We start from the raw sequence: 69337 nt of genomic DNA, 5'->3' as shown, positions 1-69337 counted from the left end.
GCGTTGGGTGTGAAGGATGAACTAGTGGGGGAGGCGGCAGCCCAGGTGCTGGACAGGCAGGTCTTGAACCAGACAGCAGACTCAGAGAGAACAGGATGGATTCTGAAGCTATTTCAGAGATAGACTAGACATGACTTGGCAACTAATTAGGTTAGAGAAGCGATGGAGGGGGCAGTGAAGAAAGGGAAGTGTTTAGAATGACTCAGGTTTCTAGCTTGCACCAGAGGACGAAGAAAGTAAAACCACAAGAATCCAGGCTGGGGAAGAGGGTTCCCAGGGACACTGAGCTGTTAGTAAATGTCTGAACCAGAAATGAAAACCAGAGTCCCTGATTCCATGTTCTTTTATACTACTCCATGCCATTTGCCAACCCTCTGAAGAGTTTTTCCAAGAGCATTTCATGCTGATAAACACAAGATTGTCAAAAAAAAAAAAAAAAAAAAAAGACAGGAAGAGTTCAGCAATCATGGTTTCCAAAACATTACAGAAAACTAACCCTAGGTCTTTACTGATTGCAAATAAACTACATTTGATAAATTTGGGTGGGGGGAAGGGGCAATTAACATTTTATTAAGGCTCTCACTGATCCTCAGTCCTATGAGGCAAGTGCTATGGTCCCCATTTTACAGATGAGAAAATTAAGGTGCAGAGTTTAATCATGTGCCTGTGATGACGCAGCTAGAACTGGTAAAGCTTCAAAACAGGGTCTGCATGACTCCACCACTCTACCCTCTTCTGGGTGTTCACCAATAGATGAGTGAGTGTCTACCACGTGCTAGTGCCAGAGACTGTCCTAAATATATGTGTCAGATATGACGGGTTTCTACAGTGGAAGGGGTTGAAGGGGAAAGGGTTGGATTAGGTAATCTTTCAGAGGCTTCAAGCCCAGAAATTAGGGAGACTCAGAAGAATCTTATTCTGTTTTCACCCCCGCACCTAGACCCAATTCGAGAGCCACAGTATTGTAAGAGACCCCAAAGACCTCCCAGTCCAACCTCTCAGTCGATGATGGAATCTCTGCAGCACCATCTGGAATCTCTGTTTACATTCCCGCAAGTGGTGGGGAGTTCACCCCCTCCCAAATAACCCACTCAGAAAGTCTTACATTTTCTTTTGGCTCTGAGGGCTCATTCTTCTACCCCAAGACCCTTGTGAAGCCCAGTGGTGTCAAAATTTGGTCCATGCTGAGTACTGAGGGGAAACACAAGCCTGTGCTCTGGAGCTAGCCCCCAGCCCGCTGGAGGAGGTTAGAGCCCATTCTAAGGGGTTAAACAATCACAAGACTACAGAAGGAGTGGTTTGGGCATTCACCAGCAGAACTTCTTAAAATATTTAAAGGCCAGAAATCTGCAGCCAATAAACAGCGAGCCAAGAACTGTCCCAAGACTTCAATTACCACCTCTGTGCTGACACTCCAAAATCTTTCTCTCCAGCTTCATCTCTCATGAGCTGCAGACCTCATATCCAACAACCTCCTGGACTTTCCGTCCAAATCTATTCCTCCTTCTGTGTTCCCACTGCAGTGAAGGGAAACCCTGAGGCCCTCCTGGACACCTCCTCTTTCCTTTCCTCCGTCACCTCAATTAGGCACCAAGTTTTCTCACTTCCACCTCCCAGCTCCATGTTCACCAGGTCACTGTTCTCTCACCTAGATTACTTCAACAGCTTTGAAACTGGTCTCCCTGCCTTGTCTCTCCTGCTTCAACACCCCCTGACAGTGCCCCACGGTCACAGCTCAAAGCACGAATGGGAGAAAACTCTTCAGGAGCTCCCCAACAACTCTCAGGATGAAGTCCACACTCCTCAAAAAGGCACATAATGCCCTTTAGGATCTGGTCCTTGCTTGCCTTTCTGGTCTTGTTACCCTTTCCCCCCCTCCTCTTCACTACAACTAGACTCATCTCCTTAAATTCTTCCAAAACACTGGGCTCTCTTACTTGCTTCCTGGCCTTTGTGAATACTATTCCCTCCACTGGAATACCATGCCTTTCTTCACCCAGCTAACTCCTACTGGAGATTCGGTTTTTGGCTTAAACGTCACCTCCTTTAACAAGACTTCCTTCCCTCAAGACTAAGTTAGGGGTCCCTCCTGTGCTAGCCTGACACTTACTCCCATTTAATACTCATCGCACAGATTCTACAATTTACGTGTCTGTATCACTCTTCCCCTTGGAGTATTTACTATACGCCAAAACACCATATCAAGCACTTTATGTGGATTATCTCATTTAATCTTTGCAGTAACCCTTGAGGTAGGTACTCTTATCACCCCATTTTTAAAAAGGGGGAAACCGAGCCTCAGACTTCTGCAAGAAATTTCTGCAAGGAAATGGCAGAGCAAGGATTTGAAGCCAAATCTCGCTGGCCTCAGAGACCAAGCTCTTAAGCACTGAAATCCATCAGGCTGGCTCCCCCACAGGACCAAAGGGTACTTGAGTTTTACTCCTCCAACACCCAGTCCATGCTTGAGGACCCTGGGGCAGGATGCAGCAGAAAATTACAGGAGTTTTGACTCCTAACAAGAGGCTGGAATCCTCCAGGGCTATGTACTGGGTGGAGGGGAGGCAGCACTGACTAAGCCTTTGGATGCTTTCAGACAACCCACTTCCTTTCTTGGAACACTGTGGACCAGGAGCTGGATAGGAGGAACGAAGAAGGTATGATGGGAGACAAGCATTTCTTCCTCTACTAGAGACACATTCCTCTCTGTGCTCCTTTTCAATATTTCACTGAGCATAAGCCCAGGCAGCACGGCATGATAACAGTGACCCCAGCAGCAAGAGCTATGCCACCACGCTCTGGCACACACTAGATATCAGCAATGCGCCAAGCTCCCTACAGGCTTTATCATATTTCATCCTCTTTTCAGCCCTATGAAGTACTATTCCTCCCTCTTTACAAGTGAAGAAACCGAGGCTCAGAGCCCTTAGATGATTTGTCCAAGGGTGTATAACTATTAAATAGAATTAGGATTCTAGCCCAGTTCTGTCTAACCTGGAAGTTGAGGCTCTTAATTTCCAAGTCACTGCTTCTAGGATGCATACAAATTGTCTCCAAAAGCTTATTAAAATGTAGATGCTTGGGCCTTTCCTGGGTACAGAACAGGTCTGAGGTGGAACCCCAAAATGTGCTTTTTTAACAAGCTCCTAGGTGATTCTGATGTAGACCATCCACTGAGAAACAATGTACTATGGCAATGTTCTCCCAAACTGTGTTCCTCAAGAATACCAGTGTCACCAACATATGACCAGACTTATGTCATATAAGTGGGGTGGGGGGTTCCATAGTTAAGTTTAAGAAACACTTCATATTCTATCCCTCTCTGGCAAATTTTGCCTCTCTGGCAAATTTACAATGTCTATTAACAAATTAAGAATTCTGAGATGGCCTGTGGTTAACAGGTTAACAAAACTCATTAAGCTGTATTTAACAGTGTATTTCCCAAACTTATTTAACCACAGAATACTCCTTTATTAGCAATACTTATTAACATTCACAAGCCTCAGCAAATGCAACTGAGCTTGGGAAACACTGCTAGGTTATACTTCCTCCTAACCCCAGCCCAGGCTGGCCTCTCTCCTTCCTACCTCTGCTAAGTATGCAATGATAGAAACTCTAAGTTCTAGCATGGGCACTCCCTCACTTGCTATGTGTGACCTTGGGTAAGCCACTTAACCTCTTTGGGCTTATTCCTCAGCTATAAATTGGGGGAATAATCCCTGCTAGCCTGCTCACAGAACCTTCATGACTGAGATAACGGATGTCCAAATACTGTGTGCAAAAACTGTACAGGGCTGCACTCCCTACGAGGGCTCTTGCCACATCTTCTGATATGTGATTACACTCAGCCCAGCACTTAGCAATATCCCATGTGACCTTGTTTTCCAATTTTTCCTGCATGGGTTTTATCTCCTAAATTAGTGTGATCTTAGGCAACTCAGGAGCCCTCTCTGAGCTAAAACGAAGGGACTCTTCTGAGGGCCCTTCCAGCACCGGCCTTCAAGGAATCTAGTAAAAATCAAAATACTAAAAGGTAACACCTGTCACACTCTTCATAGTACCAAATGCTTTACAAGCATCACTTCGTTACTCTTCATAACAGCTCTATGAAGTAGATCCTATTATTTGGCCCTATTTTACAGAGGAGGAAACTTCAGCTCAGAAAGGGCTCAATGGCTCAAAACTATTTAACTGATGGAGCCAAGGTGTGAACCTTCCTCTGACTCGCCTTGCTGTGGTGTTCTTGCCTGGATCAAGATGGGCTGGCAAGTGGGGAAAAGGCATTTGCTGACAGCTCCGGGCTCTGCTGCCTAACTGCCTGGTGACTTCAAATAAATTCCATGTCTCCTTGGGTTTCGCTTTCCTGTGTGTGAAATGGAAGTGTTGGACTCGTCAGTAGTCGAACAAGCTCGTTTGCGCAGCCTGCTAAACCCACAGGTTCTCCTGATTATTCAGATGCAGTACGTCAAGAGTGTATTTTTATCAACTCCCCAAAAGATACCGACAGAACCAGTGCTCTAAACGTTCTGTTGGCGTTGATGACCCCGCCTGCGGCCCCAGCGGGATCCTGGGAAAATATGGGGCCCAGGCCAAGCCCAGTCTGACTCTGTGGGGTCCAAGAACCCCAAATCTTCCCGTGCACGACGTCAAAGGGGGCGCGACACGACCTCCCAGAGGTGCAGTCCTGCGTGACGTGAGCCAGGCGCGACCGACCATCCCTTTTCCCTTCTCTCCTGCGCGAAACCTCGTTGAAGCCAACCTCAGCGTGGGAAAGGCGCGGAGAAGGCGGGGAGAAAGAGAAGCAGGGGATCCCGGGCCTGGACTTGGCGAGGCACCCACTTGGATTCGCCCGCCCCTCACACACTCACCTGCCCGTAGTGGTAGCTGGCCATGGCGACTCTGACGTCTCAAGTCGCCGTGGGGCGGGACTTTCCGTCTCAAACCCGCCTCCTCCTGGGCGTGGGGGCGGGACCTATTCTGATTGGATGTCCGCAACTATCAATCCTAGGCGCATGGGTCGACGGAAGTGACGCTATAGGGCGGTGATTTGGTGCCTCCCAGAGACGCCAGAGAAACTAAGGATCCGGAGACGTTCCCAGAAGTCTTCTTCGCTGTACTGGCGCACCTGTTCCTCTCTTTCCTGCCCTAGAGTAGGCTCCAGGGCTGGTCGGGCCCGGGTATTTAGGGCGAAGCTTGGGTGGTGTGTTGCAGGGGGTGGCCATGTTTTAACCTGGCAAATGGGACGCATGATAGTGGCGTAGTTGCTGTCGTCACTCAAAGTTTCCAGCTGAGGAAGGCCCAGGCGGTTACCGTGACGACGGGGAACAGATGGAGGCCTCCGGGGAAGGCTAGAGGCAAGGGCGAGAAGTCACTGCGTTCTAATGTCAGGCACCACGTGTCAGTTAGCAGCTTTGGAGTGGGATCTATGGTGTTTGGACAGGAAAATTCCAAACCGTCAGAATGGGAGGGAAATTAGATCATCTAGGGCCCCTATGGGCCTCATGGGGAAACTGAGGTCCAGAGAAGCAGTGACTTGCCCTAGTTCAGTATGGGTTAGGGGCAGAGTGTAACCTAGAACTGGGGTCAGTGAATGTCCCAGTTCTCATCAGGGAAGTCTTGAGGACTGGTGCCAAAGTAAGCAAAATCCTGGTTACTAAGCTACCTCATAGTCATGTACTTGCCTGTTCATGGTTCAGGCTCTCCACTTGTTTGCATGCTTATTTAATTTGTTAGTTCTTACATGCGGGCACAGATTGTGTCAGGTTTTGCTTGTCATTATATCTCCAGGACCTGTATTTTTTAAAAATTAATTAATAGTGTTATGAGGTGCTTTCCATTCTGGCCCATCTAACCATCTCACCAGTGTCACCTACAGATTGGCACTTGCCATCTACCTCTACAAGGATCAAATTAAGAGCTGCTGTAGCTGCTGACCTTCAACACCCCCTGAAAGGAGTTCAGAGTGGAGATCAGGAATGAGGCACTCTGTGCTCTGGGAAAAACTGGCAGAACGGGTTTTCAGATAGATATTTTCAGGAGACGATTTTATGAGCCCAATTCTTCATCTCCTCGTATCTAGAAAAGCAGTAAAAATCCTCCATGGTGACATCTTCCCCTCATGACTAGCAGTAGCCTTCTGCAAAAAATATGTGCTTGACTATGTGTACTCCCCCTTCACCAAAATCACATATATACTGATCTTCCCCCCAATCTCTTTGGAGCAGTTTTTCAGATCTATCTGAAATGCTGTCTCCTGGGCTGTGGTCCTCATTTTGCCCCGAATAAAACTTAACTCACAACTCTCAAGTTGTGCATTTTTTTCAGTCAACACCAGGCACTTTCCAAAATCACAGTGCTGATCATGCTGCTTGCCCACGGGAGAGCCTACAATGGCTCCTCTTCATCTACACCTGCAAAATAAGGCCCAGCCTCTGCATTGTCACCCCAGGCCCTTCACAATTTGGCCCAACCTTCACTTTTTCAATCCTGTCTTACAGTCCCTGTCTGTCTGCTGCTCTGTGCTCCTGTGTTCAGTTCCACCATTCAGCCCCCTTTCTTTGGAATGGGGATCTTGATTTTGCCACTTGCTAACTCTATGACCTTGGGCAAGTGATTTAACTTCTGAGTCTCAGTTTCCTCAGCTGTCAGAAACCAATATGTAAAGAGATCTGAAAAAATGAGCTTAAGGCACCTGTTCATGCCCAGACTTATGCTCAAACCACTCCTTTCCCGGAACCAGCAGCCCTCCCAAGTCCAGTCCTTCAAAGGTCAGTTGCAATCCCATCCTGCATCTAGCCGTCCCACATTCCCCGCAGCTCCAGAGTTAGCCACGCTCTCGCCTGCCTCCCAGTGCCCTTGGTACTGTCACTGTGCTATATTCTAGCCTGCCTGTACACGAGTTCTCTTTGATATGTTTCCCAAAACCTGTTCCTCTCCTTCATCTCCAAAAATCCACCCAGCCTCTCAGGCCAGAATCCTAGGATCATTCTTGTGTGGCCTCTGTTTCTCCACATACTCTCCCACTTCCCTGTGCTCTAGTTCAAAAACAGACCCATATCTGCTCTTTTCTCCGGATTTGCACCGTCACCCTAGTCCAAGACACCATCATCTGTGGCCTGGATCATGACCATAGCTTCCTGATCCACGTCCCTGCTTTCACTCTTTCCCCCACATTCTATTTTTCACAGGGCAGCCAGAACGATTGTCTTAAATATAAATCAGATAATGTCACTCCTGGACTTTAACTCCTTCAGAGGCTTCCAATAACTCATAAGAACATCTAAACTCATCCTTATGACCTTCATGGCCCTACATAACCAAGACCCTGCCTGCGTCTGCAGCCCCACTTCCTGCCACAGCAGTCCTCAGTTCACTCCAACCATGCTGGCCTGGTCTCCACCCCTGGAACGTACCAAGCTCATTCCCATCTCTAGATTTTGGATTAGCTCTTCCTTCTGTCTGGAATGCCCTTCCCTTGGCTCTTCACTGGCTAGCTTCTCCTTGCCATCCAGGTCTCAGTTCAAATATCCCCTCCTTGCGTGGGGGAGGGGGACATTCTTTGACACCACAAATACAGCAGCATTGCCCCTACACACATTCTAGTCATCTATGGTATCACTATGTCTCATTCTTTCATAACACTTGTCATTACTTGAATTGTTCTCTTTAAAGTTTACATGTATATCGTAGGATTGTCCTTTTCTTATTCACTCCTCTATCCTCCGTGCCTAGGATAGCGCCTGGCATGCGTTCAATGACTATTATAGTTAGTGGTAGTAGTAGTATCTTGTATTGAATGCTTACTAGGTGCCAGACACTGTGCTAAGTACAGTGTGTTGTTTCATTTTCACCACAGTCCTTTGACATAGATACTATTACCCATTTATAATGAGGAGCTGAGGTTGAGAGAGGCTAAGTGACTTCCAACTGCCAGAAGGAAATGGAGAAGGCAGGATTTGAAGCCAGGTCCACAACCTTTTAACTACTCAGTACTTAGTAGTTGGTAGGTCTTATCTTCTTTACCTTTGTAAACCAGCCTCCCCCCACCCCCGCCCACACAGACAGTTCAAAACACTGGTGGAATCGAACTGCAAAATCTCAGGAAGAAGCCCTGCGGTCTGGGTTGAAGGTCAAGGGAGAGAGAAGAGTGACACCTGGCTTGCAAACTGGAGCAGTGTGAGGCACGCTCATTTTACTCCACAAACATATTAACCTGTTGAGTTCCCACCATTTGCCAGGCTCTGTTCTAGGGGCTGAGGATTAAGCTATGAGAATTTCACGCCCCAGCCCGGGGCTCTGCCCATCACAGGGCCCATACGAGGACATTCTATTGGATGTCTGTGCTATTTGGGGGCAAGGGTATCCAAGTCGTCTCTCAGGCAGTCAGAGACCAGCCAAAGCCAAGTCCAGCGCTGTGCCTCGGAAGACCTGCAGCAGGACCAGGTGTGTTTATTTTGGAGAGGGCTGGGTAAAATGGAGATCAGGATCTTCCAAAGACTGAAAAACAATTAACTCATTTCCAAAACCTCAGCTACCTGAGGCAGACAGAGGTGGGTGGAGAAGTTCCTGTTTTTGTTTCAGCTTTAGCCAAAGGGGGAAACTTGGATTCCAGCCCTTCTTAGAGCACAGAGTACTTTCCTGAGTTCATGGAAGCCCCGTGGTTGACCCATTAGAGGTGAGGCATAGCTTGGTAATGGAAGGACCATCCACTGGAAACTATGGCCACCCCTGGAGACACATCATTCCCTCTAGGCCTCCTGTCTCAGCACCAAGCTCCAGTATTGCTTACTGAGAAGGAATACCAATACCCACTTAATTATTATGGAATTAATTCTCTTTGATTCTGACTAGCTCCAGTTCCAAAATTTAAATTCCAGTTGCATGCCTTGGATCGGAGGGTGATTTGTAGCTTTCCACAGAACCAACAGAAAAATGAGAACAGCAGACAATTGGCCACACTCCCCTAACATTATAGGATCATATGGAGGCTGCATTGATACGTTCTATTCCCATAAACTATTCAGGACAACGACAAAATGATCTAGTCTTACAGGGGGCTTAACGGACCACATGTGAAGAGTCTAAATAGATTCTGTTGAGTTCTGGTGACAGGGAAAAAATATTATGACAGAAAAGAAGACAAATTCCAGAAGGCATCAAATTCAGGGATTTTTCTCTGCAGAATAAACACGCAGCAGCCTTTTCTCCATCTTACAGAGCAGAGGGTTTCTCAAATTAAGAATTCCCTGTTAGGCAAACCTGGCTCGACACAGCCTCACGTGAAACCCTTGCTTCCCACTGTCTCTCCCGCTCGCACTCCACATTCCAACCACATGCACTGTCTCTCATCACTCAGCGTGCTGTCCTCAGTCATCTCTGGACCTTGACATGTGCTGTTCCCTCTGCCTACGTAGATCTCTGTCTAGACAAGATTAGGTCTCTCAGCTCTGTGCTCCCCTGGTGCCTGGTACTGCCCCATCATCCCACGTTATTGTAACTGCTTGTTTAACACTCTGCTCTCCGCCTAGACACTGTGGAGGCGGGGGTCCTGTCTGTCTAGTTTGCCTCTGAATCCCCAGAGCCTGGTACAGTTCGAGCACAAAGCAGAAAGAGGAAATGGACCCATCAAGTTAGATATTGCCAATCTGAATGATCTGTGTGTTGCCTTCAAAGCCTGGAATAACTACGCTAAGAAATGAAGACAGACGGGAAAGTGAGAGAGCTGCCTGAAAGGAGGGGAAGGGGTGCACCCCTCCTTCCTTTCTCTAAAAGCTTACCCAGCTCCTGAACTTACCAGCAAAATCCATGGATTTTTTTTTTTTTGCTGACCATGGTAACAGAGACTATAAAATTCAGCTTTCCATCTGGTTCTTCATGGTCCAAGAGAATACAGCAATTTCAAACTCCAGGGAGACAAACACTCAAATCACGAAAGCTTAAACCTAGCCTGTCGCAGAGCCCCCTAAGAGTAGTATGAATTTACTCAAGAAGAAAAGTGAAGAAAACATCATTTACTCTGTAAGGATCGGTTCCCTGGTGGTCCTCAGAGGGCTTGAGTTTGATGTTTCCTCATAGCGATTTTCCCCCTCTGGCCTTCAAAGCCAACCTGCTCAATTCAACAGCTGGTCCTTGCTTCCCTTTCTTTCTACTCACACCAACGTGCTTCTTATCACGAGGCCCATCATCGGTTAGTGCTTCACAGGCTGGGTGGAAAGGAAGCTGGCCTTCCAGTGGGAGCACTTTAACATCTGTCCTCATCCGCCGTCCAAAACTGGCTGCTACTTCAATGCAAAGAGGATGAGTTTGCTTTTTAATGTTTTATGTTAGACTCAGGGTTAACTGAGAATTGCTGGTGAGAGACAAAATAAGAATTGGCTCCTTTAGAAACATCATGTGAGGCACTCGGCATGCTCAGGAGTCTGCCTGATTTCATTTCCCTGGCCATTGGCACACCTCTGCCCCTGGCAGGAAAAAAAATAGGGCAAAGGTTCTGAAAAGCTCTCGGTATTGGGGGCTCAATGGGAGAAGGGAATTTTCAAAACTGTGCTGGAAATGCCAGCTCAGGAGAGATTTTACGGCCAGTTTGAAGGCTTCAGGCAGTTTGGATAAGCATCTGGACTCTGGGTACATTTCTCAGCCTGCTCTGTGATCCCTTTGAAGTTTATCCAACTTGAATAAACCTTCCAGAAAGCTGGGGCCAGTAAAAAACCTTTCTTTGGAAGTCCCTCTGGATGTGCCCTGTTGATTTCTCACAGAGCAACCAGCCCATCAGGACAAGAGATCTGAAAAGCAGAAAAGGAAGAAGCTTGAGATAGAATGCTTCTGTAATATTCAACTTGCTGTCTTTTTTTCTTTTTCTTCCTAGCCTTTTTACATATGGAGAAGGAGGCAGCAGATAGATCTGCAAAGTCCCAGTGGACTTTGAGGACAATGAATTCAGATCTGATCGTGGCTTGCCCATGACCCCTTTGCACTGATGCAATCTGTTTCTGAAGGCCTAGACTAAGAGGTACAGGAAAAGCACCACACGAGCTAGATTAACAAAGAATAACAAAAGATGTCATGCGTCGTCCAGGAGAGCTGGTGACAGGGCCATGCACTGGTACAGGCAGGAGTTTCCATGTCATTTCCTGGAGAAGCAGCAGTCCCTCGTTGCCTGGGCCAGGGGCTGCGACCTATCGTTCCTCCTGTTTGCACAGGCTTTCTAATCATGGAATTACTGGAGCAGCAAGAAGAGAACCGCGTGTGCTTGGAGGTGCCGCCAGGCAGAGGAGTGCGCCTCAGCGGCAAGTGGCAGTTCCCAAGGTGCACCTGGATTGGCTTTGGGTCACACCCAAGAAGAGGTGGGTGGGGTACCCAACACTGGTTTCTTAAGGGAAGCAAATAGGGAGGGGCCTTTATGAGCTGCAAGCAGGGTCTTCAAACCCACCTTTGGCTCCCCCATGGGAAGAGGCTGAGCGATGCCCCGTCTCTGACTTGGAGAAGTGTGCCATGAAGGATAGGACACAAGGTCCAGAGGCCCAAAGGTTGACTCAGAAGTATCTGGAGACGAGAGCTGAGCTGGGGGCCCCCTATACAGCAGCATCCCACAGCTTGACTGGTTGACCACAGACGATGAAGGAAATGCCCTCTTTTGACCCTGGGACCAAGTGACAAGAGGAGGATGACAGGGAGATGCAGCTGCAGCCCCAGAGAAACCCCACTGGAAGTGAGATTGCAGATAGATTTGTTCCTTTGTTTATTGATAAAAAAATATTAATAGCAATTAAAAACCCAAAACATTCACAACCCATCCAGAATCCTATAAGTTTTAGTCATTTGTTCCCAATGGAGTCCTTCATCTGATGGAAATGGTGATTTCAGCCAAAAGGCCCCTTCATGTTTTTCATGGGTGGGTACTCCTGCTCCATTGGCATGGCCCCAAAGCAGTCAGAGGGGTTACAGTGGCCGGCCTTGCCCGGCGGGCCCATTGAGCCTGGGGCGCCAGGGATGCCAGGAATGCCTTGCTGGCCCATCGGCCCAGTTGCACCCATCTTGCCATATCCTGGAGGACCTTGAGGACCTAGGGAGGAAGGAGTCAGAGAAGGAAAATCAGGAAACCCAGATCACAAGAAAAGAAAACATAATAGTCATGGTAAATAATACCTTACATTTGATAAATATTTCTCCGGTTGCACCATATTTTCATGAAGACCTGATCTGATCCTTACATTAGTTTAACCATAACAATAATACTACTGGCTAGTTTTATTCAGAGTTTCCACGTGCCAGGCACAAGACAAGTGCTTCTTCTGCATTATTCATTGAATCTTCACAACAATTCCATGAGAAAGAAACTATTATCTCATTCTGGAGACGAGGATACGGGCTCAAAGACGTCACCCACCTGGTAAGTGGTGAAGCTACATCTCAGAGCCAGGCTATCAAGATTTAGTCATTTCTCTCTTAGGCTCGTCAAGGTCACAGAGCCAGTAAGAGGATGAGCAGGACCTGGACTTGCGTTCCCTGGCCCCACCACATAGAGCTCTCTTCCACTGCATGGTGCTAGCCCAGGTTAGGACTTGCGGGCAGGCACTGGGTCTTCCACTGCATCCCCAACACCCGCTCCCCTCCCCACGCACACTCTCACACACGCCCTCGTAGAGTATCTTACACGCAGTGGCATTACTCTAAATGATGGTGTGGTTACTTCAGGTTCTACACAACTATGTTATAGAAGGAACATAAAGAAAGGCGATCTCAACTGCTCCAGATTCATGGTCTCAAAGGCTGGCTTTTCCTACCTGGGGGGCCGGGGAGACCAACTTCTCCTGCAATGCCAACACCAGTGTCTCCCTTTTCACCTTTGGTACCAGGCAATCCTGGAACAAAAGAAATAAAATAAGAGGCCCCATCCCTGAGTAGAACAATGACACACCCAGCAGGATTATTTGAAACACGTATACACGCAAATGCCATATTCACAACAGACCTCGTGCAATGCTCGTGTTTGCCCCCAAGAGCTAGGTATGCACCTCCGTAACCGGACGGCAGACCTACCTCTCAACCCGGGCAAGCCCTGCCGACCTTCTCTGCCAATCTGACCAGGGAGCCCAGGTGATCCCGGGGCACCTGGCCGGCCCGGGGGACCGTCCTTCCCTGGGGGCCCTGGTCGTCCCGGAGCTGCTGCCATCTCCATGGGAAACTGCATCCTGGAGGTGTAGTAAGCCATCCTCTCTGTAAGAAAGGTCAGGGACAGGTCACAGGGTGCCCCCCAGGGACTCAGAACGACTGCAGATGCTACAGACAGGCCCCCAGCATGGAATCCAAGACAGCCTTTCTTCAGAGGGATGTCAGAGCAAGGAACGTGTGGGTGGATCTCTTAAGCGGCCTCCTGTGCCCTAGCCCCACCTCGCTCCTCGCTCTCCACCGTGAGCTTCCTGAAGCACGGATCTGATTACAGCATCTCTCTTCTCCAGTGGCCTTCCTGAGTTCACCACTGGCTTCAGAATAAAGTCCAGACTCCTTGCTTGGCATTCAAGGTCTGCTTCCCAAGCAAGATGTCTAGCCCCTTCCGGAAAGGTCCATGTTTTCCCCAGTCCCTAGCCTGTCAGTGTTGGACAAACAAATGAACAGGAACAAAAGCTTAAAATGAAGCCACAGCAGCCTTCTTAGAGCCGCTGCTTTGCCCCTTTGTTTAGCGCTCACTCTATGCAGACCCATTTGATATCAAGTTCCTCGTCTGTCTCCTCTGCTCCAGCGGGGGCTTGGGGAGGGCAGGAGGGAATCATTCTGTCTCTGAACAGAGCAGGTGGCAGGAAAGGCTGAAGCCTAATTGAACATATGCCCGTAAGTGGGAGAGCAAGGTAAATAGGGGTGCGGGGGGAGGTGGATATTGAGCTCTAAGGAAAAGGAGTCCGGGGCGGGGTGGAGAAGCAGCTGGGAAGGGCGAGCAGCACCCACTGCCACCCAGCCAGCTGCCGATTACCGTCAAACATTTTAATGATCTCTTGTCTGATGAACCTCTTGATTTCATCATAATTCACCATGTCTCCCTGAGGAAAGAGAAGAAACCTGCCTCAATTATACTTCCAAGCCTGGGGCTCATCTCCCCTGGGGATGGACTTCATGGAAGTAAAGGATGGGGAGGGAGGCAAGGGTCCCAGGAGCCTCCCACAGATACTTAACCCACTGTCCTAACCCCCTAAAGTGGTACAAAACATTTCGAGAGTCAGTGCACTTTTCTGGGGAAAGGGTCCCCAGTCCCCTCAACTCGCCCACACCGTTAAGAACCACCCATAAGGGGGTCATGCTCTTTCCTGTAGAGTGTCAGCAAGAGCTTCTAAAATGGTCCACGCTCTACCCCGCATGCCTGCTCTGTGGGCCAGTGCCCATGTCTGCCAGCCTCCCCGCCTTACCATGGAGCCAGGCACCCCGGGCAGACCAGGGCTCCCCGCAGGTCCCGGAGATCCAGGGTGGCCTCTCTCTCCTGCAGGACCCGGCGGCCCAGAAGGTCCCATGGAGCCACTCTTGCCAGGCCCGCCAGGCATGCCAGCTCTTCCCTTCTCCCCTGCCTGGCCCTTCTGCCCTGAAGGTCCCGGGTCACCCTGCAAGGACAGGAAGTCACAGTCCAGCATTGCCGAATGCTGTCAAGTCTACCTCACGATGTCTCAGCAATCTGCTCCTGTCTTCAGCCCCCTACCTGGCCCCCAGCGTCTCCCTCTGGACTGTGCACAGGATCTTGACAGGTTGCCCCATGTCGCTGCCCCCAAAGCAGTCCTTCTAAAGGACAGTTTTCATGTTGTTACTCCCTACTTAGAAATTCTGATGGCTCCCGGCTGCCCTCAGGATAAAGGTCTAATTCCTTGGCCAGGCATTCAAGGCCATTCATGATGCGGTCCTGACCACATCTTCTCCAGCCTCGTTGCACCTCCAGCCACACCTCACTGGTTGTAATTCTGACTCGGCCATGTGCCTTAGTCCTCCGTGCCTGGACTGCCTTCCCCTCCTCTCTCCGCGGTGCACTCCTCCTACTCAGCTGAAATGTCGCTGTTCTCTGTGCAGCCTCCCTGACGCCCTAAGCTGAGCTGATTGCTCCCTCCCTCTGATCCCACGGTGCTACGTCTAATCTTCCTCAGTAAAACCTGCCACACTCCAGTGTAAGTGTGACTGAACTAAGTGGGCACCTCTTGTTCAGGGACCTCTGTTTGCCCAAGGCTAGGACAGAGGGCCTGGCGGGTAAGCAAGGCCAAGTGGATGCTCGCAGAATGGATGAATGAATGAATCAATCAATCAATCAGGAGTGAATGAACCTTGGAACAGCCCCTCGTGAGAGGTTGTCAGAGACGAGGTTGCTCCAGGTTCTGCCCACATACTTCCCTGCCCACTGGCCTTCCTGTGTCTCCTCTCCATGGCTAAAGTCAGAGCTTAGAGTTGAGCTTAATCAACTCATGAGCTTCTCCTCTCAAACCCGGCCGGTGCCCACTCACCTTTGGACCAGGGGGTCCGTAGATTCCCTGTTTTCCAGGGGGTCCCTAGAAGAAAGCAAAAGTCAGGGATCAAGTCTGGGCAGCGTCTCCAAGCTGTCCGGGAAAGACAGGTGCCGTGAAAGGACCTCCCACAGTGTTAGGTCCCCAGGCCGTGTCCCCTGGGCTCTGTGTGAGAAAGGATGTCAACCTCCCTGCCAACACGAGCGGGGACATCTGGAAGGGAGACTCATGTTCCTGGGGTGTGGCCGTGTATGATCGTGTTGGTTGGGTCTCTTGTCACGGACCAAAAGAGGTGAGAAGTCAGAATGAAAGGGAGGGCCTGGCTAGAGCTGGTGCCCAAGAAATGTTTATTTGGAGTATTATTATGATTATTGGCTGTTTTTGACCAAGTATACGGTAAAAAAAAAAAAAAAAAAGAGTGAAAAGCGAGGCTCACTCTCATCCTTTTCCCCTAGTCCCCAGTCCCTCTCCCCAGAAGAACAAGGGCACTGCTTTCCTGTATATCTGTCCAGAGATAGCCTGTGCATACAGGGAGCATTTACTGAATGAATGAAGAGGGGTCAGGGCGAAGCTAAGAGCAAGAAGCAGCATCCCCAAGAGAAAAGGAGGAGCCCAGCACAACGGTACCTCTTTGCCAGCTTCACCATCTGCACCAGGTTCACCCTGGGGAGTAGAGAGCAATGGAGCTGTGGTGAGTGCCAAGCCAGCTGGGCATTTCATGCCTCACCTCGCCCACCAGGCATGGCCAGCCCCAGTTCCACCGAGGAGTCACGATCCTCCCCACCTCCCCCCGACGCTCCAGGCACAGGCTGTGGAAACTTAGACCCCACCCCACCCTCCAGCCTGCTCCCGGCCGCCCCACTGACTGAGCTCTATGGGGGAAGAGCAGACTGCACCTGCCCTGCTCTTTGCTTGAGATCCTGGCATCTCGCACATTCCCTGGCTCTGAGTGTATGTTCAGTGTTTGCTGAATGAAGGTGTGAACTCTGAATCTCTGGCCTTGATGAGGTCGCAGAGATCGGCCAGGGCAGCCTAGTGTCCGCTCCCTCCCCGAAACAGGAGAGGCTGCTTCCAGGGCCCTGCCCATTTCTAGTGGGATGCTGGGGAAAAGGAATCTGTGATTGCAAGGCAACTGACAGATTCATCCGGGGACCCTGGAGGCTCCTGAGCCTGTAGGCAGGAGGGACGGAGGGTTGGTGGGACCTGCCTGCCCGGGGTCTGCAGCAGGAATCAGATGAGTTGGAGGCAAGACTCGGCCCGTCCGATTACTCCTGCATGGGCTAGAGTCATCCACCCCATTCCAGGGCACCAGCCCCAGGGGCATTGCTACTGCTCCCCAGAAGGAAGTCTGCTTGGGTGGAAAACACCCTGACCTGGGGACTAGGAGACATGGGTCCCTGCCTCAGCCCCCGAGGAGATTTTTCATCCCTGAGACTGGCAGTCAGTTCCACCTGATGTGGCCACCTGTCTGGAATCTTTGAAAGAGAAAGTATCGCAGAGTGGCTCCGGACGCAAGTTCTGGAGTCAGGCAGCCTCTTGCACTCACTAGCTGTGTGACTCTGGACAACCTACTTAACCTTGCTGAGCCCTGGTTTCCTCATCTGTAAAATGGGGACAATCCGACCTACTAAATAGGATTGTGGTACAGATTAAATGACAAGATGTCAAGCACATTTGTAGGTCACCATTTGTAGGTCACCATTCAGCACATTGTCAGTGACCAATATATCACAGCTCTTAGTATAAACTCTAGCTGAAACTAAGGAGTGGTTTCTGAGCTGTTGCAAGAGCTCCAGCAGTAGCGCAGCGTCTCTGGTGCCTGACATTTCCAGGTTTTCTGTGGTTACCAACAGACTCCTCTGGGGAGGGGGAGGGGGTGGAACAGGGGCCAGTCTCCCCTGTCCGACACCTAGTGGGGGGATCTGTACAGCGGTGCACGGCTGGACGCAGCGGTCTGCTGTGTGGTCGGCCCAGTGCTGGCTTGTACAGCTTGTCCTTCTTTCTAAATAGGACGTGATCCTCAGGCACAGTCTCCGAGCTGCCATCGTCTGTGCTGAATGCCTCCCCTTCCCTGGAGACCCCAGAAGTGCAGGGCTGCGTGCAACTGACAAAGCCCACTGGCCCTTTCCCCCGGGCTGTGCCGCAAGATGTAGGGTCTTACCGGGGGGCCAGGGTGTCCAGGGGGACCAGGCTGGCCCGGAAGACCTGAAAGGCCCCTTTCTCCAGTGGATCCTCGGTCTCCTTTCGGGCCCTAGGGAAAAAGACGGGGATGGTGAGAACCCCACGCAGCCAGAGGCAGACATTGTGCGCCAGGGACAATGACCCCCACCCTAAGGCCACACACGGGGAGGTGGCGCTGCCTGAACCTGGGGAAGGACCCTGGGATGGCCTCCAGGCTTCTCCAAAGGTCTTCACCACAGGCCAGTGAGGGAGATGTCTGGACGCAGGAGAGGCCGATGCCAGGGGAGGAGGGGGGCTGGGGACACGCTGCTCTCCAGCCCTCACCCCCCACCCCACCCGGCTCCCTCTGCGAGGAGCCTGCAGCAGAGCAGGGCCAAACTCCGGGGAGGGAGGGACAAGGGGAGCACGCCACTCACCACTGCAGAGATTCCAGCTGGGCCTGGCTGGCCTGGAGACCCCGGAGGCCCCTAAAGAGAGCCAGTCAGTGGGATGGAAAGAGGCTCCAGTAATAAGGCCCCGGAGGCAGCGAAGGACCAACAGCAAGAACACGCCCTAACCTTGTTATGACTGCTCCATTCTCTTCCCCGAACCCTCCTTCCTTCTGCTCTGGCACTTGACCTATGCCAGAGCTGAGGCCTGGGGGGCCCTGAACACACAAGACCCTCATGCCTGCCGCAGGCCGAGTGGTACCTCTGGGGCCCGCACGGAGGGGATGATCTGGGAGTCAGAGCCAAGTGCAGAGGGAGTAAGGTACATGCTACGTGGGCCTGGGTGTCTTCTGAGTACCCACACACACCCCCTGCGGCCTTCCTTCTGTTCTCTGGGAAGAGCAGAGACCAGAAGCTTTCCTCTGCGCAGCCGGGGGGTGAGGGGCAAGGGCTCAGCACCAACTCCAACGTCCTCACAGAGAAGCCCCAAGCTCCCTGGTCTCCTGCCGCTCACCTACTGCTGGAGGGCGATGAGCCTGAAACATGCAGGAGGGCTCCCGCCTGCCCTATCTCTCCACATCCTGCCCCTGAGGCTCAGCTCAAATGTCACCGCCCTGGTGGTCAGAGCTACACTTTCTCTGAACCCCAGGGCACACAGGTCTCTCTCAGAGCACTTCCCTCCATGCTCCCAGATGGAAAATTCCAAAGGCACAGGCTCTGTTCTACTCATCTCAAGCCTCCTAAGGCAGGAATGTCCAGCACTGAGACTGGCACACAGCAGGGGGCTGGGCTGGACGGACAGAGGCGGGAAGAGGAATCCTGCACACCCCCCAACCCCCCAGGGGGTCTCCGATGCGGACACAATTCAGAGTGTGTGACTCCTTCTTTCATCTGTAACGTGGAGGGGACCGGACTAGACCTGGGGTCCCCAATCCAAGGTCTCTGGACACCTGGAGATCCATAAAAATAGTGATGAGGACCCGAGAATTCCTTTTTTGGGGGTTCTGCACTATTCTTAACATTTCCAAAAGCCTTCTGGAAAGTGTACAGCCAGCCTCAACAGGGCTCTCTGGAACCCCACCAGCTCGGCATGGTCACACTGATCAAAGACGCCCACTGGCAGTCATCTGTGTTACAGATGAGTAAAGTAGACGGGAAAGCCGTTATTGCTTAATAAACATCCTCTCCAAGTCACCCTTTCTCAGTAAATACACCACCCACTCACCCAGCTGCCCGAGCCGAACCGAACAGGAGTCGCCCTTGATTCCTCTCCTTCTACCGCCTCCTGTCCCCTCCCCATCCAGGTCATGAGCAAGTCCTCTATCTACCTCCAGACACTTGCGGGATCTGTCCACTGCCACCAGCTCCACCGCCATCATCCCTCCGCTGATATCTCTGATGTCATTTGCGCACCCAACCCCCTCCTGCCCATGCCCCCGAGGTCCTCCACCATCTGCATCAGGTCCTCTCCCAGCTCAGCTTTCCCGTTCCCACTCACACCCTCCTCAGACTCCACTCCCGCCACGCTGACTCTGAAGCTCCCCAAGCCCTCCCTGCCTCAGGCCCTTTGCAGCAGATGCACCCCTGCCAGGATGCTCTTCCACCAGACTGCTTGACAGCTGGCTCCTTCTTGTCATTCGGGCCTCTGCTCAAAGGCCACTTCTCCCGTAAAGTCGCCTCCCAGGCCCTCTATGACAGCACATCACTGCCTGATCCTTCCGCGTTAATCTGTCTGTTGTGCCTGTGTGGAAGCTCTGGGATCAGGGGACCTTGTCTATCTCACCGTAGCCCAGGGCTTGGAACAGTGCCTAGTGTGGAGCAGGTGCTCAATAATTACTTGTTGAATAACTGAATGATCTTTGTTTGATAAGCAAACTCGAATGTGCCCAGAAAATCAGAAAATGGCGAAAAGCCGGGGAACCGCTGGATGGGTGAGCCCAGAGCCCCTTACTGCTCTACGTGGCTGGCACTGCTGCTGCGGTCAGTTCTTTCGGGTCATCACCAGCTTGCCCACCACCACCCAGCCCAACGCAGTCTGAACTCTCACAGAGACAGAGACGAAAACGGAGTAACTCACAACGTGGCCAGGGGGGCCGGGTCTTCCCTGGGGTCCCATGGCACCAGGCTCACCCTGCAGGAGGGAGAAAGAGGAAGAAACAACACAGAAACAGACTTACACACACAGGCTGTGAGGTAGGAGAAGGCTGAGCACAGCAGGTGGAACACCAATGGCCAGAAGAGCTGCGTTGAGTCCTGGCCTATAGGCCTAAGCCTTCTGGGGACAGGGGACCAGCCCTGCCCATGAGTATGGTTGGGGGGGGAAGGTAGAGCCCAGGCCTTTATGGGTTAATAACCCAATAGCCCATAGGGAGAGGAAACCGGTTATAAACTTAAGGGGAGGAAGGTCAAGATGTGCAGTGTCGGGCAAAACCTCCCCCAGAAGGCAAGGAGAGGAGGCTGCCACTTTGCCAGCGAAGGGGGAGGAAGTGGCTGCGTCCTGGACTCAGCAGGACCCAAGGGCTGTCTAAAGGCAGCACGCATAGACCCCGGGCCCTTACCTCTGCTCCGGGGCGGCCACTGCTGCCCGGGGGACCAGGCTTTCCACAGTCACCCTGGAGGAGAGAGGGGCAACTGAGTCTCACCAGACTGCCATTTGGCTCCCACACCCCAAGCTGACCCCACATCAGAGGAGTCCTGCCACATGCCCCGGCTTCGGCCAGGGGCTCTCTGATGCCCTCGGGCTGGCAGATGGCAAAGCCCCAACCCAGTCTGCCAGGCACCGGTGGCCTCAGAAGGCCTGGATGCTGGGATGGCATCTTAGCCAAGGGTCAGGTGGCACTCCACTCCGGCCAGACTGCCGCATCTGCCCGGGGTCAGACCTTGAGAAAAGCCGAGAAAACCCGGTTGGCAGAAGTCACCAGGCCCTTACCTTCAGTCCTGGGAGGCCGGGATGGCCCGGTTTTCCCTTGAAGCCCTGGAAGAAAAAGCAGGAGCTGCCACGTCCCTCACCTCAAGCAGAGGCCACTTCCCACTCCTCTTTCCTCAGGTTAAACAAGTCAAATCCATCCAAAGTCATAACATGTCCACAGGGGATGTGGATTTGAGCTGCCCCACCCATCAGGGCACCCGTCCAGCTTTGGAACCTCCCAGCTCCCAGCTCCTTCCTGCAGCTCAACTTACCGGGGGTCCCATGAGTCCGGGGGGGCCAGCAGGACCAGGGTCCCCCTAGGGAAAGAGACCAGGGGCACTGAGACAAGAGCTTTGTCCAGCTTGTACCCACTCATTCACCAGTCTCCCCCTTTCTCCAGCCCCTCCCCCAGCTCTCCCAGGATGGAGGGATTGTCACGTGGGGCACAGGGACGATTCCAAGCTGGGCTCAGCCTCTGACTGGCTGTGCACGCTGAGTGAATCCCCGTCCCTTTCTGAACCTCAGTTTTCCTTCTTTTGGGTACAGAAGGGGGTTGACCTTGATGCTCTGCCCTTTGCCATGGCCCCATCCTTTTCAGATGCCCCAGCAAAATCAGATCCAAGGAGCCAGGGCCACTCAAGTCCTTCCCTGTCTGCAGCCTATTCTTTCTGACACCCAGCCTAGTTTCTTCAGCTGATTGAGTTTCTGGGTATAAATTTACTCCCTTCACTGCCTGCCTTTGGTGAGACCCAGCTCATCCAACCTGGTTAAGGCAACTGGGAGAACAGAGAAATCAGGGGGCTCTGGTGCCATCAGAGAAGTGGGGTGTGGTGAGAGGCAGACCGAGGGAAGGTGGGGCACCTCCTGAAAGAGGTGTGGGGCAGTGGAATTCAATTCCCTTCATCAGGGTTCCCTTGACTTTGGCTCTTGGAGAAGGAGGTAGAAGGAAGGGGGTGCCCTCCTGGGCCCACCATCTCACCCTCACGCCAGGCTTGCCGTCCTTCCCATCCAGACCATCCAGACCGGCAGGGCCCTGGAAATGGGAAAAAGGCATTCCTGCACGCCTGTGCTGGAGCCCTAGGAGGCGGGAGGCCTAACCCAGCCCCTCCACCCTCTTCACCCCCTCCACCCCTCACCCAACTCCTACCCCTAAACACACACACAGACACACACACATGCGTGCATGAGCACACACACATACACACACACACCTGTCAGGCTAAGCGGGCACACGCTCACCTGAATCCCGGGAGATCCTGGTGGTCCAGGGGGACCAGGCAGGCCTGATGGACCTCGAATCCCTTCACTGCCCTGGAAATGAGCCCCCCAGCAAAGTCAGTGGGGCCTTGCCCCCCCTCCCTCCCGCTGACACACACCAGCAGGACAAGAGACCCCGGCCACAGGGGCTGGTGACTACTGGAAGTCAGGACAGCTGGCTTCGAACCCCAGTTCGGTTCTGGCCTAACTGGCTGTATCCCACACACCACTCCCCCATGAAAGTCTGTCTTCATCTGCCAAGCATCCTCCTTTCTGCACTGCTCCACGAAGAAGAAACAGAGCCTTCTGTGTCCAGCACCTTCCTCAGGGTTGACCAAGGACTGGCCTGGTGGGTGCTCAGTAATGTGGGCTGAAGTGAGGGCACACATTCAATTCACATTGATCCCAGCAAGGTGCCAACCACTATGTGGCCTCTGATTCCCCCAGATGGCAAAAGGGTGGGCCCTGCCCTCGAGGAGCTCACAGTCCAGCAAGAGTCACAGGCCCAGGACCATCAAGGGCATTGCAACAGTCGATTTGCCTTGTGTGAGTAAGGGGCCCTGGGAGTTGGGGAGAGAGAACAGCTCACTCTGGTCGGGGGCAGGGAAACTGTCACAGAAGAGTTAGCAGGTGCTGGGCTCTGAAGGACGGCTGGGATTTGGGTAGGTTTATGAGAAAAGGGCATGCCACAGAGGACTTCAGAGAAGGATAAAGATTTGGCGGTGTTCACATGCCTGGTCTAGCTGGGGTGTCTGGGGAGCCCGTGTGATGGGGGTGGGGGGCGGAGAGGAGACTGGAGGAGGGCCCTGAAGCCCTGTACTAGATTTTATCAAACAGACCGCTGGTTTTCAAACTGTACTTCTCAGGGCCTGAGGGTTCCTGGAGGAGCCTAGAGAGGCTGGGGGCACAAAGTGGAGGCCAAGGGGGTGGGACTCCAGGACCCCTACCCTTGCCTTAGCCAGAGCAGCTCCACTTGCATCTGTTTTATAGACTGAGCATTCATATGAGATTTTGTGTGACAAAAAGCCTTGGGGACTACAAAATAAAGTCTGAAAACACACTACGGGCACTGGGGAGCCACTGATGGTTCAAAGCAGGGGAATGATAAGAGCGAACGTGTGAATTCGAATGTTTATCAGAGAAGAGAGGGGGAGGCAGGTAGCTAAGTGGGGAGGCGGCAGCATTTCCCCAGTGGGGAGAGGGTGGCTGACCTGGAGCAGTGGCTGTGGGGGTCACCAAGGGGAAGGGATCCAGCTAGAGACCCCCGGGGGGGGGGTGGGGTGGGGGTGGGGGGGGAAGGGCTCTGGGTGGCACTGCCATGCCACCAGCTACCAGGAGGGGTCAGCACAGCCCCAGGAAATGGCAGCCCCACAGGGAGTCAGGATGGAGAACCGCTGGCCAGAGGCTTGGGAGTCTCTGCAAAGACCGGCCTAAGGACAGCAAGCTGCACTCGGGCACAGAGGCAGCACGGAAGACTCTGGCAGGGGCCGCCACTCAGGTGCCCCACAGAGAAGTGAAGGGAGGTGGCACCCGCCACTGCCTCAACCATAGCTGATAGGTGCTGGCTCTGGGGTGGGGGGACGCAGCCAGGGGCTTGAGGGTTCTCCTGAGCTGGGAGGGAAGTCTCAGCCCCGTCACTGTCTGGCTGTGCATCCCTGGGATGCCCCCAGCCTCTCTAGGCTTCATTTCCTCACCCGAACAGTGAGAACCTAGACCAAGGTGGCCCTTCTAGAAGTCCTTTCCAGCTTTCAGAGGAAAGAGGCTCCCCAAGAAGCTGCAGATCTCCTGCCCCTCCCTGTGGGCTATGATCCCCCTACCCCAAGCTTAGAAGTCAATTTGGGGCCTCATTACATTGCCCACCTGTCACATCTGGAGAGCCCAGAGGATGGGCTGAGACAAGGATGTCAGCCTCCAGAGCAAGGCAGAGCTAGTCCCAAAGTTTATCTATAGCCAAACCCAGGGGCGGCCAGTGCGGGGGCTCCCCAACTGCTGCTCCTTCCCACCCTTGTCACCAGGTCACAGGCCACGCCTGCCCTCTCTGGCCCTTGGGGACACCCTGAGCATGGCCTCCCAGGAGGCCCATTCTTCTTTCCTGCTGTTGTCAGACCCAGAAGGCAAATGCCCAGACCTCCTCCTGCTGAAGGGCCCAGGGTGCCCAGTCTTGGATGTGCTTCCCTCCTTCCCTCAACTCCTCGCCCTCCCCTGGAGGAGCTGCAGCTGGCCGGGGCTGGCCTGTCGCATCTAGTGGCCCACCTCTCACTACACCCCTCTGCCTCCTCCCCACCCACACTCTCCCATTGGGTGGGCATCCTGGGCCCAGCTGTCAGCCCTAGGGGCCCACTGGTCTGCCCCGGCCCTGTTGTCCTACAGCAGTTGCTGGGCTCATCCTGGAGGTCTCTTTGCCCCCCCTTGATGTAACTGAATTAGTCCTTGAACTTCTGATGGCTCAGAGCTGTGACTGTGGCCAACTTGGGGTCCTGCTCACCTTCTCCGCTTGGGGGCCAGGTGGGCCAGGTGCTCCAGCTTTGCCTGGGAATCCAGGGGGACCCTAAATCAACAAAGAAGCAGGCAGGAATGAAAGCGGGGCTGGAAAGCAGCTCCCCTTCCTTCTTCCTCCTGGGTGTGCTTCACCACAGTTAATGTGATGCGTTTTGACTTCCCAGAAACACCACCCAGGAGCATTACGTCTGGCTGGGCGGCTGGGCTGGGGCCCACCCAGAAGGCCCTGCTCTCCAGGTCCTGGCTCCTGGAATCAGGCCTGCCCCCCCAGGCCATTCCTCCGTTCTTCCCGTGCCTCTTCGCTCCCCTCCCTAGGCCCACCCTCACCCAGCCTGGCCTGGCCAGGCCTGCCCCTCGCAGATGGGATCACGTCGGACAGAGCTGGCTTTGTGTGTGCACTCACCGGTGGGCCTGGAAAGCCTGGCTGGCCTTGAAATCCCTAGGGGAAGAAAGCAAGGGACACTTTGCTGTTCTACCCTCTCTCTCCTGCCTGGCTACCCAGGTGGAAAGAATGACAGCGTGAGGCTGCCTCAAGTCATGGGCCTTGTCCTCCGCTCTGCCCCAAAGGGCCAGCAGGTGAGGCTCTGGGCATGAGGTGAGAGGTTACAACTCGAGGATGGTGGGGGCGTGGGAGGCTAGAGCTGGTCACTGTGCCCCCTCCCCCCCGTACATGAGGGTGACCATCGGGGGAGGACAGCTAGATAGGGTCCTGCCACCACTCACCTGGTCACCTTTCTCACCCAAGTTCCCTTGGGGTCCTCGCTCTCCTCGGGGACCCTGTCACCACAGAGAACAATGCATCTAGAACCCAACCTTCCTGTCCCCAGACCCCAGGGCAGGATCAGGGATCCCCATGTCCACATCTCCCTGCCCCCTTCCCCACTCACTGCTGGGCCTGGGGGACCTGGGAGGCCTTCAGATCCTGGTGGGCCCTGGTGATACAAAGGAGCAGAATCGGTCACTCTGACTGGGGGAGGTGGGAGATCAGGGGATGGGGCAGGGGACGGGGCACAGAGCAGAGGCAGGGATGTGGTGGGATGCCCCTCTAAGCTGCAGGATTCCTCCCCCTGCTCTATTCAGGCTTCCCTTCCCTTGCCTGAGCTACTGAACCAGCCTCTTAACTAGTTCTGCCATCTCTTGGTTTCCTCTAATCCAGCCAGCAAGAGGCTGCCATCTCCTCTGCTTCAACACAGCTCTGATTATAATACTCTCTTGCTCCAACACCCTCCATGGGGCCCCTCTGCCAACTGAATGCTGGGTTTTGAGGCATCCTGCGATCTGATACCAACCACCCTTCCCTGCTTCACTTCCCTCCCCTTTCCTTATCTTCTGCCTGGCTTGGTCAGACTGCCGTTCCCTGAACACTATACAGTCATACCACTGGGCATTTGCACAGCTGTCCCCTCTGCCTAGAATGCCCACCATCCCCCACCATTTCTAGGTCTCTTGAAACCTTACCAAGTCATTCGATGGCTCGAATCTGTCCCTGAGGTACCCTCACGCATGGCTTCTCCTTCTGGGATTCCCCAGCACAGACAACCATGTGCTGGTCGTCTGTGCTCCCACACACTCCCGCAGCTCCATTCAGGGCTCAGCTCAAACGCCACCCGCTCAGAGAGGCCTCCCTGACCTTCTGTCTAATGCTTCCCGTTCATGGCTCCAGCTCCTTACCTGGCTTGATTTTCTCCACCGGTCCTATCTCTCGTAATTTATATGTAGCTGTTTACTCATCTGTTATCTACCTGGCCCACTGGAACGTGAGCTCCCTGAGGACCACAGGCTCAACTGCCTATTTTATCCGCCAAGGCATCCTCAGAACAGAGCCTGGCACCCAGAAGGCCCACGAGAAAGATTCGTTATTGAATAAATGCACAATGGGGTTTGCTGCATCCCACCGGGGCCTCACCAGCATGTGCGAGGGGGAAGGTAAGACAAAGACTTGGGAGGTTTTTCACAGACTTGGGCTCAAGTCCAGGCTCGGCCCTAGTTCACTAAGTAGCTAGCTGCAGGACCCTGGGTGAGCCACGTCACTTCGTGAGCCTCCGTGTCCCCATCTGATGACCGCCCCAGCTCCAGTGCTCAGTGTGGGGCTGGGGACAGGCCGGGCGGCAGAGTGGGGTCCAGAGTCCGGGGCCTGGCTCTCCGGCCTGCGGGCGTTAGGGGTGGGGTGGGAGGAGGTCCCCTGCCCGCTGACTCTGGCCCCCTCCCCCCAGGGAGCCCCCCCCCCCCCCCCGCCAGTCTCCACGAAATCTGCCGGGATTCTCCTCCTCGCAGCTTCCGCCCCCGCAGCAACCAGCCGGCAGCGCTGACTGCTTGAGACGCAGCTGGAGCGACTCAGGGGGCCGGGGGGCCGGGGTCACGTCTCCCGTTCAGGGGCGGCTGGGAAGCTCTCCAGGCGGCAGACAGGGACCGGCCATTTGAAGCCCTTCCTCCCGCCCCCGCGGAGGGAGCTGCCCTCCCGCACTCACCGATTCTCCCTTCTCTCCCGGGGAACCCGCGTAGCCGCGCTCCCCCTTGATGCCCTGACAGGCAGCAAAGAGAGAGGGAATTAGTCCCGTGGTCCGCCCGCCAGGGGCGCCGATGCGAGGGGTGGAGACTGCAGCTGGCACACACACTTAGACGCAGAAGGCGCCCCGGGCGAGGCTGGAGGGCCCGAGGGGTGTGCTGCTCCCGGAGCGGAGCGGGGGCGCCTCTGCGGCCTCCCACCGCCACTCAGTGGAACGGGGGTCACGTCCTCCTAACAGGCGCCTCCGCTGGATCTCCCCAACTCTCCCCCGCCCCTGGGGAGGCAGACCTCTGTCCTCTCCTAGTCTGGGAGGCTCCGGGTGCTATGAGAGTCTGGCCCTTGATGTGCAGCGACTGTGGTGGGCCCCCCAAAGCGGAGAGGGAGGCCAAGCTCCACTACCAAGGGGGCTTATGGGGTGGGGGTTGCTCTGGATGGACAGCCTGGCAGAGACACCAGCTGAAATGCTCGGAAAGGAGGAAGCCCGCTGAGGATGCCCAAGCCTGGGCCGGTCCTGATCACCACCCCACGGCTCGGGTACCCCCAGACCCGGCTCCCCTTACTCACAGGCAGTCCCGGGGGGCCCATGGCACCTGGGTAGCCAGGTTGCCCTGGAGGACCCTGCAAAGAAAGGGAGACATGATGGACAAGCTTCCCAACATTTCTGTCCCCATCCCTGGCTATGAGGGCGGCGAAGGCCCAACAGTCTGGACCTGCCCCTCAGCAGGTGCCCCGGTTACAGCCACCACCTTGGGCCATGTCCCCCAGACCCGGCTCCCCTCGGCTGTGATCACCACCACAGTCCTGGATGCTGACTGCTTGAGACTCTGCTCCCTCCAGAGCAGTGCCTGTCACTTTCCAGCAGAGCTGACTGAGCCAGAGGAGAAGGCCCAGGACATGGAATGATGAAGACCCGGGTGGGGGCAGTGGAAGGGACATGCTGAACGCTGCAGGAGAAGGGAGGGAGAAAGCCCCCAGGGATGGAGGTGTTTGCCCCTTACAGGGAGTCAGGGCCCATGGAGATCAACTTGCTTTGATCCTGAGGGATCCGCCAATACTGAGGGAATCAGGGCTGAGGGGCAAAGAGTTTCAAAAGAAGGAGTCCACCTCCCATCTTCCACGCAGCAGCCATCCCAGGGGGCCCAACCTCCGTCTCCCCAGGGCTCTTCATCTACCTCCATCCCCTGCTGCCTCCGCTTACCGGTTCCCCCTTCTCTCCTGTCAGGCCCCTGAGGCCTCGCTCTCCTTGAAGACCCTTGGAGAGAAAAATCATGAGAAACTGCAGGAGAGGGCAGTCTCCACCCAGCCCCTGCCTCCTCCCTGCAGCCCCCCAGCCCTCCGTCCCCATTCTAGGCAAAGGTGGGGGGCTACTGGTGGCCCCCCTAGTGTCCCCAGCAAAGTGACCATAGGGGGTGTGCCCAGAAGGGTAACTATCAGAGGTGTAAATCCCCATGTAAGGGTGCCTCTCAGAAGCATGCCCCCCAAGACAGGTCACCACAGAGATATGCCCGTCCAGTCGGGTGACTCTCAGGTGGTACTTCTCAGGTGGCTGTCATTGGTGTGCCCTACTGTGACCACTGTCTGGGGTGCACCTTTAGGAGGGTGACACATGTGCTCCCCCTGAGGGGCAACTGTCCAGAGAGGTGTCTCTAGAGTGATGCTCCCCACCAAAATGTATCACCAGACTCCCAACACTTACCTCTCCAAGCCCCCCGCCCCAGCCAAAAATCACATGCTTTTAAGGATGCTGGGGAGGGACATGGGAAGGCTCCCTCCAGAGCAGTCCCTGTCACTTTCTAGGTGGAAAGGGATATCCATCTCAATCAAAGCCAGAGCCCCCATCCCTCCTCACTCCTCGCCCTGGCCTTCGCGGATGCACCACACCGTTAAGGGGCCGTGTCTGCCCCTTCTCCCTCGTGCCCTCAAGAAACGACACCCAAACCTTTCCACAACACAAGACAGATGGCTAGACGGACAGATGGCCCCTTCACCCAAGCAAGCAGAAACAGACAAGGTCCGGCCAGGATGAGGACGTGGGGACAGATGGAGCTGTGACAAAGAGAGGCCTTGCTCCCTGAGCCTCCATCACCAGGCCTGGGAGGAGAGGAGTCAGGCCCCAGGAACACGAAATCTGACAAACAGGAGGTTAGTTTCCATGACCCAGGAGGGAGCAACAGTGAGGAAGAGGACGACTCAAACATACTTGTGACGATGACGAAGGCAGAGCAATTAACGACACCCGGCAGAAGGAGGTGGCCAAGACACTGGGCACAGAGGGGCAGGGCCCCACGACACCCAGAAGCCCTACTGCTGGCATCACGTGCCCAGCCTCAGAGCAGACTGGGACCAGAGCCAAAGAAGAGGAAAGGAAGAGGAGGAAGTTTCCTCTAGGATGATGGGAAAAGTTGCAAGCGTGGCCGCCTTGAAATCCCTGGGGCGCCTCTGGACAGCCCTGCCAAGCAGCAGGGCAGCAAACCTGTACCAGCCTGCAGTGTGAAGCCCTAAAGCTTTGGCATCTCTGCCGGGCTCTGGGCCAGGTGGCTGGCAGGGCCCCAAGAAGTACTTTCAGCAAATCTTCAGTCAACACCAAAGGTGGGAGGAGCAGGAGGCAGAGTGAGAAGGCAGGGATCAAGAGGCCCTTAAAATAAGAAGGTAAAATAGCTCTGGAGGATTTAGGCGGAGTGATGTGTGACTGTGGGAGAGAAAAAGGGAAACGGAAGGGGGGAGAAGAGAGAAGATGAGAGAGAGAAAGCAGAAGAGGGAGAAGGGAGAAACGAAAAGAAATCAGAGACTGGGAGGCCGTCCAAGCTGCTGGGACCTCAGGGAACCTGTGTCGTTAGCTACCGAGCCTGAAGGGGGACAACGACAAACATGGAGGGGGGAGGCCAGGGCACGACAGGAAGGGAGACAAGCAAAAGCCACAGAGACCTGGCTGGCAGGGGAAGGGGAGGTCGAGCAGCGCTAGGTTCTTACAGGCAATCCGGGGGAGCCAACAGCACCAGGAAAACCTGGGGGGCCCTGGTGGGAGAAACAGGCAGGTCACAACTCACAAGCACAGTAACCCTGAGCCACAGTCTGGGGCTGAGAGGTCACAGGGAGAGGAAGTCATGGGAATATTTTCAAGGCAGCTGGAAAAGAGACTCATCCCAAGTCTTGGCCCAGAAGACATCTGCTCCTTGCCTCGGCTCCAGGAAGAATGGCTCTGCCATCCGTAGAGATGCGCAACAGCCCCCAGAGTCAAACCACCTGCCCAAGTCTGCCCGAGTCCGAGTGACTCCTGGTGCCAGAGTGGAAACCCATCATGCCTGTTACCTGACCTCCATGAGCCCCCAGGTGGGGGCTCCCTGGTTCTAAGAGGCTCCCACCAGCTATTTTTGTTTCCTCAAAAGAAAGCATTTTCAGTTCTTCCAGGCTTTCCTAGTCACTTCTATGTTCCTGCCATATCAACACCACAGAGGACTCCAGGGTAGATGCTCCTAGTCTAGGCTTTGTAGGCTTGTCTTAGAGATGGCCCTACAGAGCGATAGAGGGCCGCTCCATCTTAGCCCCTGGCCCCTGTCTGAAGGTTGCCACACGCTTTCCTGGCTGCCCAGACCATGAGCCATGAATGCAAAACACAGCAGGGACGGGGCTGCAGAAACAAGGATGCGCCCTGAGGGCCTCCTCTAAGCAGGACCACAGGCAGAGCGGGGCGGAGCAGGTCAGTTCTGGGGATTCGGAGGTGGGAGGCCACAGTCCCCGCAGATGCTCTGACAAGGGAAAGGGGAGGGAAAGGAAGTTCCCTCTTTCTGTCCTGCCCAGCTTCCTGGAGCCAAGGCAGCAGAACGGTGTCTGGCTTTACAACCCCTCTGAGAGCCTCTCAAGCAGGCCAGGAAACCCACAGATACTTACAATAGGGCCTGGAGGACCCGGGGAGCCCCTCATGCCGGGCGGACCCTGCAAAGGAAGCCAGGGAATATGGATGAAGGGGCTCAGGCCCACAGCGCCCTGAGGTCTCCGCAACCCTCCTCCCAGCCTGCCACAGACCGAGTCAACAGGCAGTGCTGTCAGAGCAGGATGTTAAAGCTGACGTTAAACCTTTCATTCGGTTCATTCAATCATCCAACAAACATTTATCGAGCAGCTATTATGTACTGGGCACTGGTCCAGGGGCTGAGGACACGATGACAAATGGAACATTGAAATCCCCACCTTGTGGCACTTACATTCTAGGGAGAGGTGGACAGTAATGCATAGAACAGAGGCTGGCACACAGGCAGTGCTCAGTAGACACCTGCGGCGTGCTCCCAAATGAAGGGAATACACAGGATGCCAGACAGTGCGGAGCGTGGGGCAGAGAGAGGGACTGGGCTTTGAGCACGGCTGTGGGAGTTCTATTTTAGAGAGGGTGGTCAGGGAGTGTCTCACTGAGAAGGTGATACGTGAGCAAAGGGCTGAAGGGGTGAAGGAGCAGGCCTTGGAGGAGAGCTGCAGGCTGAGGAAGCAGCAAGGCCAGGGGAGGAAGAGTGGCCCAGGGCCCAGAGCTGCGAAGAGGCCCGGTGACAGGAGAGCAGGTGAGGCCAGAGCAGCGAGGGGCGCCGGTGACCTAAGGCCTCGGAGGGCCCGAGAAGGCTTTCGGCAGGAAGGAAACTGCCCTCGGGAACTGAGAGCCTTTTAAGTGGAGACTCCAGCTGCCTCGGGGTCCAGCCCAGGCAAGGGCCCTGCTCTCACCTCTTCTCCTCTCTGGCCGGGCAGTCCTGGAGCACCGGGCAGGCCGGGGCTCCCTGCACAGCCCGCATCTCCCTCGCCGTTGTCTCCCTGGAGTGGGATGGACGGTGAGTGTGAGAAGCCCCATGGGGCTCGGGGCGGGGGGTGAAGAGAAGACAGAGGCCCACTCACCCGGGCCTCCTCAGCCCTCGGCCGCTCCCGCTCTGTGAAGCACTGCGGACGACAGCCAGAGGCCCGGTCAGCAGGGTCAGCCGGGAGCTCACCCTGCACCAAGGCCACCCCGAGCCCAACCTCCTACCCGGGCGCAGCTGTCAAGGCCTGGCACGCCGGGGATGCCCTGGTCTCCCTTCTCTCCACTTTCCAGGAGGGCCGCCGGGTGGGCCGTCTGCCTCTGGACACAGTCCCCGCAGATGCTCTGATGAGAAAAAGGGGGCGGTGGCGTGGGGCCCGGGTCAGAGAAGGCCAGGGTGGGCCGCATGGGGGAAACCCACTCCGAACTCAGCCAGTGGCATCCTGCTGCCCGGCACCCACCCACTCTCTTCCTCCCCAGCCACATGTCTGCGGCAGCTTTGCTGTATCCTCAAGGGACCCGATCCCAACACTGGCTTTGAGTTTCCTCCAGGAAGAAGCTCCGGTAGGGCCAAGCCAATGCCACTTTCTAGACAGGCATGTGGGAGGAGGCGGAGGGGCCCGCAGAGGGACCATCTGTCCCGGCTGTTCCTGCAACCTGCACCCAGTGTGAGGACACGCCACGAGGATTTAGACTGAAAAGGGCAGCTCCAAACACCAGCTTCTCTGCCCAAGGGAGCAAAGCAAACAGTTGCAGGAGGAGCGAGGCCCTTCGCAGACAGCCTCTGGGATGGGGCCTGCCCTGCACTTCCCAGTGGATCCCGGCTGTTACAGGCTCCCCAGTGGGCCGGGCCTGAAGTCTCCCTGACAAGAAAGTCCTCCTCTTACCTGGAGGCTTTAACCTCTTTGGGTCACAGACCTCTCTGAGAGTTTGATGGAAGCTGTGGGTCCGCTTCCCCTCAAAACGAAACCTACTAGTGAAAGCTAGACTACAATTTCAGAGGACTCGGGAGCCTGGCATCTATCCACGGCCTGGCGGGACGTCCATGGGCCCCTAGAGGAGACACTGCTCCACCTCCACTGTTCGCTGCAAAGCTCAATGATAATGGTTGTCATTTACTCAGCACCCATGGTGCCAGCAATGGTGGCAGGCCTTGCACATTATCACATTCAACGCTGACAGTGCAACGAGGCAGGTCATCTTATAAGCACTCTGGAGATGAGAAAGCCGAGGCTCAAAGAGACAGCATGACTTGTCTAAGGTAAGTGGGGCCCTGGATTGGACCTTGGCCTGTCTGAGGGCCAAGGGAGCGCTCTGTCCACAGGCCCAGGCTTCCTCTGGGCTGTCGGTGCCCATCTGACCCCTTCTCCAGACCACACTCGGTTCCTGTTGGGGGCCCTCCGTGGAGCACTTGATCAAGAAGCCATGAGACAACATGTTACACAGAGAAACGTCGAATCCTGCATTTGGAGTCACATAATCACTTGCCCAGGGGCAGGACTTGGGGAGCCCTGGCTTGTCAGAGGCCTAGGGCAGAAGAGCGGGGGTTCACTGCCACAACCCTGCCGTGATCCAACCCGTAACTGCTGCTGGAAGGATAACCCGACCTCAGGCTGCTTCTGGAGATGACTGCTGTCCAGAGCAGGGGCGGGGCAGGCGGTCCCCATGCTCTGTCCTGACCTGGACCACTGGGGTCGTGGGAACTCCAGGGCACTGACCAGCCAGTACTAGAAGCGGGTGACCAGGACAGGGGCTCTGGAGGCCAAGGCGTGGGAGGGACCCCAAAGGATGCTGAGCTGGAGGAGGGAAGAGTCCTGATCTGGTCTCTAGAGGTAACTGGGCAAGGAAGGGCTGTGTCACCCGTGGTGCCCAGCGTGGGAGATCAGACCAGGCCACAGCCCTCGAGCATGGTCTTAATGCTACTGATAGACCCTGGCACAGGCCGACTCTCCCTTCAGGCCCCAAGTCCCCTTTCTTGCCCCACTAGAATCACCTCTCAAATCCCTTCTCCTCCCTGGATTCTTTCTGGATTGAGCAGAGGACAGCCGGAGCCTTCTTCCAGGCCCCTACCCAGTCCTATCATAGAACATAACCTTCGCAAATCCCTGCCTGACTGCCCTCCAAGTGCACGTTCACCTTCCCTGCCCTGCCCCCATGCGACCTCACTGGCAACTGCTGAGGGCAGGTCTCTGGGTTACCACCGCCCAGAGCACCCATGGCCACCGGGGTGCCTTCACAGGGTTCCTTCCAACACTCGCTCAGCAAACACTGACTGGGGGTCTGTTCCGAGCCGGCCCCTGACTAGGCCCCCTCAGCCAGATGCCTGGCATGCACGGTCCCCACAAACAGCTCCATCTGCAGTTCTCTGTGTGTGGTGCCACGCAGCTGAGCGCTGACTGCAAAGATCCCCTTAGGGGAACCCCTGCCAGTTCCTACACCCTCCCTCTGACTCTCTTACCTTAAGGACATGCTGTTCAATGGGCAAGGATCCCTGCAAGAGACAGACACAAGGGCTCAGAGGGCGAGTGGAAGGGGGACGGAGACTTACGGCACCTGGTGGAGCCTCGGGAAGCTACATGGCATCCAGGTTTCTCCCAACCTCGGAAGACGGAGGGAAGAGGGACCCCCACAGCAGCTAAGGGCGCTAGCATGGCAAGCTCAGGCCTGGGAAGAGCAGGGGAGGCGCTGGACAGTGAATCCAGGCCGGTACCTACCAGCTCTGCAGTCAGCCCAGGCTGTCCTGGCAAACCGTTGTTCCCAGGCACTCCCTGCAGCCAAGAAAAGTGAGTGGACACCTCTCTCTAGCCCGCAGGTCACCCAGAATCTTTCTCGCCATCGCCACTGCCCCTCCCCCTCATCCTGAAGAGCTAAGAGCCCTGGCTGACATCTATTCTCAGCGCAAAAGTCTCCAGGGGCTTCTCTGGTGGCACAGTGGTTGAGAGTCTGCCTGCCGATGCAAGGCACGCAGGTTCGTGCCCCAGTCCAGGAAGATCCCACATGCCGCGGAGCGGCTGGGCCCGTGAGCCATGGCCGCTGAGCCTGCGCATCCGGAGCCTGTGTTCCGCAACAGGAGAGGCCACAACAGTGAGAGGCCCGCGTACCGCAAAAAAAAAAAAAAAAAAGTCTCCAGGCTGTTTGTAGGGGGAGCTGAGGAGGCCCAGAGGTGTGACTCACCCCACCAAAACCAGTCCAGATGATTTCTTCCCCTACATGTTAGGGCAATGGGTCTTCTATATAGTAAATAACTATTATTTCTTTCTGTGCTAAGTACTTTTCCTATATTTTCTCACTATATTTTCTCATTTAATCACCACAGTTGTTTTGGTGAGGTAAGTGTTTATCTCCATCTTAAAAACAAGACAAAGAACTCAGAGAGGCAAGCAACTTGCTAAAGGTCACAGGACAAGCAGGGCACAGAGGTGACATTCAGATTGAGGAGCACTGGCTTCAACCCCTCTCTTAACCACTATTTCTGCATCATTCCTCAAAAGACATTCCCCAGAACACTCATGCACACACAGGGTAGAGGCCTGGGAGTCATACCCATCTAGGTGCAAATTCTAACTAACTACCTGTACAACTTTTGTCAGGTTACTTGCAGGGAGGTGGGGGGGGCGGAATCTCTGTGCCTCAGTTTCCTTTTCTGTAAAAAAGTGGTAGTTTGTGCTGAGGCTTAAAGGAGATCACGGCTATAAGGAGCTTAGTACAGAGCATGGCACGAGGGATGCTCACGTTAAGTGTTTACCACCCAGACTCTGTTCCCATTACAGACTCACAATGCACATCTGCATATTAAATGCTCCGTGGAGGCAGGGAGTACGTTCGGTTTTAAATCCCCAGTGCCCGACCTGGAGGAGGCTTGCATCCCATACATGCTGAGGGAACGCACTGCTGCTCACTCCGCACACGGGATTTCCTTGGCCCGCTCTGAGAGCTGGCCTCCCTTCAAGTCCCAGCTCCCAGCAATAGAACATGTTACCCTCCCTGGCAGCCCACCCGATTTCAGGCCAGGCTCCGCCAGGCCTGAGTCAGACCTGGTGTCCGTCTCCCCCGGCCCCTCCTGCACCTCCACATGACATCACCCAGCCCTGGTCATTCCGAGTCCTCAATGAGTTAAGGAGGCAACGTGCTTAGAACAGCCCCTGGCACAGGGGAAACACCGTGACCGTGTTAATTCTAATTATGCCCCCAAATTATCATTCACCCCCTGCCCCACTCTCCGTTGTCTGTGTTAGTTCAAGCCGGATACTTTGTGATTTTCTTTTCCTGCGCGCCCAGAACTATACCTCCCACTTGTTCTACTGTAGAAGTGAAGAGCTACCTGTGCACTGTCTACTAGCTATAGAGCCGCACACTTCTTAACGTCTGTAGGAGTGGATGGGGATTACTGGAGCTCTGGTTGCTGTCTATCTCTGAGCCCGTTCCTGCACCTGAAGAGAGGAGCTGCTGGGCCCTCCCTTCCTTGAAACACCCTGCCTGGCACAGGGCAGGTGTCTGCAAACAGCAGCCTCGGCTTGGTCTCCAGCACTGGTGCCAGAAGAGGACTCTGGTGCCTGGGACCAAACTCAGTGGCGGTCACTCTTTTCTGCCTCGTTCCCCCAACATGTCTTGGCAGGGTTCACGTGACATCTGCGTGCGCTTGTTAATGGGTCACTTTGAAATGACTCTCACGCTTCTCCAGGCAAACCACAAGCCCCCTGCAGCCTGATGCCTGTTTCCTGGCAGTGCAGCAGGAAGCCTGGACACTTGGTAAAGGTGTGGCTGGCCTGTGGGGGACACAGAGTTGGCTCTAATTCTGAGCTCTCAATGAGACAGAGAATTGGAATACTGACAGAGGCTCCCATCAGCAAAGGGGGCCCACCAGAGCAGATTCTCAGCCCAGGGTGAAAGGGGGTATATATAAAATCATCAGGGCAGGGGGGAGTAGTTTGTTAAAAGCTTCCATGCAGTTCTGCTCTGCCTTTTCAGGTGAGACTCACTCTTCCAGGAGCTGGGAGCCAGACACACAGAAGCTACTGTCTATGCCTCCTAGGGCCTCTGGGATGTGTGGCCTGGCGTGCAAACCTTGGGGAGCCACCCTGCAGGGCAGTGGAGGGCAGAAGAAAGTGCCCTGCAAGGGAAAGCCCCAGTCCAGCACTGCCAGTTCATAGCTGATGACTTCAGACAAGATATTTCACCTCCCAGAACCTCAGTGTGCCCAGCTGTGACTTAGGGATCCACCGCCTTCCTATTGGAGTTGATGTAAGGCTCAAACAAATGCGGGAGAATGGATGTAAAATCATAACAGTGGTTGTTGTCATAATGATGGCTAATGCCTTCCGAGCATTCACTACACGCCAGGCAAGGTTCTACACGTTTAGCATGCATTAACTTGTTTAATACTCACAAAAGTCCCATGAGGTAGGTCCTGTAATTACAATATCTCCACTTAACAGACGAAGGAACTGAGACACAGAGAGGGTAAGTAACTTACCCAGCATCACAAAGCTAACACGCAGCAGAGCTGTGATTCAAAGCCAGGCTGCCTGGTCCTGGAACACACACTCTAATCATGATGCCACAAGGATCTCAACTCCTACTGCTCTCCCCTCACCCCCTGGCCTCCTTCCTATTCTCCAAACACGGCAGGCATGTTCCCACCCCTGGGGCCTTCGTACCTGCTCCCTTGTCTATCTGTCAGGAATACTCTCCTTTGCAGGCTCTCCCCTCATTTCCTTCAAGTCTTTTGATTTTTTTCTTTTTCCCTTTTTTTCCTTTAAGTCTTGATTTAAACATCCTCTTCTTTTCAACACTTTTCTCAAATATCTTCCCTGGGCTCTCCCCATTTTCTCTCCTCACTCCCTGCTTTAACCTTCGTATCAGGACACATCATTTTCTAACATACTATATTTTATTTATTTCTCTTGCTTATCGCCTGTCTCTCTTACTAGAATGCAAGCTCCCAGAGGGCAGAGATTTCATTCTGTCCACTGCTGTATTGCCAGCACCTAAAACAGTGCCTGGAAAATGCTAGGTGTGCAAAAATTTCATTGCATGAATGAATGTTGAACGCTGCTCCAAAATGGTGAGCTCTGCACCAGTGTCCAGGATTGTTAGCTGACCCAGGTTCTGGGTTCCGGACAGCTGACCAAGGCCCGAGCTTGACACAGGTGTCAGTGGGGTACCTGGGCTACAACAACAGGGCATTCCTCAAAAAAGGTCTGGGAGTACACACAGCCTGCCCTCAGGGACCAGTGCATCCTCCGTACCACTCTGGGAAGCGGGAGCACAAGGAGTGAGAAATGACACATACAAGCGTTGGGGCAGGGGAGCGGCACACTTGGGGTCCAGCCCAGAGCATGCGCCCTGTTGCCTTGACCCCCCTCTTCTCTTCTCCCTCTTTACCTGAAGCCCAGGCATTCCAGGGGGGCCTGGTGGTCCGGGAATACCCGGAGGACCCTGAAGGAGAGAAGAAACCATCAGACCCAGAAGAAAGTTCTGCCCCATCACTGGGGGTGCCGGCGTTAGGATGCGCAAGCCTTGAGGCGCGGGCGGACAAGAGGAGAGACGGAGGAGACAAGCGACACACACCTGCGGGCCCGGCTGCCAGGAGCTGCCCATCCAAAGTCCCGGAGCACCCTGGGTGGGAGTGGGGATCACAAAAGAAGGGGAGAGGCTATAGGCAACGTCCACACCAAGCACAGGGCTGCGTGGGGACGCAGTTGGCTGGGGCGCAGGGGCCTGTGAGTCTTGGGCACAAGGCCGGAAGCCAGGCCTCACCCCCAGGCCGGGGGGGAAGGCTCTCGGCACCACTTACCGGCATGCCAGAGAAGATGGGGTCCCCTCGGGAGGGGCAGGAGCACTCTCCTGGCTCACCCTGAAAAGAAAAGAGCGTTTGTCAGCAGGGGGTGAGGATGGAGGACCCTCTGGAAATCAACAGCTGGGAGGCAGGGCAGGCTCTAGAGATGGAGAGGACAGGGTTTAAATCCAGGATCGGCCTCTTTTGACGGTACCCTTGGGCAATCTGAACCTCAGTCTCCTCATCTATAAAATGGGGATAATAATACCAAGTGCAAAGACTGTCATGAGGATGGAATGGATGAATGTATATAGAGTTCCTGCCATGTGCCAAGCACTCAGCCATCAACAGCTCTTGGTGTTGCTGCATTTCTAGCTTCGTCATTGTCTGCTGCTGCGTAAGTATTCAGCCCCATTCCCCTTGGCCCAGCCTGGCTTCCATGCCCTTCTCTCCTGGTCCCTCATATCCCTGTCCTCTCACTAGTCCTTCTGAACTCAGTTCCTTCCCCTGTCCTCTAACTCAGCGTCCATCTGAAAATGTAGCTTCCCTCCATGGGGGCCTTGGAGCTCTCTAGGTCTCCTGGGATCCTGATTGAGCCCTGGGCCAGCAACGAGGGAGCTAGTGGGTGGCAAGGAGACCAGGGTGACTCCTCAGCACCCATCCTTCAGTCCAGGGCTACAGCCAAGTGCAGAGGGTCCCCTGGGTGGCAGAGCTCCAGGGGCTGCTAATTTCCCCAGAGTATTGGTCACAGGTCCCTGGGACTTACCTTTTCTCCCTGAGCTCCCTTTTCACCCTGCAGGGAAGAAACACAGGGGGATGAGTAGATAGGGGTGTGGAGAAAGCCAGCTGTGGCTTCCTGCTGCCCCTCGACACGGTACTCACCAGCATCCCTCTGGCTCCTGGAAGTCCAGTCTGTCCTTGCTGCCCATCAGGCCCCTGAAGGGAGAGAGCCCAGGGTCAGTGGACGAGGCTGGACAGCAGCCAGCCATCTGGCCTGCCAGCAGGGGAGGGTGATAGGACAAACAGAAGCAGCGCCAGGCTCCCCTGGAACCCACATCCCAGTGCCCATGTCTTAGAGTAGGAGACTGAGGCCCAAGAGACAAGGCGAGGAGGAAGGAGGAAGAACACTGGCATTTCCCCAGCACTTTCTGGGTGTCAGGCACTGGGCCAAGCACCTGTCAGGGCACACTGGATGGAATCCCTACTCCCAGCCCTGCAGGATGGTATTGTTCCATTATACAGGTGAGGAAACAGAGGCTTAAAGACATTTTGTAATAGACCCAACAGCACGGCTGCACCCAGGTCTGTGCGGCCCAAAGTCCCTGCTCTGTCCTCTTACCCTTTAGTGTTTGACACAATTCTCTCCATCATAAAAGTTCTCTCAGTTGATTTAAGGAGGAGACAGGAATTTCAGCCCCGATTTGTCAACAAGGAATTGAAGGCCCTGAGAGGCTGTCACTGGCCTGAGGTCACACAACTAGTGAGTGCGGCACCAGAATTGGGAAACCTCCCGGATGGGATTCAACTTGAGGGAAGACGGTGTGGAGAAGTCAGCAGGGCTTTCTGATGGCTGCTGTCCTGCGGGACAGGCCACCTTCCCACGTGGGACTCAAAGCTCCCTGAGGACCAGGGCCGCCTTCACCTTCACCTCTGCCTTTACCGGGAGCTCCCTGGGACAGGCGGGGACCCTGACTACCCAGCTGTGCTAGGCAACCACACGGACGGTGGGGACTTGGGCAAGGCTGCGGCCCCTCTGGGCTTCAGCGCACCCTCAGGAGGAATCCATCTGTGATTCCCAAACTGGGCCTGGAATTTCTCTAGGGATCCATAAAGACAGAAAAGATACAGTTCACGGGCTATTTTCAACACTACCAAAAGCCTAGGAAAAATTATACGTTTGCCCACAACCTGGCATGGCACAGGCTGGCTGAAAGGTAGCATTTCTTTGATTTAGGCTAGAATTATGTCATCTTAAAAAATTCTAGTGTGTTCATGTGGAGTCGAAGCTAGCTATTATACAAGTCTTTGATGAATAAAAATGAGGAAGTGCATATATTGTTACCTAATCTATGCAATTTGTTCAACAGACACATCTTTCAGAACATGGGAATCACTGGTGGAACAGCAATAAAGGGAGGTCCTTGAGGGTAACACGGTTGAAAGTGTTGCTGGTCTAGATAGATCTGTGCGGGCTAGTACGGTAGCCAATAGCCACATGCGGCTACTTAAATTTAAAATAATTAAAATTAAATCTAGGGCTTCCCTGGTGGCGCAGTGGTTGGGAGTCCGCCTGCCAATGCAGGGGATACGGGTTCGTGCCCCGGTCCGGGAAGATCCCACATGCCGCGGAGCGGCTGGGCCCGTAAGCCATGGCCGCTGAGCCTGCGCGTCTGGAGCCTGTGCTCTGCAACGGGAGAGGCCACAACAGTGAGAGGCCCCTGTACCGCAAAAAAAATAAAAAATAAATCTAAAGTTTAGCTCTTCAGTCACACTAGCTACATTCTGAGCGCTCGACAGCTATGTGGGGCTGGCGGCCACATCTCAGGCAGGGCAGAGAGTTCTATTGGGCAGCACTGTTTTAGATGATCCCAAATGACTCCAAGGTTTGAAGTGGAGGGTGGCGGGCAGAACATATGGGCTTTGAGTCAGACAGACCTGGGTTCAAGTCCCGGCTCTGTCTCCTCACTCTCTGGCCTTCAGTTTCCTCATCTGTGAAATGGGGATAATCATAGCCATTCCCTTACAGGGCTGTTGTGAGGATTAAGTGAATCTCTGTTTGTTTAGAGCTTAGCACAAGGCCTCAGCACTGTCACTGCTCAAAAACTGGTTGTGTTCAATACTGTCATTCTTCAGGGGCTCCCCCCAAACAGGGTGGTCTTCCTTCTCCCAGGCCGGGCCAGGCTGAGGCCTCTCTCCTCCTGTCCCCCATGTTGCTGGGATGGGCAGGGTCAGCCCCATGCCCTCTTCCTGGCGGCAACGCCCTTGGTCCAAGCAACATCCCCAGTGTGGAGCGCGGGGGGCGGGCCCTTACCGGAGGCCCAGAGACACTGGCACCAGCAGGTCCCACAGGCCCAGTGGCTCCTTTCACCCCTGGAGATCCCTGTGGAAGAGAGGGTAGAAAGGTTGCAGGGCCAGAGTTTAAAGCTAGCTACAATCCAGCAGGTGAGACCAGGCCTTGGGCGGCCCTCTGACGAACATCCCTCAGCTCCCATGTCCCCTGTGCCCACTGCCAGGACATTCCGAAGTGTTATAAGTCTAGAGCCCAGGGCTTCCCTGGTGGCACAGTGGTTAAGAATCCGCCTGCCAATGCAGGGGACACGGGTTCGAACCCTGGTCTGGGAAGATCCCACATGCTGCGGAGCAACTAAGCCCGTACGCCACAACTACTGAGCCTGTGCTCTAGAGCCCGTGTGCCACAGCTACTGAAGCCCATGTGCCTAGAGCCCGTACTCCGCAACAAGAGAAGTCATCGCAATGAGAAGCCCGTGCACTGCAATGAAGAGTAGCCCCCGCTCACCGCAACTAGAGAAAGCCCATGTGCAGCAACAAAAGACCCAACACAGCCTAAATAAATAAATAAATACATAATAAAATAAATAAATTAAAAAAAAAAAAAAAGTCTAGAGCCCAAGCAGACAGAGGCTCACCTTGGCACCCTTCTCTCCAGCAGGGCCAGGTGGCCCCCGAGGTCCCAGAAGCCCCTGCAGATGGAAGCACACTTAGTTACCTTTATCCTAGAGTGGCCCCTTCACCTGCCCATCTCCTCCAGGCCCGAGGCAGACGTACCTGAATGCCAGGCAAACCCTGGGCTCCAGGCTCCCCCTGCAAGTCAGAAAAGGCAGACTGGGCCACAGCTGCCCAAGCCAACCTGCCCCGCCGGCAGACCTGGTCTGGGGTGGGGTGTCGGCCAGCCCAAACTCAGGAGAGCTCCCCAAGGAGACTCTGAGGGTCAGAGAGGGGCAGGGGGTCAAAACCAAAGTCCCAACAGAAACAACCGCAGGCCAGGGCTGTGCCCTTGAGCGTCTGGAGGCAGGCAGAGCTCTGGGGTTTGGGGCACAGGTGGGAGTGAGCAGCTGGCTAAGGGAAGTGCTGGGAGGCAAGCAAGCAAACGTAAGGCTGGAGACTCACCTGGGGCCCCTGGACTCCCACTCCTGGAGGCCCTGGCTCTCCCTGAAGAGGCAGAAGGACAAGCCTGCGCTTGAGATTCCCCACTCACCCTTCTCCCCTGTCCCAGCCCCTCCTCCTGGACCTCCTCCACCTCCGCGCCCTCCCTGCTCTGCAGCTGATCTCCATTCCCCTCTCCAGGCCCTCCGTCCCCAGGCGCATCTCCGCATCCGCGCCCTCACCCACACAGAGCTGCAGCCCAGGCCCTCACACTCACACACACCTGTATGCCCTTCAGTCCTGGGGGTCCTTGAACTCCTGGTAGACCAGGCTGGCCCTAAAAGACACAGGTGAGCCATGGGTCCCCTCAGGGGAAAGGGGGCAGGAGGGAGAGAAGGAAAGCCCAGGGAGGGAAGGACAAGAGGGCAGGTAGCCAGAACTCACCGGTTTACCAGGCCTGCCCACGCCTTCCGGCCCCGGATCTCCCTTCAGGCCTGGCTTCCCAGGCGGTCCTGCCCTGTTGGTCAACGCCCCCTGCAGGCTGGGGCAGGCAGTGCAGCCATCACCCTGGTCAGAGAGGGGCACAGCCAGGAGCTCGTGAGCCAGGCCTGGCAGCCAAGCCGGGAGGAGACATCGAAAAGGGGATCCTTGTGCCCTTCTGAAAGCTCTGCCCCTCCACTGACCCCTCCTCAGCCTGGGATATCAAAATCGGCCCCTGACACGCCTAGCTCTCCTCCCTGCCTCGGAGAATAGCCGAGGCGCCTCCACCCAGTGATTCTGGCATCCCCTGAGGCTCACAGCCTGACCCCAAGTCCTTCCCCTCACTAGCTCTCAGCCTAATCTCTTTCTGCTCATGCAAAAAACTGCGCCCTGCCTGACTGACCTTTTCTCCTTTTGGCCCTGAAGGGCCCCGAACCCCAGGCTCTCCCGACAGTCCCGGCCGCCCCATGGTGCCCGGTGTTCCAGGATCTCCGGGATTCCCAGCATCGCCCTGTAAGGAGTAGGGTTCAAAGAGGGCAGGGGTGATCCAGCTGGAGTAGGGTTCAAGGAGGGCAGGGCACGGTGCCCTCTTGGGACCTGCAGGCACTCAGAGCCCTTCACTGGGGCTGGGGGCTGGGCAGGGAGTGGAGAGTGGGCACAGGGCAATCAGGAATAGGAGGTGGGGAGGGCATCTGAGAGGAGGTGGTGCCCACCCGTGCCCACCAAATTATCTTACCTTCTGTCCCTTCAATCCATGCTCTCCAGCTTTGCCCTGAGGAGGAAGCACTTCCAGCACCCATTCACTCATACTAGACACCCTTAAGTGTCTGGCACTGTGTTAGACTCCGGGAATATACAATATACAAGACAGATCAAAATCTCTGCTCTCATTCTAGTGAAGGGATATTCAAGAGAAGACACTTGAGCCAGGATCCCTGCCTGGGTGATCCTGGGCAAGTTACTTAACCTCTTTGTGCCTCGGTTTCTTTATCTGTCAAATGGGGACAATAAAAAGAGCACAGGCTTCTCCCTCGTAGGGTTCTTGTGAGGTTAGCTGATACAGCTGATACACATGAAACAGTGCATGGCTTGTGAAGTACGCTATGTCAGCATTCGCTGCTATTAGTAAAGCAGTAACAATAATAATCGCCACGGTGGTAATTATCATTTCTTGAATGCCTATTATGTGCTGCTAAGTTCTTCACACACATCGTTCCAGGCTTTACAACAACACCGTGCATAGGAAACAGAGGCACAGAGAGGGGAAGTAACTGGCTCAAGCCAAAGGGCTAGGAAAAGGCAGATCTGGACTTCGAACCCAGGTCCACCTGGTTCCAGGTTGGTGGTCTTTCTGCACAGCCGGCCATGCTGTGTCCCAGGATGAAGGGCAGAGGCCTGTCAGGCCAGCTGCCCCTGGGGACAGAGGCACTGACCCCTCCACACACTCTCACCTACTCCCCACTGCACAGGGAGCCTAGAGACCCAGGCAGCCCCTGTCCCCCTTAAGCCCTGCCTGTATCCCACCTCCACAGGCCCCAGAACTCACCTGTTTTCCTGGCAGGCCAAAGCCTGGATGCCCAGGCTCCCCCTTCTCTCCGGGAGGCCCAGGCAAGGCCACCACGTGGCTGTCCCCATCCTGGTGCTTGGACAGGGCTCTGCATGACTCACAAGGCTCCCCCTGCCAAGCAAGGACACAGAGTTGGGGGACCCCAGGCAGGTTTGGAATCTGGGGCTGGGGAATGTAGCCCGGCCTGACATAGCACCTGTGCTTGCCAAGGGATATCTCAGGAGACATTGTGGGAAAACAGGTAAGAAACGAAGGTGGGGGCCAAGGCCTCAGGGGTCCTGACATCATGCTAAGGAATCAGATGTTACCCTCAGGCAGTGGGGAGCCTCGGAGGGTTTGAAGTAGAGCAGGATAAGCGTGTGTTTGGGAAGCTGGCACTGGCTGCGGCGCGGGAAACGTCTTCAACTTACCTTCTCCCCCTTGATGCCTGTGGGTCCCACTGGCCCTGGAGGCCCCTGTGTGATAAGAAGCCGTGTGTGATGCCCAGCGTCTGCCTGGGCCGTGCCGGGGCCTCTCATCTCCCCGCGTCCCACCTTGTCCTTCTCCCCAGAGCTGTTGGCATCCAAAGCTCACTTACCAGGCCGCCGGCTGGCCCTGCCTCCCCGAAATTACCCTGAGAGCAAAGCAGAGAGCACAGGGTCAAAGTGAGGAGGCCACTCTAGGCCATTCCCAAACCCCAAACGACACAAATAACCCCTTGGGACACCCAGCTACCCCCCTCATTTCCTGGCTAGGGAAACTGAGACCCAGAGAGGGAAAGGGATTTCCCCAAGGTCCGCAGGGGAGTCTGTGGCCAGCCTGTTTCTGTCCCCAGCCTCACTCTGCAGAATCCCAGCCCCGACCTCAGCTCTGGCCCAGCACGCAAAGATCACGAATTCATTTATCCAACAGTCACTCGCTGGATGCCTGTACACACTGTGCACTCAGCGAGGTGCCACTGGGTAGCAGTGAACAGCACAGACAAACACACTTGTGGAGCTTACACCCTTGCAGGGACACCAAGAACTTTTAAATAATTGTAACTGAATAGCGATGAGTGCTGTGAAGGAAATAAACAGGGTGATGAGACAAAGTAGGCGGGGGAAGCCATTTTAGACAGGATGGTCTGGGAAGTGTTAACTACAATTATTATCAGAAAGACGAGACAAAGGCCAACCAACGAAACAACAGGGGGAGGTAGAGAGGAAAAACGTTCTAGACAGTGGGAGCCACAAGTACAAAATCTAAGAGATGGGAACATTCTTGACATATTCCAGAAAGTAAGGAGGGCAGCACATCTAAGGCACAGGAAGTGGGGAGAGGAAAACCAGATGAACCTTCAAGGCAGGCAGGGCCAGGTGTCCAGGGTCTTGTTAGGCATAGAAGGCCTTCAGTACAAAGTCGAGTCATAGAAGTATTTTAAGCAAGGAAATAATGTAACCTGAGGGTTTTGTTTTGTTTTGTTCTTTTCTTTTCTTTTTTAACAAAGCCCCATTAGCTACTGGATGAAAAAGTTTAAGAGCTGCAGCGGCCACAGGCAGGCCAGCTAAGGGGCTGCTGCCACCATCCCAGTGAGAGATGATGGGACCCAGACGAAGTGGCGGTCGTGGAGGTGAGCAAAGCAGGTGGAGTTGAGAGAGGTGCTGTGGCAGAACTGTCAAATGGAGGAGATGATGTGGAGATGGGAGGAATCAAGGATGCTGCACCGTTTGGGGTTTGAGGAGGTTTGAGGAACTCGGTATATGCCATTTACAGAGATGGGGGGACCGGAAGAGTAAACAAGTGTGGGGCGGGAGCACAAAGCTCCATCTGAGAAATGACAGGCGCGATTTGCCTGGTAGAGCGGAGTCTGAACGTCCTGCATTATTAGTTCAACGCTGTCATTTGTCTCCAATGCAACCACAAATACAAACGTTCACATGGCACTGAAATCGAGTAACCCAGCCGAGTAGGGAAGATGACCAACTCTGGAACCACGTTCCCTGGACTCAAATCCCAGGTCTGCACCCAAACACCCATGTGACTTTGAGCAATTTACTTGGCCTTTCTGGACCTCTGTTTCCTCATCCATAAAATGGGAATAATGGAGTACCTACCCCATGAGGTTTTGGGAGGAGGAAACAAGTCAATACACCCACAAGCCCTTGGAATGCTGCTCGGCACAAAGTAAGTGGTAAAGAAGGGTTATTATTATTTTATTATAAGGTAGTCTTGAATGTACTTAATTGTTTTGGATTATCAGTAAATTAAAAATACAACACTAAGGAACTTTCTTGGAGAACATGCGGGCTCTCAGAAATCAATTCTTTGACTCCAGTCTGCAAAACACTGATGAATTTCTTTCCCTGTGGATTTACAGTTTGATCTCTTGTCTATGTTGTCCCTATTCCCCGTCCAGGGACCCCCTCCCCTGCCTCCCGGCCAAGAAGACCCTGGTGTTCCTGACATCTAACCAGGTCTCACCTTCTCTCCTTTCAGCCCTGTTGGCCCTGGAGCCCCAACTTTCCCCTGAAAAACAATCAAGTCACAGTCACTGCATCCCCCCCACTCCCATCCCTCCAAGACTCCATGGGTCCCAGTGTTCACCCAGAAAGAGAAAGGCCAGCTCAGAATTACAAATCCCACAACCCTGCAGGTAGCTGGACAACTACCTCTGTTATACAGATGGGCACTCAGAGGTTCTAAGAGGGAGTCCCGGGGCAGTGCAAGGGTGGAGGGAGACACCGGGCTACAGGCCTGGAGAACCTGCCTCAGGGCCTCCCTCCTGGTCTCTGCCTTGAGACCCAGAGCCTAAGGAGCCAGGGAGGCCACCAGTGTGGCAAAGATGGGCTGGCCTGGCCTGGCCTGGCCTGGCTAGGAGGCAGCAGTCACTCACCGGAAGGCCAGGCAAACCGAGGCCAGGAGGGCCCACATCTCCTTTGGGCCCTATAGAGGGCCCAAGATGTTGGGCTGCTATGGCTGAGCTGCAGGACAAGCAGGACTCCCCCTGCGGAAGGAAGAAAAGGGATCAGAAAGGCTCCCAGTAGTCAGAAGGCGCCAGCCAGAGAACCGCGTCCCTCACCTTTTCTCCTTTGAGGCCTTGGATGCCAGGGTCACCCTGCAGGGAGAAAAGGTTTATGGGCTGAGAGACTGGGTATGTTGGGGCACCCCAAATTTCCTAGCCATATATGAGGACAGCAATGTCACACACCACAAATGCTTCAAACACGCAGGGGTCCCAGGGGATTCAAGGTCAGCACCCCAGAGCCGGGGCTCATCAACCCATGTGACAGATGGAGGAAATGAGGCCAGGCTAAGCTACCCCGCCAGAAGTGCCGGTACATACCCGATCACCCTTTTGTCCACCAGCTCCCAGGCCCTGCTGAAAAAAAGGGTCTGTGAGGGAGTGGGGTACAGAGTCCAGCCCAGGACCATAACCCAGCCCTGCCCGCTCCTTTCCTCCACCTCCAACCAATACCCAATCCCAGGAGGAGGGCACAATCTCACTCACTATAAGGGTTGGCTCCACCCCAGCTTGCCCAAAAGGCATCTTAAGCTTTGGCTGGGAGAACCCTGGTTGGTTGCCATGGAGACCTGGGGTAGCCTTCTAGCCCAGCCCTAAACTCTATGGTTCAGCCCCCACCCCCATGGAGCTAAGAGCCTAGACTCTCTGCCCACACTGTCTCTATGGCCATGAGAAGTTTCCAGCCCCTCTGCCCAACTCCTCTCTATGATTATGCCCCCTGGTTTTTTGGTGGAGTCCCACAAGAGCCACCCTGGGCACTCACCCTGGCTGGTGCAGGAACACCCGGTTCTCCCTTGGGCCCTGGCTTTCCAGGGAGCCCCACAAAGTTCTGGAACCCTTCAGGCAGCGCTGGGCACACTTCGCAGGGGTCACCCTAGCAGAAGGGAGAGAGCATGAATGGACAAGTTGGGGCTAAGACCCTGGGAAAGACAAGGAGCTCTAGGCATGGGGTGGGCCAGGGCCAAGTGGACAGCTGGAACACTGAGGGGGCTTTCCGTTCAACCGACTCATTCATTCAGCTTACGATTCCTGGACATCAAAAACTACATCCTCAAAAGAAAAAAAAAAAAACTACATCCTCACAACAAGCCATAAGAAATCACTGTGTCCCATTTAGAAGTATGGCAACTTGGGCAAAGGGAAAAGCTCATTGACTTGCTGTGTTCGTGTGCGTGGTCGAGGTGGGACTTGAACCTGTCTGTGTAACTCCAAAGCCAGGCCCTTTAGTAATCACACGCACATCACAGGAACAAAGAAGGGGTGGGGGTCCCCCGAGGAGGGTCCCAGGCCCAGCGCCCTTGATGCTCAGTGTCACCTTCAGAGAGAGGCTTGCCCTCCCATCCCAACCTGGGGAAACCAAGCCTGGGACTCACCTTCTCTCCCTTCAGCCCTGGAACCCCTGGCTTCCCCTGTTGGAGAAGCAGTGAGCGTTAGTGCCACAGCAGAGAGGGCCCGAGGACCTAGCCCCTCTCTCTCTGGAGGACTTGGTAGACGAGGCCTGGGCACGGTGGGCAGCAGCTCCCCTCCCCCACCAGATTGGGGTCACTCACAGGTTTCCCACCAGGACCTTCCTTTCCCGGCACTCCGGAGCTGCCCTGTGGTCAGAAGAAGGGTTAAGGGGGAGGCTTCTGGCCGTGACCTCAGCCCATGCACCCCTTTGCCATCCAGTTCCCTCTCTGGACAGCAGGACAATCTCGCCAAATCTCCCATCTCCTCTCAGTCGGTTTTGTCAACAAACACTCCCTTCCTGTTGCCTGTCCTTCTCCATGTCTAACCCAAGTCCTTCTGGTTGCAAAGGAAGGGAGAACATGAGGCCTCTATGTGCCCCTTCCCCAGTGCAGCACGTTTGGAGGTGACACGGGTGACCCCAGAGGAACCACAGCAGAAAGACATTTCCAGGGCTTTCTGCTTGTCAAGGCATAGGGCCCTAAAATGAGCTTGGGCCCTCTAATTAGGCCACTCCGGTCATTACCAGACTTAGGCCTGCCCGTCCCTGTGCCTGCAACCCAGGCCAAGGCTCCCACGTCAGCAAGCACTGGGATGGGGACACTGCCCACTGCGGGGCCCAGCCCCCTAGCCCCTTCCCCAACATGCCGGCCACCTCCCTCCTCCCTGCTGCTGTCCCTGCTGCCCCGGCCACCCCGGCCCCATTCTCCTCTCTCCTCCCGCTAAGCAGGGCGCCTCCCGCATGTGCCCCTGCTCCTGCTTGCACTTACCTTGTCTCCCTTGGGTCCTGGAGGGCCACCTGGGTCCCCCTGAGGGCAGAAACAGGGTCAGGCAGGGGCTCCCCAGGGCCCTCACATTACAGTGAGATCCACTCTGGCCCTTTCCCCCAACCAGGCCCCCTGGGACCAAGCCTTACCTCCCCACCCCTGGCCAGGAGGGAGAAGGGTCTCTGAGGAAAGGAGGGCAGAAGGGGCAAGGGGTACTCACCGGGGTCCCAGGAAGTCCTATCCCAGCGGGCCCAGGGAGGCCAGGGGGCCCAGGCTCTCCCGCCAGCCCCTCAGGCCCAACAAAGCCAGGGTCTCCCTGGCACAGAAAGAAGGTGGTTATGAAAGAGCTACCGCCTCAGCCCCATCACCCACTCTTCACCCCTCAGACACCCACACTCACCTTCTGCCCTTTGGGCCCCATGACACAGATCTCTCCTGGCCGGCCCTGTGGGCAGGGGGAATGGCTGAGGCCTGGCACCTCCCAGGGACAGCAGTCCCGCTGGGACGTGTAAATACCCAGCTGCCCACCCTCCCTGCCCTGTCCCAAAGCCTGACTTCACCCAGTGCCCCGAGGTCATTAGATGTTAACGTCAGGACATTGGAGGTCAGGGGCTCCTAGGCTGGGAGTCAGGATGCCCAGGGTCAGGCCCTTTTCTGCCCCCTCCTGGGGCACAGTTCTCCCCTCCCTGGGTCTCTGTTCTGTCTGAGCAGAGTAGTGGGTTAGATTCCGAAGCTTATAGTCCAGCATTTCAGGACCACGTGCTGAGGGATGTGGGGATCGTGCTGAGGAAGGGTCCCAAGCACCGTACATCTCGGCCTGGCTTTCCTGGAGAGCCCTTGATGCCTCCGTCTCCCTTGTCGCCTTTCTGGCCCTGAAGAAGGAAGAGGCAAAGTGACTGGGGCTGAGAGAAGGGGCTAGAAGAGCCAGGACTGCTCCATCTGGGGAGGGAAAACTGCTTTCTAGATCCGTGGTCTCAGCCTCCCCAGAGATGAAATGGCTTCACAGGAGGGGAGACAACAGGAAGAACTGCCACCAGCCAGGCCACTTGCTCAGGGAGTCTGTGGCTTTTCTCTCCAGGTCTGGCAGGAATTTGGACAAGGCAGGAGGACTGGGAGGTTTCGGGAGTACTACCAGCTCTGGGCCCAATGACACCATCCCCTAGGATGACTTTGGACACCTCCCTCCTCCTGTCTGTAGGGTTCGCAGACCTCCCTGGCACCCACCCCTCAAAATCCTGGCCCATTACCTTCTGGCCTGTGGAGCCGGGGAGTCCTGAGGGTCCCTGAGATAAGGAGGGGACACAAAAGAGAGGTGAGGAAAGGAGGGGGAGGCTGGCCAGGACCCCGCTGCCCTGCCCTGTCTCTGGTCCCATACTCACCAAGGCTCCCGACTCCCCCTTCTCTCCCTTTGGGCCTTCTGCACACTGAACAGGGAGATAAGGTGTTGAGAGGGGCCCAGGGTCACCCCCATGGGCTCTGAGGGCACAGCCCCTTCCTCAGGGGCTGACCCCATATTGGCCCTAAAGCAGGCCTCTCCTCCAGGCCTTACCTGAAGCGGGGCGTCCGGGGAGATTCGAACACAGTCATTGCCCTAGAGGTAGGGAGCAAGGGATCAGCCTCCTAGGGGAGCCATCCTAGACCTGTTTTGAGGAGGATGGGACCAAGAATCCCATAGTCGCAGGTGCCCCTAGAGGATACAGGTTTCCGCACACTAACCCCTAGAGAGACCCTGTCCCTCATCCCCTGTTTGGACCAGGCTGCATGTTTCCATCTGAGATGATGGGATGATGGCTCACATTCCAGCCCAACCCCAGGGCACAGGTGGGAACGTTCTGCCGTGGACATGGCCGGGGCACTTACCCGGGCTCCCTTCTCTCCCTTGGGTCCTGATGGACCAGGCAGGCCCTGCTCACCTTTCCCTCTCTGTGGATGAGACCAAAGCAAGGGCTGGGACCAGAGGAGCACATGAGAGCCTTGAAGAAGCTCTCCCCATCCTGGTCTTCTCCACGCATCCACCACACACGGGTGTGTAAATGAGCACAGCCCTGGCCCAACCCCCCCCCCCGCCCCCACGCACACAGCATATGGATTCCATACGCATTCATCCGCCTGTCCCTCCCACCCCAAAAGACCATATTTGGCAAATCCGTAGTTTCAGGCAGAAGGTATCTCTTCTCCCACACTCCAACCCAAGCGTGCTAGCTCACACACAGCACACCCAGGGGCACAGGGACACATATGCGTGGACACACACATGTGCAGTGGAAGACACCCATGATGGTGAGTGTCAGGCTGCCCGAGTTCAAATCCTACCTCCACCGCTTACAAGCATGTGTCTCAGGGCAAGTTATGTGAACTGTCTGAACCTCAGTTTCTTCTTCAATAAAATGGGATTCATGTCAGCACCTACCTCAAGGGGCTGCGGTGAGGAAGAAATGTGACACTGCAGGTAAAGTGTGCACCACTTAGCACGCACGTGGAGGTGGCTCCAAGAATGACATTATATACTCACAGGCACACAGAAGTGTGCAATCTCACATTTGCACATCACCCACAAGCTCTGTGATCCTGTCAGGCCCACAGGTATATGGGTTCACCCCCCTGCACATGTGCAAACATGTATCCAGAAATGCACATAGTCACACACACACACACATAGACACACACACACAAAATCACACCAGTCACCCATGTGGGCACAGCTGGGCCTCGGTTTTCCCTGAAATAAAATGATAGTACCCACCGTGCAAGATGCCTGAGGGGGTTCAGGAAGGTCATGGTGTCAATGGGTAGCCCAGTGCCTGGTGCACAGTAGGCCCTCAGAAAAGGGCAGTTCTTAACATCCTCACATCCACACAACCCCCTACTGTCTCCAACACACACACACACACACACACACACACACACACACACATCTAATCACCCCACATATATGCAGGCTTGGGTAGCCCTGATATATACACACAGCCAAGGGGCCACATGCCGTGAGATGGACTAGCATCACTGAAGAGGGCAGAGGTGGCCTGTTCTCCATCTGGGACTCACCTGGGGGCCAGAGGGACCAATTGTGACCTGAGGGGACAGATGAGAGAGGATGCAATCATCTCAGGGAGGGAGAGGGAAACAGAGGCCCAGAGAGGGCAAGAAATTTAGCCAGGGTCACACAGGGGTGGCTGAACCAACAGCCCAAACCCCAGCCCCTGCTATGTCTCCCAGGCCAACCAGCATGCTGATTTTATTTCCCAAAGCTGTCAAACTTACGGAGGGGTTTGACCTACCTTCTCTAACCTGCCTGGCTTTGGCTAGCTCCACCCCGCAGTTGCTAGGATAACATGGCTGCTCGGTTGCCATGGTAACCCCTGCATATCTGGGAACCATCAGCTTTACTGGATTTGGTGGAGGACAGGACGGAAACAGGGGAGGTCAGCAGAGGGGGTACTTCCTGATGTCCCCCAAGGCCAGGGGCTTAGAGCCGAGGGGAGCGGGGGCTGTGCCCTTTGTGGATCAATGCAGAATGTCAACGCAGAATGTCAGGCTGTGGGAAAGTGGTGACTCATACTGCCCACGGAAGAGATGCAGTTGGGTACCAGCTGGGCTCGCACTGAGCCCCTTTCCCTTGTCCTTCTGGACCCCAGAGGGAGGATGGGCCAGGACCAGCTAGAGAGGGATAGGAGCGGAGGCCCTGAGCCAACACGTGGTTTGGGGGGCCATGCTGGGCTGAGCCAGCCCTTCCCCTTCTCTGCCTCTAAGATGACATGGTAAGACTTCCAAGCAGAGCAGGCCTGAGTCCTTGTGGGGAGTGCCAAGCTGGGATCAGCAACCAAGGCTCTGATTCTGCCAGCCGCCACCCCGGCCCCATTCCACCCTGGAGCCCAATACATTGCATGAGGCTTCCTTCCCTGGGGCCCTGGCTTGGTGGGACTGCGGGTGTGGGTCAAACCCAGCTCTGGGGAGTGGGCAGGCAGAGAGTGTGAAAGTGCACAAAGACCCCCTTGTCCTGAACCAGGAAGCCGCCAAGCCAACCTCTAGGCAACGCCCACTCCCAGGCCCCGTCCACCCCACCCAGCACACTGTCTCTTCACTCACATTGCTCTCCCGGGCACCATGGACACAGGGTGGGCACTGAAAAGGAAGAATGGGCCTGGAGGTCAGGTCTGCGAGCCCAGGACCAGCCCTCTCCACCCCACTGGCCCCCTTACACACACCAAGAGCATCACAGGTGTCTGGGTGGAGCTGAGGAGCATAAAGATGGAAACCCTGCCAAACAGGCCTCGCCCCTCAACTGCCACCGACCCAGAGCCAAGCCATTTCTCAGATGAGGAAACTGAAGCCCAGAGAGGAATAGCAGTGGGCCCTGGGTCACACAGCATGCTGGAGCAGAGTGAGGCCCAGAATCCAGGGTCCCATGGCCAAGGCCTGGGCTCTCTCCAAGATATCCGTGGCCATTTGCTGCCAACTCAGCAGGAGTGTCCAGGGCTGAACACCCCGCTCCTAAGGAGAAGCAGCAGGCAGACAGGGTCCAGCATCAGGTCCCCAAGGAATGCTGGGAGCTGTGTGGTCATCCCACACCCCCATGCCCAGGCTCCAGGGCACCAAAACCTTGTCCGAAGGGCTCATGCTGGCACCTTTCCAACCAAGCTCTTTTTGCCAGTCTAGATGGGAGGCTTACCTCATCCACTGCTGTCTCCTGGTGGACCTGGGAAGAGGGAGGGCATGAGAATGGGTGGGGAATGGAGGGGACAAAGCACTGCTTCCAACACCCCTACCCAAGAACCACCAGAAGCAGGTGTCCTAGATAGTGCCAGGTACTATCTGTCTCGCTCCCGTTCATCCTTCCTTCTCAGAGCTGGCACCTACAAATCCTAAGCTCTGTCCAGGAGAGTGGGGGCAGGTGGGAAGAGCATGGGCCGAGAGTCTCTTACTCAAGGGGTTTACGGAGGGCAGGGAGGGCAGCCTGAGGCCACTGTGGGCTCCTCCGCCCACGCACTGTCTCTACCTTTGTTTCGCTCTCTGCCTCCTGACTGATTCTTCCCGTCAGCTGGGCGTCCACCTGAGCAGACAGAATAAGGGGGGAATCTTGAGGAGGGGGCAGTTCTGGGGCCCACACTAGACAGGGGCCCACTAGACAGGGGCCCACAAAACATCCCTCAGGATGCCTCAGCCTGACATCCGGCAGCTCCCAGGTCATCAAGAGCCTGCTCAGGCCCCTGGCACCCCAACAGGCCCCCCCTTCCTTTTCACCCCACCCACGTGATGTCGGAGAAAACAAGACCACGAATCAATGGGATCCTGTGTTCCTGCAGCCAAAAGCTGGGCAAGATGCCCGGCGGGCAGGGAGGCTGCCCTGCCACGGTGTGGGGCTACGGGAGGCACTGGGCTTCCCTGCCGCCCCTGAAGAACCTAAAGCGGGCAGGGCAGCTGGCCATGGAGCCAGCCTGGCACTTGCCCGGGCTGAGCCCAGGACGATGAGTGAGCCCCAAGGCAAGCAGTGTGGCACCTGGCCTCTGACCCCAGATATCCCTGTCCTGGAGAAACTGCCTTTGGGTGCCAGCCTGGTCCTTCCCTCACTAGGGTCTGGGACGGTACCAGTGAGGGTGTGGGTAGTACCAGAGCTAGATGGGCACAACTCTCAATGCCAGCAGGCAGGCAGGCACAGGGTATTACAGTGGGCTGTCTCTCTGCCTACCAGAATCCGATAGGGGTGGGAAGCAAAGAAGCAGGGATTCCAGTGCCCTCCCTGCCCCGGGGCACATGGTCAACTGACCCTGGGGGCAGGCCCCAGTCAGGTCAGGGGAGGGGCAGGCCCACTTGTGCCTGTCTATGCCCACGTCTGCCTGCCCTGCCTACCCACCTTGCTGTTTTGCGGCTCCTCCAGGCAGAAGCAGCGGGTGTAGACCTTGCCCTCAGTCTGTGGATTGATCTCGATGAGCTCATTGCTCTGCGTGTCCCGGCGGGCCTTGGAGGTCTCTGGGGGACACTGCCCAGTGTGGGGGAAGGGTTGGGGTCAGTACAGAAGGCAGACTCCCCCCCCCACTTCACCCACACATCATCCTAAGATCTCTAGGCATCGCCTTCCTGGTCCTCCGTCTCCAGCACACTGTGTCCCTGGACAGTGCCCCAACCCCTCCCAGCTGTGCTGGGGCCAGGCCACTCACCCCTCCCGGCAAAATCTCACAGCAGCCCTCCTCCAGCACAAGATCCGGGTCACAGTAGATGTGTGCCTGCTGAAGGTCAAACTGCAGGGGACACACAAGTGTCACTTCATTCTAGCAAATAGCTCTGAGTTCTGGCCCCTAATGAGGCACAGAGATGGCTCCATCCCAGAGTTTGCCCTCAGAAGGTTTCCAGTCTGGCCTGGGAGACCATCAAGAATACAGCTGTCACAAAAAGCAAAACAAAACCATACGCGAAAGAAAGAGGGAGAGGGGGGAGAAATGTTCGCTTTGGCCCAGAGGAAGAGGGGAAGAGGAGATTTCATTCAAGCTGGGCCTTAGGACCAGTAGATATTCAGCAGGTAGGTATACAAGGAAAAGCATTCCAGGCAGAGGTAACAGCATAGGCAAAGGCTGGTGGTGTGAAAGTATTAGGTGAGATGGATGTCTGGGATGGAATCAACCAGAGCAAAAGCTGCATGGAAAGATGGAACAGAAGATGCTGCTGCAGTCATTTATAGGGACCAGATCATGAAAGACCTTGAATGCCAGGTTAATATGTTCAGGCTGCATCTGGAGGTCAGTGGGGAGCCATGAGAGGATTCTGAGCAAGGGAAAGCCCTGGTCAGATATAGGTTCCCGGGAGCTCACTCAGGCTCCCAGAAAGTAGGAGCAGAGTCCAAGCCTGACCTAGCACTCACCGAGACAGGTTTGCCCTGCTCAGCATCTAAGCCCAGAAAAACATGGCCCACAGGCTGCATGGGTCGCCAGGGCCCCAGAGGCCGGGAGGAGACTGATGTGCAGTCCACGTGCACAGAGGCTACACGTTCAGCCACGCTCAGCACCAGCTTGTGCCAACGCAGGTCAAAGAGCTGGGGCACTGAGAAGATGCAGGACACAAAGTCGCCATCTTGGCCCCGGGCCCGGAACTCCAGGCTCTGCTCTTGGCTGTTGACTTCCAGGGAAATCTGTGTGGAATTGGGAAAGGCAAGGACAGAGAATCAGAGCCCCCCAAGCCACAGCATGACAAAGGTAAGGGCTCTCAAGCTCATTTCACAGGAGGGGAAACTGAGGCCCAGAAAGGGACGAAAGCTGGCTGGGGTCACAGAGCAATACCTCCTAAGAGGATGGGATAGGTGGGGTGGGGGTGGCCTTGAGGGTGGGCACTGGGATGGAGCAGGGAGGCCCCAGAAATCACAATCTGGGACAGAAGCTGGTATGGACTGGTACTGCTCGATGGCCAAGAGCAATGGGGGTGGAGCGGGGGGGCGGGCTCACCTGCGGGTACCCATTTCCATCGGTCACTTGAAACAAATACCACGTATTCTGGTGGGTGTGTTTCTTCAGCAGTAGTGTCAGCACCAGGGCAAACTCACTGGGGAGGCCCCGAGGGAATACACGTCTGGGGGTAAAGCAGGGAGGGTGCCTTGAGGCTCAGGTAAGAGACCACCTGCTGCCCACCCTGGGCCCTCAGGACTGTTGAACCTACACGACACACGCACAGGCACACACCTCCAAACTGCCACACACATACATATACACATCCATTCATTCTACAGATGTTTCTTGAGGGCCTACTATGTGCCAGTGGTGGGTCTGGCTGCGGGGGGTAACAGGGGTGAAAACACAGAGAAGAGGCCTGTCCTCAGGGAGCCTTCAAGTCTGACGGGGTGATGCGGGAGGTAAGACCATAAACAAAGGATCCTCAGAATGACTGTTGCATTATTTCATTAGGATTGTGGTAAGTGCTTCCAAGGAATCCAGGATGCCTTGGGGAGAATAACCGGGCCTGGGGCAGGGAAAGAAATACTGAAAAAAGATGAACAGGTTCAGCACAACTGGAGCAGCAAGAAAGAAAGGGAACATTTTGGAAGATGAGGCTGGAGAGGTAAACAGGGGCCAGGCCACCCAGGGATTGTGGGAGTTCGGACTTCACACGTGTGGGCGCACACACACACACACACACACAATTCTTGAAGGTTCCCTCCTCCATCCTGGAGTCCTCATGGTGCCCACAGGATGCAGACTTGTCCTCACCCACTGCTAGCCAGAGTTGGGGAAAGGACACAGGGTGGGCCTGCCAGTCCCCTTCTCTCTGCACGCCCTGCAAGGCCCAGGAGTGGAGACCAGGCTGACTCCTGACAGGAAGCAGGATACAATGACCCACGGGTGCCCCTGAGCTTAGGCCCCACATGCAGAGTTGCTGGGAGTGTGGCTAAGGTCAGTACTGATTCCCAGCGGTCACACTGGGGCCTTTACCGCACGGGCTGGGTGACTGAGACCGCTCCCAGTCGCAGGATGAGAGGTCCCTTGGGGTTTCGGATCTTCTTAATGGCAGATATCTTCATGAGGCTGAGTCGGCGGATGAGACTGAAGCCTTTAGGGGAGACAGCAGATGACAAGCTCAGCTGGAAAGGTGAGTGGGGTACTGGCCACTCCAGGAAGATGGTGGAGGGGAGACGACAGGATGAGATGAGCACTCACCAGTCACGTTGGTCGATAAGTCGCTTCTGTGTTCCAACTTGAGTCCTTCTTGCTGTGAAGGTGGGCACCGCTCCCCTGGAAAAGAATTGGCAGTGGGGCATCTGGTGGACTCAGGCTGAGGTGGCCGCACAGCCGGGCTCTTGGGGAACCTGGGACGGAGCAAGTTCATGTTCCCCACACTGCATCTTTACCCAGGCTCTGCCTTGGGGCTGCTTTCACCTTTTGCCTTCTGACCCTGGCTACCCTGGGAGCCAATGCACAGATGGGAAGACTGAGGCCTGGCCCAAGGCTACTAAGTAAGTTCATAGCAGAGCAAGATCAGAATTCCTAGAACCCAAATCTCCCTAGGACCCTCAAGTCAGGGGCCAGGCCAGCAAGAGAATGAAAGAAACTCTGGGCAGGCCTACAGCTCAGATGGGGGTGGGGAGCTGTGTATATACATGTGCCCCCTCCACAACATACACCCAAGTGGGAGACAGAGGAGCACTTCAGGGGCAAGGAAACGTCAGGTCCATGCACACTGTGTTATATACCAGTGCATGCACATGTCTGCACATGTGTGAGTTGTAGATGCCTGTGCCACCAGGGATGCCATGTGCTGCTGGTACACATGTTCTCAGCAATGGGTGGGGTTCCACGTTCCACAGCCAAAACAGACAAGCAGGCCAGACACAAGTCTGAGTCAACAGATTGACTTTTCACCTGGATAACTACATTATGAAACTGTGAGAAAAGACTGAGGGCCTGAGTGGACCACAAGCTCAAGGGACCCACCAGAACATTGGGGCTCCAGACAGGGTATATTAAGGGGGTAAAGGCTCGTGCAGAAGGGGATAGCTTAGTCAGGTCTCCAAAACCCTTAAGGGACAGGTAGGCAGCCATGCGCCTGCCTCTTCTCTAGGGCTGATTGAGCAGAAGTAATGAGAGAGTGCTACAACAGGAGAGATGGAGGTTAGAATCAAAAAAAAACCTTTTAATCAATGCAGATGGGGTAGCTGGGACAAGCCGGTGGATGCAGCTCCTAGAAGCTGGGCATTGGGATGCCTGGCGGGAAGAAGGAATCCTAGATTCCTAGGCCCAGTGACCCGCCCCTGGAATCTTTCTCCCCCAGGTTTGTCCAGAAAAACTCTCACTGTCTTTAGCAGCAGCAGCAGCAGCAAAGGGTGACTCACCCCTTGGCAACGGGCCCAAATTCCTGACAGATGTTGAAATTATCTGCCCCAATCCCCAGGGGACCCGGTGAGGGAGAAGACAGTAAGGCACATATGCAAACATGCAAAAACACATATGTACACACACAACCCACAGACAGTCACATGTACCCCACTCACATCTGCATCTTGGTTTTTCTGCCTCTTTTGGCTGGATTTGGGGTGCTAGGAGTTCTATTTCTGCTCAGACACACAGCCAGAGGGCACCTAGCAGGGCAGGGCAAGTTGCCTGGTCAACTTCCTCTGGCTTTGGGCCCTGGAAAGCTACACCCTTTGTCCCATCCGGCGTCTGGGCCTTGAGGCGGCCCCTTTATCCAAGATCGCCGTGGAGGAGGAGGAGCACGTGGGCTGGAAGATGGATTCTCCACCAGGGCAAGGACTGGAGAGGCCTGGCCCGTTTGGGGATACGCAGCCTCCCTCAGCAGGGAGAGCTTGCTGCCGGCTCCTGCCCACCACGCTGGCCCCACCAGCAGCTGGGGCACAGGTTGGGTTTATGTATTAGGGTGGGTGGTTCTTCCCACACACAGAGACACAGGAGTATGTACAGATGCACACAGCAACTCTGAGATGTAAACGCAGAGAGGCCCAGAGACACACAAATATGTAGACAGAAACACACATCCTCTCTAGCTCACCTCACACTGACTCATGCGTGCAAACACCTCAGGCCACCCTGAGCCCAGCCTCTGGACTCTCCTATAAATGCCCACGTGACCCAGGCCCGTGGTCACATACGTGCACAGGACCCCACACCTCAGAGAGGCAATGGCAGGCCTATGGCACTCTGATCCTCACGTCATCTCACCTGTATCTGCCTCATGGCTGCAGATAACACAGAGACTGAGCAGCCACAAGCCAGGAGCCCAAGATGCCCACATCCTGGTCCAGAGAAGTCGGCCGCAGCCACAGCACCTGAAAACCATAGAGAGCAGGAAGGTGGATTCCTGAGCTCACAGAGCAGAATTCCACACGTGGGCAAGCAGCAACCAGTCCATGGGGCCCAGGTGCTGGTACTGGGGTTGCAGGAGGTCTAGCCAGGCATCAGTCCCCCTCAGAGGCCCAACCACAGGCCTTGGGCTAGGATTTGGGCCGAGGTGATATTCAAAATATTTAACCACCGGTATGGCACGGACACTGACCAGCCAGAGCAGAATGCTGGCTGGAGCGCTGAAAGCAGGTCCAGGCGGCATCTGGCTGCGTCAGTGGACAGTTGCTGGATTGAGGAGAGATCTAGAGGGTCCTAGAAGGCCAGCTCACTCGGGATAGCGAGGAAGCTTGAGGCAGAGGCTATTTGCCAAGACACTTGGAAGTATTTCAATATTTTATCAACCTGTGCACTGTATTGGTATATGCTAGCCTGGCACCTGGCTAGCCGCATCCAGCTCAGCCAGGCGGCCCTGTCTGGCACCCACAGGGTCAGGGGCTGACAGCTGGGCTGAGTCTCCTGGAAGGCATCACAGGGTTGATGAGCCAAGGAAGCCTCCCCCGTGGGTGCAGTGGACGGGAGAACAGGTCAACGGGCTTAGGACCTTGTTGTCAACCTCCCCTGCTGATGGATGCTCGTCTTTTAGTTTATTAAACCCCGATGGATGGGCCCAGATAAATCCATGCGGGCTCAGCAAGCGGCCAGCAGAGCCATACATCATCCAGCCTCCCCCAAGACAGGCAGCTCGCTCACGCACACAGTCATGCATGTGTCAGCATGACACACACAGATACACAGGCACATATACACAGAGACATATTTGTGCCCGTGTGTGCATACAGTCCTACCTGCACACAGGCATGGTCACAGAGACACATGTTCACGGTACACCTAGACACACCAGCTAGTACATATACACGTGCACACAGCCAGCCTATGACTACCCCTCCATAGGCCCTCCTGTCGGGAAGTTCTTATGCAAGTCTGACCTCATTCCCTCCAGCTGTAAAGGAATTCTGTTTCCCCTCCCTCTGCTCTGGACAGGGAATGAGAGCAGGAAGGACCCCTAGCCTCAATATATTTGGAGATAGGACCCCAATCTCCTTCCTCCTGGGGCAGAACTGCTCCCCCACCCTATTCATCCCCCATTCTGGTGGCATGCACATCCTATCTCTCAAACCCTATCCTGACCTCCCCCTCCTGCCAGTCAGTGGAAGGACTGGCAACTGTGAGAGGCATGTGAATGCATGTGAACTTCCATGTGTTCCCTGTCCCCTTCCTGCTCCTGACCTCTCGACTTCACTCCTCTAGCCCCATCCAGAGCAGGGGGCTCCAGGGATAAGAGAGAAGCTTCCAAGGAGATGACCCCGTCCATATGTGAAGGCACAGATCTGGGGGCAGGGAGAGTCAGAACTGCAATGGAGGTAGAGCTCATCCTGCTTTAAAGAAGGGGACTGAGGTCCAGAGAGGGGATGCCTCTTGCCCCAGGTCACACAGCAAGTCAGGGGCAGAAGGGGCCCTTCAGTCCAGAGGCCCGAGGCAACCCGCTCCACCCCCACTTACCGTGGCTGGGGATCCCCGCCACCTCACTGTGTAATCCAGGCAGCCCAACGCAGCCAACCGCGGGAAGCAGGGCCTGGGTTCTTCAGACCCGCTGGAAGGTCCTCGATTACTTCTGGCCGGCCTCGGGTCCCCAGTTTCCCCTGTCCTGAGCTTTTGGGGCTGAATGCTGCCCCGCTCACATGCCCGCTCGCCTGCCGGGGACTGCCGGCCACTCCGGGTGGGGGAAGAGGGGGAGGCTCCAGGGGGCTGGGGACTTGCCAGGGCCGCTAATGGAACACAGCTGGACCCGCCCGCCAGGCAGGAGGAGGGAGGGAGGACCGAGAGGGGTCTCCAGCGGTGGCAGAGGCGGCAGGACGCAAGGCCCACTCCTGGCCTGGCGGCGCTCCCAAGCCCATCCCTCCCACTTGCCCCGCCAGGTAAGCGAGCGAGCAAGGCGGGACCCTGCGTGCCCGGAGTTGCCCTGCAAGGGGCTCTGGCGGCAGGCGGGTGGGCGGGGAGTCCGGCCCTTTAAGAGCCAGGCCTGGAGCTTGAAGGGCCTCCCCTGTGCCACCCCCTTCCCCTTCCCTCGCTGGGCCTCCAGAAGGGTGGCGGGGCTGGGGGGAGGGGAGGATGGAGACCCTCCTCCCCAGCTCCGCAGCACCCGTGACGTGGCTGCTACCCAAGCCTCCTTGGTCAGCTTTTTCCAGTTTCTGAGCCTAACGTTCCCAGTTAGTCTGTTCTCTGACCGTCTGAACTGGGGGGAGGGTGCCCCCTCCAGGAGTTGGGGTGTGTGTGCGCGCCTGGGTGGGTGCTCGCTCGCGAGCTAAATTAACCCCTTCTGCTCTGGACTCAATTCCAGACAAGTGGAACCCAGCGGGTCCCCTTATTCCTACTGACTCCGTGAAGTTAGGAGGGCTCGAATCCCTGTCCTCCGCTCTAGCTTTGTGGTTTTGAACTTAACTATTTAACTATGACTCCACTTTCTCATCTGTAAGATGGGATAATGACTGCATACACCTCACAGGGTTGTGAGCAGGAAACAAGTTAGTCTGTAGAAGTGCTTACTAAGGGCACAAAAGAGGAGCTCAATAAATATTCACTGTTATTATCATTATTATTGTGAACGCTGGCAGCCGGTGAGGGGGTGAGACTGGACCAGCCCAGCGATGGAGAGGGTTTTGCTTTATACTCAGGATCCAAGGAACCGAGAGGAATTGAGGTTGGATGAGAGATTGGATTTTTGAGGAGAAGGAAGCAGGTAATGTGTCCAGTTCTGTCCAGAGGCAGGGGGATGATCAAGGTGACCCTCCCAAGGGTCTCCCCTGGAGGCAGCAAACAAATTTCTGGGCCCCAAGGATGAGGAATTATGGAGAGGTAGGTTCAAGAGGCCCTTGAGTGGTAGGAATGCGTGTGGTGGGAGCACCTGGAGTGCCCTGATGGGGGGGTGGGGGCTTCCTGGAGAAGCAACATGGTGGAGCCATAGCCCTGTGGCCCCATCTAGCCAGAGGGGCGGCAGGCCTGGGGTTTCCCTCCTCTGGAGCCCGAGGCGCTGAGTCAGCGGAAACCCGCAACCACGGCCACGGAGACGCTGGCCACTGTGGTCCCTGTGCAGAACTGGCTCAGATGTGGCTATGACAGTGGTGGGGCCTGGGAAGCGCTGAGCTCAGCAGGCAGGAAGTGGAGGGGTGGGGCTTTCTGGGAGCTTTGGCCTGAGGAGTGGGCAGGCACCGGCTCCGCCTGCCCATACGGGCTGCGCCAGTGGCGGGCACTTGGGAATGAATAGACAACACCCATAGGTCAGGCTCTGTGCTAAGGACTTCACATAGGCTAGCTCCTTTCATCCTCACAACAGCCCCAGAAGGAGAATTTTATGCTTACCCTCATTTTACAGATGGGGAAACCTGGAGCCCAGGAACAACTCAACTTGCCCAAGATCGCATGGTTAGTGGATGGTGGGGCAGGGGCCCATGCCAGCTAGGCTGGACCCACAGCACACGCTCTTAACCACTGTGCCATCCTGGGCAACTCCTATATCCTTCCTCCATTCATATCCCAGACCCTCCCGGGCAGGAGGGGACAGCTGGATGCAGTCTAGAAATGGGCCTATGCCCCTTCCTGCCCCTGACACATACGTGCACCCATCCAGAAGCGTGCAGTTAGATATGTTCTCTCACGACACGTGTATAGACTCCACGTGCATATGTAGACACTTAGGTTCACGTGTATAGACTCCACGTGCATAGGTAGACACTTAGGTTCACACAGACACATGCACACACTTGATACTCCTCCACGTAAACAGACACACAGAGACACATGTGTGAGCACAGATGAAGCCACAGAAATATATCCCTGGACGTACTCAAACACAGGTACATAATTTTCAGAATGCATGTACTTCACACTGCTTTTACTTGGATATGCACACATGAGACATATGCATGCACACACACACGTGTGTGCACAAACATACACATAGAAACACACACCTGTGCCCACAGGCATAATTCTTCATATATGCAAACAGAGAAACCTGCAGACCTACAGCACGTACACATGTGTGCACACAGACACAGGTGGCCACGCAGACTCGGCTCCCGCAGAAACCCCGACTCAGACACGTACACACCAATGCACATCCACACACACGCAGGCAGAGATGCTGACACACTTACATGCATTCAGCCCCAGAAAGCCCTGCATGCCAGCAAGCAGGGTATCCCGTGGGGCTGGGCTCAGTGCCCTCACCCCAGATGGCATCGCCACGAGGTAATCAACGCTGCTAATTGCCACCAGCTGCCCCGGAGCCTGCCTGCCGCTGCCGGGCGGGGCTCCCAGGCCTCCTGGGCCTGGGGTTGTGTGCCCAGATGTCGGCAGTGCCAAGGGCCCACCCACCCCATTGTTCCTGCTGGACACTGGGGAATCCCCAGCTGGCAGGGGCAGCACCTGGCGCTGGCTAGAGTGAAGAGCCAAGACAGGGCCTGGTCCCAGGTCAAGCCCAGGAGCTCCCACCCAGCCAAGCAGAGGTGAGCTGAACCGCCACAGGCACACGTGCACACCTGGGCCCCGGCCTATGGGCACACAGGTATACACACACGGGCGTATCACACTTAGCCGAAACAGACCTCCTGACTGTTGCCCACAGAGCTGCATCTCCCTGTCTTCCTCATTCTGATAAACACCACCATAGTTCATTCAGACGCTCAGGCAAACAACCTAGGAGTCATCCTTGGCCCCTTCCTTTTCCCTGCCATCCCTGCTCTCCTGTTGATTCTACACCCAAAACGCAGCCCACATCCACCTACTTCTCCCCGGTCTCACCCAAGCCACCATGCTCTTTTGCCTGGACTGTTGCAGGAGCCTCCCAACCCCCTACTTCCCACCCAGCAGCCAGCAAGACCTTTCCAAACCTGGATCCACTGGCTTCACTCTCCTGCTTCAATCTTCCAGTTTTCATTTCACCTAGAAGAAACCCCCCCAATCCTTCCCTTGACCTTACCAAATCCTTCATGATCTGGCCTCTGCCTTCCTGTCCAGCCACCTCACCCCCAGAAGCTGTGGTCCCACGGGCCTCCTTTCTCAGTCCTGAATTCACCAAGTTGGTTTTCTCCTCCGGGCTTTTGTACCAAGTCATCCCTCTGGAAGGATTTGTCCCTGATCTTTGCGAGGCTGGCTCTTTGACATCCAGGTCTCACCTCATAAGTCACCTCCTCAGAGTGGCCTTCCCTGACCACCAGGTCTAGAGGAGCCCTGAGTCACTCTCTAGCACGTGACTCTGTTCGAAATCTCTGCATAGCTCCGGCATTTGTTTGTGTACTGTCTTTCTTTACTAATAAGCAAGAGTCTCCAGGAGGGGCCTTGTCTGCTGGTACCCACTGCCCTGCAGAGGAGCCTGGCACCCCACAGGCAGCCAGTGGTGAATTAGCAGATGAACGCACACAAGCACTATCTGGGCACTCAGACACGGACAGCCCCCACAGGGGCACAGACATGAATGTTCCTGTGGGCAGAGATACACACACATGCCCAGCTTCTGGGTCCCAGAGGAGAGACTGAGACCAGAGGACCAAGGTCTCCTTCTGCCTCCTTGGGTTCCTCTGGGTGTCTCTGTCCCGTCTCTTTGTGGCTCCGGCTTGTCTCTTGTGGTGTGCTCCAAGACAGAGAACAAGATACACTCAAAGGGCAAATGTTGCCGGAACAAAGAGCTACAGCACTCCTATCACTGTCACAGTGCGACCATTGCAATGTCCCAGAGCCCTCCCAAGCAGTATGCCCTGTCCCTGTCCCATCCCATATAAGGAAAGACATTTGCCCCGTTTTTCTCCGCTCAGCACATTGAAAGTATACATACTCTGCCCAGTCAGCAGATGACTTAACAGGTTCCCTGGCTATAAAAACAAGACAAGCACCCCATGCTCAGGGTCGACTTTCCCTGGCTACCAGGAAGTCGGCCCGCTGTTCTTGCAGCAACCCTTCTCTTTAATAAACTCTACCTTCCTTACATTCTGCCTTGTGTCTGGAAATTCTTTTCCAGCCTGCGCTCAGACCACGACATCTCTCTCACTGAATCTGGCCTGCTTTCTCTGCATCCGGTTCTCTAGCTCTCTTTCCTTCCTCTCTGTGACTCCGGCCCCCTCTCCAGCTCTCTCTCTTCTTTGTCTCTGTTTCTGTCTCTTCTGTTGCCCTCTGTTTTTGGATCTGCGTCTCTAACTCTGCATCTCCTTCTGTGTCTCGGGTCTGTTTCTCGCACTTTCTGCGTCTTTACGTCCTTATCTCCTGTCTCTCTTTGTCTTGGAGCTTCCGTGTTATCTGCTTCTCTTCACCCTGTCTCTTTCTCTCTGCCTCTCTCTGGTTGCGTCTCTGTTTCTGGCTGTGTCTCTGTTTCTGGCTCTGTATGTCTAACTCTCTGACTGTGTCTCTCGTTCTCCCTCCTTCCCTCTCCTTGCTCTAAATCAGCCCTGCCACCATGTCTCCACGGCTCTCTGCATCCCCGGGGCAGGGGGACCCATGTTTCACCTCTGGTGGCAGCTTTATGGTCCCAGCAGGCGGGGCGGTGCTCCACTTTGCTGATGCCCTCCTCCCCCCGCAGGGCCATGGCGAGCTCCACACTGACACCCCCAGCCCTGGCAACTTTGGCCCTGGCAACAGCATTCTTAGATACCCAACAAGGGTGTCTTACTTCCGTAGCACATGACACCAGGCACCTGTTTGGAGCTTCTGGAGAGGTAAGCCCAGACTCTGATGGGCTTTGCAGTAGATGTGGCAATGGTCAGGCAGGTAGACACTGGGGGGAGGAGGAGGGAACGCTCCAGGCATCCTGGACCCCAGCTTGGTTGTCCCCTGGGCTCTGCCCACCTGTTCTGAGGGACCTGTGGAGAGGTGACAGGCACAAGAGCCCTGGATTCCAGACCTACCTCTACCCACTGTGTGCCCCTGGGCCCCAGCCTCCCCACCATACGAAGAGGTAAACCGTAGGATCCCGTGTTAACCCACCTGGTGTGTTAAAGCACCTCAAACCACCTTGACTGATTACCTCAGTAACTCTCAGCCAGGGCAATTTTGCTCCTCAGGAAACATTTGGCAATGTCTGGAGACATTCTGGGTCATCACAACTTGTCGGGGGGACACCTCCTAGCATCCAGAGGGTAGAGGCCAGGGGTGCTGCTAAACATCCTGCAATGCACAGAAGAGTCTCGCACAAAACAGAATTATCTGGTCCAAAATGCTCTCCCCGGAGGGGAAGAGTCCGCTCCTCAGAATTCCCACGCTCTCTGACCTGCACTAAACTCTTAATCATGCTCTGACCGGGGCGGGGGTGGGGGGGCTGTTAGAAGACAGTGGGGATTGATCCTGCCTCTGCCTTTAATAACAGCAGCTAACATTTACTGAGCCCTTTTGAAGTGCTGGCCGGCACCATACACAGAGAAACTCATTTTAGTCTCACAACAACGGCAGGAGGCCCAGGCACTTTTACAATCCCCATTCTAAGCCCGAGGAGACAGGCAGAGAGAACACGAGGAATCAGCTCAAGGTTACACAGCTGGCAAGGATGGAGCTAGATATGAACTGATCACTTTGGGACAGACCCACAGGGCAGAGTCCTCTCTGGAAAGGAGCCCACACAGCAGGGGCCTGGGCAGGTCCTTTTCCCTCTCTAAGCCACCATGTTTTCATCTGTCAAATGAGATCTACTCTCTCATTTAACCCGGCAACAATTCTAGGAGGTGAGGCACTGTTACCACCACTTCACAGGCTAGAAAGGCAAAGAGTCACGATTTAAGTCTCACGGTCATAGGGCTGGGAAGTGGTGGGACAGAGATTTGAACTCAGCTCTGCCTGACTCCAGGACCCATGACCTTGGTCAGGACACCTGCCCCCTGCCCCTGCCCCCCCAATCAAGGTGCTATAAAGCAAGAGAGCAGAAGCTCTGGAGCTTAGAGGACTTGGTAAACACAGACTGTCGGGCCCCACCCCCAGAATTTCTGATTCAGCAGAGTTTGCTTTTCAAATAAGTCCCCAGGCAAGGCTGGTGCTGCCAGCGCAGGGATCACATCTGAGAACCCCTGCAATAGAGCATGGTGTTAGATCGCCTGTACCTGGGTTCAAACCCTGGCTCTGTAACTTGGTGGTATCACTTAACCTCTTCCTCGGAAAATCAGAACTACAGCAATATCTGTCACTTAGGGTTTGCTGAAAGGATTAAGGGAGAGAATGGCAAAGAGAAAAGTGCACTCATGCTGCTGGCACCTAGCGAATATGCTCATAAATGCTCGCCAGTGTAACAATCCCCAACACAGGCAAGTCCCTCCTGCCCAGACAGACTGGAAGCTCCCAGGGGTGAAGGACTAAGCAAAGGCCTAAAACTTCCTTCTCTCCTG

At 55.2% G+C, this 69337-nt stretch overlaps 2 protein-coding genes across 3 annotated transcripts in view; both read right to left on the bottom strand.

The window, feature by feature from the left end:
* The window catches only part of PEF1 (penta-EF-hand domain containing 1), a 16844-nt gene extending 11872 nt beyond the window's left edge, over positions 1-4972 (bottom strand). The window contains exon 1 of one of the 2 annotated variants that reach the window (XM_089897216.1): positions 4869-4972. In XM_089897216.1, coding sequence (XP_089753342.1) covers positions 4869-4892 — 24 coding nt within the window. In that variant the 5' untranslated portion in view covers positions 4893-4972. The remainder of the gene's footprint in view (positions 1-4868) is intronic. The other variant, XM_022575052.3, reaches the window with a different exon arrangement.
* Positions 4973-11573: 6601 nt separating this feature from the next.
* Positions 11574-63196, bottom strand: COL16A1 (collagen type XVI alpha 1 chain). Its single transcript, XM_022575056.2, has 72 exons — positions 62481-63196; positions 60798-60904; positions 58782-58856; positions 58557-58674; positions 57576-57699; positions 56999-57265; positions 56301-56381; positions 55997-56122; positions 55142-55195; positions 54815-54841; positions 54232-54267; positions 53191-53217; positions 52006-52068; positions 51695-51736; positions 51525-51569; positions 51393-51428; positions 50955-51017; positions 50546-50590; positions 50366-50461; positions 50149-50187; positions 49483-49527; positions 49306-49341; positions 48696-48806; positions 48254-48289; positions 47990-48025; positions 47804-47914; positions 47392-47436; positions 45527-45562; positions 45360-45404; positions 44929-45060; positions 44119-44154; positions 43786-43893; positions 43347-43469; positions 43186-43239; positions 42927-42968; positions 42585-42620; positions 42446-42499; positions 41830-41898; positions 39681-39734; positions 39565-39591; positions 38817-38876; positions 38591-38638; positions 38405-38458; positions 34735-34788; positions 34479-34511; positions 32249-32365; positions 32122-32163; positions 31954-32040; positions 31135-31179; positions 30217-30261; positions 28445-28498; positions 27811-27864; positions 27209-27262; positions 25628-25672; positions 25464-25517; positions 25144-25179; positions 24727-24789; positions 22224-22295; positions 21964-22017; positions 21257-21301; positions 21006-21050; positions 20635-20688; positions 20154-20207; positions 18065-18115; positions 17629-17718; positions 16095-16130; positions 15468-15512; positions 14397-14585; positions 13967-14033; positions 13039-13215; positions 12783-12860; positions 11574-12061 (listed from the first exon to the last, which is right to left on the bottom strand). The coding sequence occupies exons 2-72, from the start codon at positions 60868-60870 to the stop codon at positions 11859-11861; spliced, it is 4878 nt and encodes a 1625-aa protein (XP_022430764.1). The 5' UTR covers positions 60871-60904; positions 62481-63196; the 3' UTR covers positions 11574-11858.
* Between the last annotated feature and the right edge of the window lie 6141 nt (positions 63197-69337).

The sequence above is a fragment of the Delphinapterus leucas genome, chromosome 1, assembly GCF_059928025.1.
Source record: "Delphinapterus leucas isolate spDelLeu-1000000601 "Yukka" chromosome 1, BTC_Dleu_Yukka2, whole genome shotgun sequence".
NCBI lineage: Eukaryota > Metazoa > Chordata > Mammalia > Artiodactyla > Monodontidae > Delphinapterus > Delphinapterus leucas.
This window is presented reverse-complemented; position numbering and strand designations above follow the sequence as displayed.

Coding starts and splice junctions, on each gene's coding strand:
- COL16A1 (XM_022575056.2), bottom strand. CDS start 60,870: ATGTGGGCATCTTGGGCTCCTGGCTTGTGGCTGCTCAGTCTCTGTGTT. Junction 41,899..42,445: donor CTGGAGAGAAGGGTGCCAAG/GTGAGCCTCTGT, acceptor TCTCTTCCACAG/GGATCTCCAGGGGTGAAAGG. Junction 30,262..31,134: donor CGGGTCCTCCAGGCCCTATT/GTAAGTATCTGT, acceptor TTCTCCCACCAG/GGCCCCCCAGGTTTTCCTGG.